Source organism: Vulpes lagopus, chromosome 6, assembly GCF_018345385.1.
Source record: "Vulpes lagopus strain Blue_001 chromosome 6, ASM1834538v1, whole genome shotgun sequence".
NCBI classification, from domain to species: domain Eukaryota; kingdom Metazoa; phylum Chordata; class Mammalia; order Carnivora; family Canidae; genus Vulpes; species Vulpes lagopus.
In genome coordinates, this window is record NC_054829.1 from 38,126,583 (window position 1) to 38,193,720 (window position 67,138).

At 38.2% G+C, this 67,138-nt stretch overlaps 1 protein-coding gene across 5 annotated transcripts; it reads right to left on the minus strand.

Moving 5' to 3' along the window:
• Positions 1-410: 410 nt before the first annotated feature.
• Positions 411-39,635, minus strand: PPM1A (protein phosphatase, Mg2+/Mn2+ dependent 1A). Of its 5 annotated transcripts, none has more exons than XM_041757971.1 (6): positions 39,106-39,244; positions 10,344-11,197; positions 8,067-8,184; positions 3,799-3,907; positions 2,288-2,345; positions 411-1,318 (listed from the first exon to the last, which is right to left on the minus strand). In XM_041757971.1, exons 2-6 carry the CDS (start codon positions 11,175-11,177, stop codon positions 1,289-1,291), a joined length of 1,149 nt encoding a protein of 382 aa, XP_041613905.1. In that variant the 5' UTR covers positions 11,178-11,197; positions 39,106-39,244; the 3' UTR covers positions 411-1,288. The 5 variants fall into 5 exon arrangements, with proteins under 5 accessions (XP_041613905.1, XP_041613902.1, XP_041613906.1 ...); XM_041757968.1 differs by lacking the exon at positions 39,106-39,244 and adding an exon at positions 38,205-38,687; XM_041757972.1 differs by lacking the exon at positions 39,106-39,244 and adding an exon at positions 37,728-37,926.
• Positions 39,636-67,138: the final 27,503 nt, after the last annotated feature.

A 67,138-nucleotide genomic window follows, 5' to 3' on the forward strand; every position in this document is an offset into this window, starting at 1 on the left:
GGATTCTAAAGACATGGGCCAATGAAGAATCACAGGCAAGCACACGCTCACAAACACAAAGGCGCGCGCACACACACATACCTACACACACCCCTACTATAGAGTGTTAGATTGTCAAGCTCTGACAATTATTTTAATGAAACAGTAGGCAAATTCAAGCTGATCCACATCTTAATGAAAAATAAGCAGCCAGAAAGAAATCCATTAAAAAACAGATTAAGAAACAACAGAGACTTAAATCTTGTAGTCTTTCTAATGGAAGGGAAACAGTTTCCATCTGTGCCTTGCAGTACAGTAACAGTATTTCCCAATAGAGACTAACATCTTTCCCCATGAGAAACTTCTCATTTACAATGGCATGGTGTTTTAAAAGGGTGGGGTAAAGGAGGAATTACACATACATGATTAAATTTCTTGTTTGTTAAATCAAGCTTTATTGATAAAATGGAATTCAGAATACCTTACTAGGAACAGCAGCAGGCCCAGCCAATCATGATAGCAAAAACGTGGCAGTCTCCTACTATATGTAGGAAGCTGCTGCTTATCAATTAGTAATTCAACGTAAGGACTTGTAAAAGAGGTGCAAAGAATCAAGGCATTTTAGCCCCAAGATTGATATTCTTATGAATATACTGTATTACCTGCAATACTCCTGGCAACAAGGCAAGAACAACCTAAAAGACAGTTAAAGGAAGGGACCAGCTTTATCAACAGTGCCAACCTCACTGCCAAGATAGTTTTCGGTTAACTCCCTGCATATTGGGCTTCGTAAGATTTTGGAATTGCTCTCCATAATCGTGTGCACATTTGAGCGTGTAGCTGACATGGCTGCTGCTCTCCCCGTCCCAACCCCAAGTCCAAACACGACATGACTTGAAAGGTCTATATATCTGTTGCATCACACAACAAGCCAAACATTTTTTTGTAACTTTGATAGTGATTTAAAGCAGTTCATAATTAAATATGAGCATTTTGTACAAGGACAATTACACTTTACAAAAAACAAAATCATACAACAAAAATTGCTGGAGTCTGATTTACAACATGAATTATGGTTTGAAATCACGTTTACATAAGTCTCAAATTTACAAAAAAACAAAAAACAAAAAAACAAAAAAACCAGTCCTGGGCTAGCTGTTGTACGGCTGAAGCTCTCTGGTGTGATCCACTCTCACCCATGTCACATGTCCTTCTTTAAAGTTGAGGATGGATGTTTAAAAGGTTCAAGGAAGTTGAGCTGTACTCTCCTTTGGAGGTGAAGGTAAACTCCATGGCTAGATGAGCAGTTTTACCACATGTCATCAGTTGATGTAGAGTCCTTCATAAAAGGAAACAAAGCAAAACAAGGAACTACATTAAAGCTGAGAGGTGCCAACATATTACTTTCTGGATAATGCAGAAAGATGGGGTTTTGTAAAGCTGACATTTAGACTAACGCTTTTTATAGTATAGAAGTAAGTGTATGTGTGTAAATGAAATATCAGTATTCAATTTGTTAAAAAAATGTTAACCCTTTGTTTTGAATGAAACATATGAAATACCATTTTACCATGATGTTGACCAAATGTATTTCTAAACCAGTATAATTGCTAAAAAAATTTATTTTCAATTAAAACCTAACTTTTTTTTAGAACACTACTTGTATAAACTTTTATTACATAAGAAGAAATTAAGGCTTCAAGTAATGTGAGATCTGAGGATTCATAATGCAATATATATCTCAGAGCCGTGCCCAAATGATTTTAAGTTCCCACTTTTCTGTAAACACCAATACTACAACAGAGTTCTAACAGGAAATTCAATTGCAGAATATGACATTCTAATGTCTTTTTATATAAGTAGAATTCTCTATGTTAGCATCTAAATGAAGTATATACTCCATGGTTCTCAGCAAAGGTATTTCCAAACATAAAAACTATTTAGTGGAGCTGCGCATTCTGAAGTTCTATTGCAGCTGCTTATAAAACTCAAGATTCTGAGCAGAGCTATTATTCCCAACTTTAAAAAATCACTTAGTGAAGGTAAATCTTTTGAAGCTGATTGCTTGTAGAGGCTTAAAAAAACAAAAATAATTCAAAGGACTTTCTTCTTTTTTGAGAGAGGTGGCCACTCACCATGATTATGTCCTCAATCACTAGAACTGTGGTGCAGCCAGAATTCAGAGCAATCAATCAGGGGTGTGTGTAAGAGAATGGGTACACTGAACAGCTCTGCAAAAACAGGTAGGAAGGATATGCATTTAGAGTGGAGGGGAAGGGAAAGTAGACAGAGCCAAAATGCTACTTACAGTGTCATCATTTTTGTAAGGATTCAGTCTATTGTAAACGGCTTCAATTACATTCCGCCTAAATTTAAAGAAATGCAGAAAGTTAATTCTTTAGAGCACAAAACTGTTTAATACTTCACAGTTAGGTGCTCATTAAAATGTCAAAGATAATCTTATACTTAGAAATTATTTTAATTCTATTTCTTACTATCAGTAAGTGATCCTCACTTTAAGACATTTGAGCCCCAATGATAACTAGAGGTGAATTTACTCTAAAATGTAACATTCCACCAACCCAATTACTAGAAGAAGACTAAGTCATAGTTTAAAAAAAAAAAAAAAAAGCAGTCTACTTCATTTATATATTGTCTATTTCATTTGAACTGGCTTCTGTGGTTATGAGTCAGCAATGACGATGCAGTTTTAAGATATAACACTAACATTCTGGTTAAGAGTTCAATGTTAGTTTTGAAGTAGAAGTAACTTCAACATCTGTTGCAGTAAAATAATTTAAATAAAATTTACATTTAAATTTTAGCTTTTTGTAATACCCCTTTTAAAAGGCTCGATTTTAAAGCTGAAATTTCCCTGCCAAGTACAGGACCTTATTAAATAACATTTTGTTAAAAAATCTGTAATGGTATTTATAAGTTATAGCCTCCGTACTTCCAAAACTGACTTGAAGCAGTTTAATAGTCATTTCACAGAAAGTCATATTGGAAGAAAAGGTTTCTAAGAAAAGCTTCAAATAGGAATTTCTACAATTACTAGTTAGAGAAATGATTATAAAGAACATGGCTACATTTACAGAACACAGTAGAGAATGAAGGAAATTGTCTAATATCTTTGCAGGTCAATTATGTGGATATCATATAGAGGTAAAACTCTTTGAATTATAAAATTTCTTAAAGTCTCCACTTAAGTTTATAAAGATGTAAGCTTAATATCTGACACAAATTAGTCCAGTTCTATGAACTGAAGTTCACATAGAAAAAAGCAAGAAATGCATCCTCCCATCTTCCCTCACAACAAAATCCAACCAACTAGGAATCAACAACAGAAAACAGTGGGAAAATCAGGGATGTAGAAAAATGGCTCAGATGGAAGAAGAGAAAGATGTTCATCCCTGGGGTGATAAATTATCCAGGGATTGACAAAATCAAATTATAATGTAATAAAAATGTAATAAATGTAATAATAATAAAAATGACAATTAGAATTTTGTAGTGCTACATAATTTAGTTTAAAAAATTCTTTCACTATTTAATGCTATCAGGCAATCAATGTAACCCAAGCCTCCACTAAAGACAGCCTTCAGTACAGTCAGTTACAAACAATGACATTCTGACATCTATCCTAAACACACGGCATTTTATCATTAATAATGAAAAACAATGAATCACAGGCTAAACATTTGAAGATACAAGTAATTGCATCACTTTAGCCATTAGGTAAGTATACATCTGATCAATGAACACCTAACATTTTTATGTACTGAGATAAATTTTAACAGGATGCAGAATATAACTTACTTGCTTGCCAATTCACCCCCCGGTGGGAGGCTGGGGATGTTCTCACTTGCTAATGTGCGCATCACATGGACTAAGTCAGGGACGCCTTCCCCCTGCTTCTTTATGATTTCTGGGAATCAGAAGTACTTTTTTTGTAAGTGTTATCCAAATTTAATTAAAAAAAAAAACTGAAACAAAGATAACTTAGGTTTTTAAAGATGGCATTTACCACATCTGAGATTTTCTAAGCTGGTATTAGGAAAAAAATCAAGTTGACCTTTGAAAATTTGACAAAGGGATGCACAAAATGACACAAAAAATGAGATACTTTCCAGATTAACTTCAAAGAATGAAAATAAACAAGATAAAAATGTGGAAAAATGTCATGTTAAAATCAGTATATTACATAATCAAGGATATGGGTATATGAATGAGAATATTCTTAAGATGCCAACTAGTTACTTCTGAGGAGGTCAACTCCTCTCTTCAGACTGGAAACATGTTTCCTGAATTTTGCAGTTTTAAAAAAAATAACCAACGTCAAAATTTGAAAGGGGAAAAAAACCTTTTAAATATAATGGAATTTACTGATTATATACTAACCCAAATCATTTTTACGTATCTTTGTATTTGCAAAATGATATGTAAGTAGCATGTGCAGGTTAGGTTATATAACTGAATACCACTCACAGCTTAATTTTTGTCTGAAGATCTTTAAGCAGTAAACAGCTATGTAATACCATTTCCTTAGTTGGTTATTTGAACAGGGCATATGGAATGGAAAAAAATCTAAATTTCATGATAAATTTTTACAAAGAAAAAATTCAAAAAACCATACAACTGTATTTAAAATTGTTAATTTCAAAACATCCAGTTACAAAATGGGTCAGTGATATGATCTGCAGTGTTGCCATGTAGATGCATACTGTTATTCATACCACAGAATACCAACAATTATGTACAAACAACTTAAAGAATTCTCAAACTATCAAGTATAAGAAGTCTTTTCTTGGAGTTATTTGTTCTAAATGCAAGATCATACTAAAGGTATTTGTAAATTAAAAGTTTAAGTTTTGCTCAATTATCTGTTTTTAAATGTTTACACTAAGACATTTTCTTTGTCATCATTAGGGCAATAAAATTATCATTCTAGTTCTCAATTTGTAAATACCTTTGAAAATCACAATGCATATAAAGATCTTCCATCCTTTGGATCAAGTCTCAAAATATCAATTCCTCATTAAGGCCACATTATATTAAAAAACAGACACTGCTACTCATATTTCTTTAAATGGCTCAAATTGTCCTTTTGGAATTAAGGCCAAATTTCACCATGTATTATTTTTTTGCCTTTTTTTTTAAACCAGTCTTAAATCTGAACAAAAAGCAAGGATCTCAGATTTGGTTTGCCAAGTTCCTTTATTGTATAATCTTTAACAGCTAGTATTCTACATGGTTCTAATGCTGGAAATCTGCTGTACAAAAATAAAGGGTTTTGATGTTTACCTATGCTACACAATTTCACAATCTAAAGCTGTAATACACTTAACATACAGTCTCTGCTAAGCCAATACAATTATTGGATAGATAACTAAATACAACAGAAATGAACACTGATGATAAATTCAAGCAATGATAGTTTCAGGTCTAAAAAACATTACCTTAATTCACCTATATTTGATGTATCTTACATCTCCTTTGTTAAAATATTGGGGTATTTTAATTGTGAAGAAAATTACAGGAAGACAAATTCTTTAAAAAAAAATAATGTAAGGCTTTAAAAACAGTTAATAACTCCTATTCCACATGGGACAATACATTTAAATTGTCTTACCATTAATGCTACACTAGCATTGCTTCTGCTTTTAAAAAGGAAAACAAAATGAATTTTAAGAAATATTCCTTCACTTGCTCTTGGACTATACATTTTAAATAGAATTGTAAAAAGATTGAATGCTTTTACTAAAGAATATATATATATGTATAGAAGATATGTTTCTCATACTAACATATAAACACATTCTGCTCTTCCCCACTTCCCTCCACACCAAGTCTGAGGGATCCTAGCAGTCATCTCCAAATTAACAACTTTAAAGCTTGGGCAGTCAGCAGAAAAGATTTAAAAAGTACAAGAACAATCTTAAATTGGCTTAGAAAGACCACAAACTTAAGTGATATAGTTTAAATTATGAGCTGAGTCTTTTTATCGCAACCCTAGAGAGAGTCAAGTATTTAGAAGGGCACAGGTAATAGGAGCGCTGAAAAGTCTTTCCTTTGATGGTGTGGACAGAGAAGCCAAAGTATGCAAAATAAATAAAATGAGGTTTAGTAGGTCACAGCAATTTTGAAGACATGTATTTAAAGAAATAAAGAAAAAAAAATTATTCAGTGCCTGTTTTAGAAGCTGAATGCGGTACTTTTTACTTAGAACAACTTTTGCAATATAGTTACATTCTATGTTTTAAAATATAGTAGCAATTTTAATTAATGTAGTATTTATCCTCTAGTTGCAGTCTTATCAAACCTACCTCAATAAAGAATAATTCATCAATAAAGAATATGAAATTTGATTTGTAACATAATAATCTCAAATTGAATGATACAAGTATAATACTTCAACATATCAAAAATACTGAGTATTGATGTAAACTGTTCAGGTGGTAATTCTTCCTTGATAAAAAGCAATAAAAAAACTTAATATTATAACATAAAATTATGTATATAAAGCAATTATTTAGAATTGCACCAAAAACTTAAAAGAGTGCACACGATAGAGAAACGTTGTAATTCATTTCTAAAAACGTGATCCTATTTCATAGTAAATGAAACGGAAGTACTTATTCTTTAAATCAGTAAGAAAACATGTACACCCAAATTACTTAAAAGTGCCAATAAATCAAATACCAATTTATCCCAATACATATTCTTATGGTTTCATTTTTCCACTAGCCAGCAGTTTGAACCAATGTGATATAACTTGGTAGCATTCTAAATATTTTATTTTACTGTATTATATATATAAATAACATTTCAAAATGATTCATTTAAAATATAAAAATTCCAAGAGCCTTAGGTAATAGTGAGAAAACAAACCCATTGAATAGTATGTCCAAAGAATGAAATACTAAATAGTACATACATATACTAGATATATCACTATCAAGTGGGGGAAAGCGATAAAAACAAAATAGCAGCTCTAGATAGTACTGAAAATCAAAACCAATCATGATTCTAATAGCAGACTGATTATAATTGATATCAAACAGTAAAAAGGGAGAAAACAAAATTAAAGTGCATATTAATTTTAATAATGTAGGCACAGCGGAATATAATAGTGTGTAGGTCAACGCTTACATGCTATTAGATCTTTAACGTGCAAATTCATGACATTAGGAGCCCCAAATGCATTTTAACGCTATCATAGGCATGTCAAGTTTTTCTGCTTAAAGAAACTGCAAATCTATATGCTTATTGCATATATGTAGTGAAATGGAATTCTCTGGGGAGACCTTAGCATTATAAGTAGTACCTGCATATAAGGTCATTTATATTTTTTCAAATATTTAAAGGCATTACACTTGAGAGTTACAGACATCTTTCTAATTGTCTCAAAGTAATTTGCAGAATTAAGACAAACATATTTCTGGAATTCCCAACTTATTTTTGCTTTTATTCAGCATTTCTAGTTCTGCCAAGTAGACACCTAGTATATCTTCTACTCAGGTCTATGTTGTCTTGGTGAGGAAGTTTATGGCTTAGGCAAGAAGACTTGAAACAGTTTAAAATATATTTGTAAAAGCTGTGGCATATGAAAGTTTCTAATAACCAGGCTGTGATCTTCAAGTTATTAAAAAAAAAAAAAAAAAGGTCCTAAAGATCTTAAATCCGTATACATAGCTTTACACAGAAAGATGGTATTCAAATTATCACCATCATCAATAATCTGCTTATAATTAAATAAACCACATATCAGACTTTCCTGGCATAAAATTACTCATGCCAGTGAATTCATCAAGAATTTCAAAGCATACAAACACTTTTTAGCCTTTTTAAACAAAAGTATCCTGAACAGAATGTACAGGGTCACACTAGTTCTTATTTCTAATATAACTGTAATAGGACAATCAAAAGCATCTGAACAGTTACTACAGAAATGCCCTTTCCCACTTTTGTACACTAAACACTAGATGTCAAAGGCATGTAAAGATCTAAAAGCTAAAATATTAAAGTTTGATTGTGTTGAGGTTTTTCTTTAATTAAAGCTACTTATTTTTTGTTAAATGATCCACCTTCTACTCTGCTTTCCAGGTACTTGTCCAATTCTGCCTCCTTCTTCACTGCTTCTGGTGATACTTTGGGGGCATTTGGAAAACAGATCAATATCACACTCATGTTGTCTCGACTTCCCTGGGAAGAAAAAAGTTTGAGAAATATTATGCTTTTGTCTTGCTCTTTAAAGCCTTGAGAACTTTTACAGCCATGACAATTTTAATTATACTTGCTCTAACATATATACATACATATATATTTTTTTCAAGGAGAAAAAATATGCATATGTAGAGAGGCACACCCCTGTACACATATACTACATATGGTATACTGTATAACTAACACTCCAAAAGACAGGAGAAACACTACAGGTTAACCTCCACTACAACAATCATTTTTTCTAATGCTATACAGCAAAAAGATTTCTGAACATTTTACTGGTGGCCTACTTAATTAGAAGTGATACCTAATAAAAATAAACATACACACACACACTCATTCAACAAAACTGAAAATTCTAGTGGCATTCCTTACAAGAGGATTTGACCTATACTTACATGTATACTTGAAACACTTATATTTAAACTAATTTGCTCCATAATAAATAGAAACATGGAATTAGAAGTAAAGCTATATATATAATTTAAACATTTTTAAAATCTTCATAATTTTAAAAAATTAACTTTTAGGAAATATATTTATTTTTAAAGATACCTAGGTATGATTAAAACACCTGAATCAATGTTAGCATCCCTAATATTCCTCTCTCTCTTGGGAACTGGAGTTAACTTTTACATCTTAAGTATCTGATTCCTCAATATGGGAGAACTGACCTTATGCCATTAGTTTAAGTAAACCAAGGAATTTAATATTAAAAAGAATCTTGGATAAAAACAGTATAAAATGCAGCAGATGATAAGGTACTGAATAATTTTTAAAATGGAGAATGCAGAAGAGATAAAGTGTTAGATGAGTCCTAATTTACTAGTGTCTGAATGTTACAATTCTCTCAAGAAAATAGCATTTAATTTAGCCGGTGACTATTTAATTCTCAAGAGTTCCAGAATTAAGACCAACAAATGGATACTACTTTTATGCATACTAAAAGGGACAAAGAACATATGCATCACTGTTCGGGTCTCCTCAAATTCAGAAATCAGTAGTGTGCACTAGTAAGTTGCTGCTCTATTTGTTGTGGTTGTTGTTTTTTTTTAACATATCTGCTGGATATTACATAAACTTGATTTGTGTTGGATGTTACATAAATCTGATTTCTAAGTATGATCAGATTTTAATTAAGATTTTAAGTAGAGCTGGCAGTATGCTTATAAAACTACAGAGAACATAAAGATGGCTTTCTATCTCTACATGTTAAAAGAAAATCAAATATGTAGCCTCAAAAGTTTTATAAAATCAACATTTGTTAAAGAAAAAGAAAAAATTACTAACTAAAAATTTAATTCCTCAGCAGTCCTATAAGTTAGATACTATGATCTCTACTCAATAGCTGAGAGAGGCTGAACAATTGGTCCAAGACTATGGAGTACAAAAGTGACAGAGGTCAGCCTGACTCAAGGCCTGACTCAGGTGGGCTCCCTCTTGCTCAGCTTCCTCCTCTGTAAAATAAAGGGGCTGAGCTGGCTCATCTACGATATGATCCCCTTTGATCATCCCAACAACCCCATGAGACAGGGTGATAGTATCTCTTACCTTTTTTACAGTTAAAGAAACTGATTTTCCAGAAAGCTGAAATAGCTTACCTGAAGTCATACACAGTCTTACACCAAGTTCTTCTGACTCCGCGTTCAAGGCTATTTTTATCATATCATGCCAATTAATCACTAAACTTTCTTTGTTAGTGCTACAGATTCATTAGACTATAGTCTCAAAGTACTTCCATGAATGTAAGGCAATATCACATGATAAAAATAAATTATTAAAATTCTAAAATGCTTTTTATTCATTAGACACAGGGGCCTAATGCTCCCCCCCCCATGCCTTTCCTTTTAAGACACACACCATGATATACTCTTTCTGCCTTTGATAATCTTCTACAATATTAAAAAGCTGAGGTAGTCATGGTTACTAAAAGACCATTCAGATTATAACTCTTGCATATTTAGTAATTGGATAATTTCTAAAAATGTTTCCTAAATGTTCATAATTGGTAAAGAGTATCCTACAGTTTTGTGCCCAAAACTCATTTCTGAGAACTAGTTTCTAAAATGATTAAATACGAGAGTAATAATTAAGATGACATAAAATCATTTTTATCTTTTAAAATAAAGTCTAGCTACCTTATACAAACAGGTGTCGACTACTTCATTGCAAACTTTCTCAAGGTCATCAGTGACTTCAAGTCTGGATCTTACAAAATCACAGAGCTCTTCATTTCCCATAACATCCCAAATACCATCACATGCAAGGATAATGAACTGATCATCTTCTTCAGATCTTTCAATATCATGGACTTCAGGCTCTGGTGAGACAAGCTGCTCTGTAGGACCTTTTCCATGGACACATTTGTAATCAAAGTCCCCAAGGGCCCTCGATACAGCCAGAGAGCCATTCACACGCTGAATCATTACAGAACCACCTGCATTCTGAATTCGTTCTTTTTCCAGCGGATTACTTGGTTTGTGATCTTGTGTGAAGAAGTGAACTTTCCTGTTTCTACAAAGTAAACCTCTCGAGTCTCCACAGTTAATGAAATAAGTATGTTGAGGAGAAATTAAGACACCCACAGCTGTTGACCCACTTCTATCTGCACCATGTTTCTTCTCTGACATAACTCTCATGTGTTCATCAATCTCCAGAAAACCTGTTCTGATTCCATTCTTTACATTTTCCACAGAAGGTGCTCCTGCAGACCCTTTAAAATCCTGGTTATTGGTGATGTGATCTAACAAATGCTCACAGCAGTATTTGGCAACCTGAGAACCAGCATGCCCATCATACACAGCAAAGAATGACCAGGTTTCAAGTCCACTTGGCAAACCGATCACAGCCGTATGTGCATCCTCCATTTCAACTCGCCAACCTTGCATGCTGCTTAGCCCATATCGCAACCCATTACCCTGCCCCTGGGCATTATGTTTTTCCATCTTTGGTTTGTCTAAAAATGCTCCCATTATGTCTTGATATTCTAGGTCTGCAAAGGAAGAGAAACAGAAAAGTTAATAACTATCTTATATATAAAATACATTTCCAACATCCTTTTTAAGAGTGAAAGAGATATAAAGAAAGCTTTAAATAAGAAATCACAACTCAGGGGCAGTCGGTTAAGCATCAGCTCATGATCCTGGGATTGAACCCCATGTCATCTGGCTCCCCACTCAGTGGGAAGCGGACTTCTCCCTCCCTTACCCCTCCCACCACTCATGCTCACATGCTCTCTTTCATTCTCTCTCAAATAAATAAAAATCTTTTAAAAAAATCACAACTCTTATAAGCAGACACTTATTGTGTTGCTGACTTAGAACCTAGAGATTAACAAGAAAGAATTGGGAGAGAGGTTGATCAGGCACAGCTTAGAATGAACAACAGGCAGAGGGAACTAAGGCATCAAGATAAAAGTAGCTGACATGACACTTCCCCACCAGAAACAACCACCTGAGGTAGAAAGGAGGCTGGCAGTGGTTATCAGTTTCCATGAACCAAGACAAGTGTTTTAGGATGCAATGAACAGGTGAATGAATCTCTCTCTCAGACCTAAATTATATGTGTATGTTAATCAAGAAAAAGCCAAATGAATTCACAACATACCAAAAGCCTACTAATTCAAAGCATCTTGGTTGAATATTTAGATTTTCTAGTTTTATTCTCAACTACCTACAGTTTTGTTCCTACTATATGAACTCTCTGAAAAAGTAAAAAAATGATCTACCCACAATGATCCAAATTTGCACACTCATTCCTGTGTCTGCTCATATCAGTCCCCTTAACTGGAAACCCTTGCCCCCCTCCCTACTTAAAGAAAAAAGTATATCCATCTTGCAAAATCTAGTTCAAATTCTACCTTTTCCATAGGTTTTTCAGTCTTTGAAAAAGCCATTAGTTATTAAATTACAATAAGGAGTACAACCTCAACTGCCAAAGTGCAAAGCAATTATATATACACACAACAAAGCTTGTTATATATAACAAAATCAACCTATTGTGATCTACTGTTCTATCAATTTAGCAGTAATCACATGTATCATTATTATTATATTCTATGACCATTAGGTATAAATAGTAAAGGAGATTAGAGGGTCTAGGAACAGCCATGTGGACAAGCTGGAAAGCTGAGCTATCTAATCCTTTCCCAATAATCAAAAGCTAAAAATTCTGGTCTGAAATGGGCCCATACAACACAGAGAGACAGCTGGTTAAAATTTAGGTTGACCTTTACTTGAGTAATAGCCTAGGAATGTAGAGACATGGGATCAAAGTCATCAAATAAGTCACAACTGAACTCAAACCAATCTAAAAGGAGGACAGAATTAAATTTAATGGAGGTAAAATGGTGAGGGGAAGTATGGGTAGGTAAAAGTACCTAGATAAATCAGGATGCAGTTATGAGACTAAGGGATTGATGATGCTAGTGATGCTAAGCTTTGAGAAGAAGTTGGGAGAAAAAGGGTAAGAAAAACTCCTTAGGAAGGTAATAGTTTCCCAGTAACCTTTTCCCCCTTCTTTTCCTACCAGGGCCAAACTAATACACAAGAGAGAAGTCTGGCTGATTGGTGTGATAAAACAATCTCCTGCCTACTCCTCTGTCCCCCAGTACAATTCCACTAATGAAGGTAAATAATGAAAACTAGCCATCATTCTTTATGAGGGTAAAATCTAATCTTTATGATTAGATTACCGGATATCAAGTTGGTATACATTATTATGGTAAGAGTGAGTGCTTTGATTGGACAAAGGATAACATAATGATGATATCTTAATAGCAGACAATATTTAAGAATAATTCTAAATCATTCATTCATTCTCAACAACCCTCTAAAGTGGGTAATAATATATCTTCAATTTATAGATGAATCTTAGTAAGACAAAAGAACTTGGCCAAGGTTACTCAACTGGTAAGTTTAGAGGAATCAGGACTCTAATTCAAGTACCATTTACTACTAAGACAATGGTCTTGATCATGGATATACAAAAGAATTATTTGTGGACTTTTCGAAAAATTATAATTAACAAATCAGAATTTCCACGATAGGGTTGGAACCTAGGCATCTGTGCATCTATAGAAAAGATTAGATGGGATGCCCAGATAGGTAAATGGCTAGATGATGACTGAGCCATCATGAAGTTAAGTCATCTGCTGAAGGTCAAAAGCAATTTGCCTCATCTCTGTACCTCAATACCTTTAGCTAGGCTAAAGGAGAGGAGAGAGATACACTTAAGATGCTTGATAACTACTAATATAGTGTTCCTTATCTGTACAACGAAGATACTTATACTTACCTCTGAATGTTGCTTCAAGGTTTAAATGAGGTAGGCAAAAATAAGGCACTCAGCAAACAAACTAATTATTACTACATTCCTACACACATAGTCACATCTGGATTCTGATATTACCTAATAGGGAACTTATTATTTTCTTTTGCAGAAAAGTCCAGTAGCTATTTTCCAGATATATATATAAAACTATCAAATAAATAATTACTTGAAGATAAACAGGGTAAAATTCCTAAAAACAAAACCCAAACTTTCAAAAAATGTATTAGAAATGTAAATACATAACAAACCAAGTCAACCATCTGATAAAATTTTAGGTACAGATCTATAGCAAATATAAAAATCTACATACATCAAGGACAAATTAATAATTTTGTGGTTGGACTTTCACAAAGTGAAAATAGACAATTCAGAAATCTTACCTCCTGGGATTCTGAGTAATTTGTAGAATCCAAGTGAAGCAGCCAACAATAGCTACATAAATATAGCAGATGGTTATGCAAATACAACACTTACCAGAAACTACTTACTTATAAATACTATGTTTACATAGTCATCTTCCAGAAGTGGACTACTAATTGTATAGTCAAATTATTAAGTTGGCACATATCTATAAATAGGAAATCCAAGGAGATTCAATCTGCCCATGAAAGCTTAAGCTAGTTTCTAAGAGAAATTCTAGAGTCGCTTCGTCTTAAATCTACTCTGAGCACATGCTGGATGGATCTCACCACAACACTAGCTTATCAGTTGATCTGAACTTTTCAAAACAAAGTACTATGACAATCACAAGACTGAATTCATCTTTGATATAATCAGAAAATTTAGTGAACACTTTTTGTCTTTGAAAACCAAACTAACTCCTAAATTGAAAAATTCTAAGGTTGGGCCAGGAAGTCATTCATTAAAGTTCATCCACTGGTTTTTATTAAGCAAAATTGATCCCATAATCATAGCAAAAAAATCTTAAACCTTGTCATTTGGTTTAATCTGCTCAAATATCCTGCCCCCCGCCGCCCCATAAAAGCTCTATATAGTCAACTGTTAAGATCCTTAAGTGACATATTAGCCCCTAAACAAGAATCATTCAAGTAATAGTTTGAGCAGTCTCTTAGCAAAAAAACTGAGGAGTAAAACCATACAAAGTCTTTCTCTGTTTACCTATGGGGACACAGTCTAATACAGAACCCCTCCAGGCTCCCTAAACAGAGGACAAAATAGACATATGTAAACAATGTAGAGAAATTATATTCTAAAGACTAGGGGGAATTAAGAGGGGGATAAAAACCATATATGAGAGACTAGGAGCTCCTTGGGGAAAGAGGGAAAAAAATGGAACTAGCAGTATAGGTGGCAGTGTACATAATATGGCAAAATTCAAGTCATGTGCAGTAGGCTGTGGGATATAAACTCTTTACTACTACCAAATGTTTATTCTACACTGCCCACTAATGCTTATATATGAACAGACTTGGTCTTTATTTGACTCCTTCTTCTCTAGCTACCCATCTGCCTTTTCCTTCCCTTTGGGATTCAACTTCTTAAAAATAACTGTTGATGCTCCACATTGTTGCCCGGCCATTCCACCAAATGAGCTCCTCCAAATTGCTTAATCCAATAAACATTTTTAGTCCTGATTTCACTGACTCTTACAACAGCATTCGATACTCCCTCTTCCAACTTCCCACTGGCTTTTCAAGATGTTACACACACTCCACTTTCCTCCTGCCCTTAGCTTTTCCATTCTTGTTCCTTTTGCAGGCCCATCTTCATCTTCCAAGCCATTAATACTGACATTCAAGGCTTAGACCTCAGCCCTTTTCTCACTTAATGCTGGCGTCTGAACTATTATTCATGTGTATGAAGGAAAGGGAACCAGATGATATTTTAAGATACACAAGGATCAAAGTATACACTCATACTTTTTAAATGAGAAATCCAGCCAAGCAAATATCTACTCACTGTGTTTTAAAACTATGTTCATCTCTATGATGTGTCATTAGTTTCTCTTAAATAACCTGCTTCTTAAAAATCATCTAAAAAAACCCAAAACCCCACATATAAAGTAAAAAGAAGTTGCAAAATTGGCTACTTATCCAATTTACTACTAAGGAGACACCCATTTTATGTCTATAAATGGAAATAGCTTTTATAAGATTAAACTTAAAAGTTATAGATGCGTCCAATATGTGTCTTTAGACAAATCCTTTAGCTTAATTTCTAACTCTGTTCATTGATAAACAACCTTGATTAACCATTTTCAGAACAATTACCTTGTTCTGAGAAATGTTGAAGTGAGAAACCTAAAGTTCTAAGAATACCTAGGTAAATGGCATTAGTAAATACTATTTCAGTCTAAAATCATGCTGATGAATTCCATTAAAAATTTTTTATTCTCAATACTAAAATAAAGATTATGAGATAAAATTATTTTACAACAGAAAAATCAACTTACAGAGAATGAAAAAAGAAAAAAACAGCTACCAACTAGGACTACAAACTGGTAGCCTGAATTTGATCTTCACATATATTGTTAGCCCCTGCCCCTGAACATGTGTTCTCCAGAGTTCCTACTACTCCTCCTTATTGACCACATGGCATGTGAGCTTGCATCATTTGATAAAGAGGACAATGCTTGTGACTGTAACAGCATTCAATCCATAAGGATTTACTCTAATCTGATTTTTCATGAAGTGGCTACCTCAGCTCAGAGAAGCAAAACAGAATGATACTTGTAATTAGCTGAATAATGGCTTCAAAGGTACCAGGTCTCAATCCCATAAATGTTACCTCATTTGGAAAGAGTCTTTGCAGGCATGATTAGTAAGAAACTTGGAATAGGGGGATTATTTTGGATTATACTGAGGCCCCTAAATGCAATCAGAAGTGTCCGTATAAAGAGGCAAAGCAAGAATTGTCACAGAGGAGAAATGATGTGAAGAGATTTGAAGATGCTGGCCTTGAAGATTACAAGAGATATATGGCTACAATCCAAGGAATGTTGCATTCTTCCCTAAGGCCTCCAGAGTGAACACATTCCTGCCAATACTTTTGGAATGGTGCCCTCTAGAATGGTAGGTAAGAGAATAAATACGTATGACAATAAGAAACTGGAGTATAAAAGTATTAATAGGGCTAAGGAAAGAAATTTAAGAGATAAAAATTATTGTAATATTTTAAATGGCATGTAAAACAATAATGAGCAAAGAACCTATAGAAAACAATCTGCAAGGGGTAAAATTCAAAGTAAGAGAAAACTCACCCTGCATGCAGTTAAGAATAAAGAGATAGAAGTAGGTTAAGGATACAAACAATGCAGATCCAACAATTTACTTAGTACACTGTAAAAAGAAAATCAAATAATGGAGAAGAAATAAAACTTCAGAGAAAAAAGAAATCCTAAACGGAGGGAAAATTTGAATTGATGATTGAAAGTGTTCATCAAGTAGTAATTTTAATAGAAAATAACCAACACCAAAGTATAGTTTGATAATGAATTTTAAGAATACAAGAACTCAAATGAAACAGTCCAAAAAAATAAAAAATAAAAACAAAAATAAAATCAGGTTGGGCTCAAACTTTTGTCACAATATGCAATAATGAAGTAATGCCTAAAAATGTTGAGAGTAAAGGAGGATAGTCCCAGAATTCCACACCCAGCAAAGTTGGCATTTATATGTGAAGATAACAGAAAAGTTATTATCAACTATGCCAGCACTAAAAAAGTATCATTCAGGGGCGCCTGGGTGGCTCAGTCAGTTGAGTGGCCAACTTTTGATGTTGGCTCAGGTCATGATCTCAGAGTCCTGAGATGGAGCTCCACATCAGGTTCCATGCTGAGGGGAGAAATCTTCTGTGGATTCTCTCTCCTTCTCCCTCTGTCTCTGCCCCTGTGTGTGCGTGCAAGTGTGTACAAATTCACTCTCTCTCAAATAAAGTCTTTAAAAACCTATTTAAAGAAAGATTAATGCCATCAAGAGATTAATCAAAACCAGAAATACAATAAATGGAGATGTCATAGTATATATAAGACTTTGGGATGGGCAGAATACACTTGAGCAAGTACAGCTGACCCCTGAAAAACATGGGTCTGATCAGCAGAGGTCCACTTACTTATGTCACTTTTTTTTTAAATAAATGCAATACATTACTATAAGTGTATTTTCCCTTCATTATGATTTTCTTAACATTTTTTCTCTAATTTAGTATAAGAATATAGTATATAAGGGCATCTGGATGGCTCATTGGTTGAGTGTCTGCCTTTGGCTCAGATCGTGATCTGGGGGTCCTGGGATCAATTCCTGCATCAGGCTCCCCGCAGGGAGCTTGCTCCTCCCTGTGCCTATGTCTCTTCCTTTCTCTTTGTGTCTCTCGTGAATAAGTAATTATGGTGCTCCTAATCTCCATAGTGTCCAACGGTCAACTGTGTAACAAAAGTCAAGGGTTGTGACTTTAACTTCAGAGAAAGAAAAGCATAAGGAATGTCAATAAATAAGACTTTTAAAAAAAAATTGATGAGCGTGTACTTTAAAATTTTAACGTATGAATTTTATGAGTTAAATATTTTTATGTCAGATAATTCAAAACTCAAAAATACTATGTGCTAAAATTAAGACTATATTTTCTGTTCAAATATGCTTGAAATATTGATTAAAAATCAAGCATTTAACTTGACTGAATATTGGAAAGCAAAAGCTTTAAAGTTTCTTAACATACTCCCACCTATCCTATCCCAGGTACCCCTCCCCCCATAAAAAAGAAAAAGAAAACAAATGACACAGACCATATTATCTGACTTTAACAATAACGGTAGATGTTAAATGGTAGATGTTGGTAACAATAAAGAAAGAAGAAAACTTCAAACATCTGGAAATTACTTTCCAGCTTCTAATCAATCTTGCATTAAGTTTGTATATTTTTACAATTACAGAATATTTAGAAACAATAATGATAAGTAAAGCCTTTTGTCAGATTTTGTAAGATGTGACCAAACCTTATTCAGGAAAATTCATTTTCTTAGTAAAAAAGTGATAATCAGTATACTATATCTCAACTGAAAAAGTAAAAAGAACAACCACTTGCATACACACAGACCTAAGGAAAGAAATACATTAAGGAATATATCAAGAAAAATTAAGGTAAACATGATATCACAAGAGAAAAGTGAGTAAAAGAGATAAAACATTAGGCAGTCTGAGAAAAACTATTATTCAAAATTAGAACTCAAACAAGCTATACTTGCCTCAGACATAGGTGCTTTGTTTTGTTTTTATAAAACACATTGTACAATTCTTTGCTAATAAAGTTGAAAACGTGGAGGAAATAGACAATGTCCTGGAAAAACAAATTACCAAATTTTTTTCAAGCAGTGACAAAACAGAGACCAGTAACTCTGGAAATAAATGAGAAAGCTACCAAAGAACTAACCTTCAAAAGAACTCTAGAGCTCATGAAAAACAAAATAAAAAAAGCAGAACCACCATTCCAGGTTAAAGAAAACCACAGAGATATGACAATAAAGTGTAATGTGCAATTGTGCACTGGCTTATATATATTTGTGTGTGCAAAAAGAATATGCATTGTATACACACAAAGGGAAAAAAATTTATAAAACAAATGTGGCAAAAAATTAGTCATTCAGGTAAATACGAAAGTTCACTCTACCTTTCTTCAAATTTTCTGTAAATTTAAATTGTTTTCAAAATATAGTTATGAGGGACGCCTAGGTGGCTTGGCAGTTGACTGTCTGCCTTTGGCTCAGGGCATGATCCTGGAGTTCTAGGGTGGAGTCCCACATTGGGCTCCCTGAGGGGAGCCTGCTTCTCCCTCTGCCTATGTCTCTGCCTTCTATGTCTCTCATGAATAAGTAAGTAAAATCTTTAAAAAAAATAAAGTTCTGAAAAATAAGTGTATCAGACAATTTCACAACCAAGATCTTGCAAGCCTTAAAAAACATATTACTGCCCCAATTACCTAAATTACCTAGAGAAAAAAGCTTCCCAGTTCATTTTTCAAACTTACCATAATCCTGATTAAAAAATGGCAAAGACAGTACCAAAAAATAAAACTATAGTCCAAAAATATTAATATAGATACAAAAAATCCTAAGTAAAATACAAGCATATAGAACAAATCACCAAGTAGAGCTCATCTTAAGAATTTAACTATGAGCCAACATTCAGCAACCTATTAATGTCATCTTTTTTAAAAAGTTCAAAGAGAAAAAAGCTACATGATCATCTCTTCATCTGATAAAATTTATTCCATAATACGGTACTATATATTTCAAGCCAAAGAGGAAGCATAGTGATTAGAACAATTCCCAGAAAAGAAGCAAACACAAGGATACCTGCTACTCTTACCCTAATACTTAGTGAGGTCTAGAAATAGAGATCAATATGATTAAGATTTTTTTAAAAGGCATAAAATTATGAGAAGAGATCAAATTGCTATTTGTGGATAATAATGTGTGATGGGAAACTCAAAATCTAAAACATTATTAAGAAAAAAGGTTCAGTACGGTTATCTGACTACATACAGAAAACTGTTAATAATAACCACTTAGAAAATAAAAAGATGCCAATAAAAGTATACCTAAATAAATAACCAAAGAAATATTCAGGACCTTTAAGAAGAGAGCCTCAGAATAAAAGACACTCCTCTTTCTGAGACAAGAAGATTCAATATTGCAAAGATGGTTATCCTCCCTTTATTAATCAATAAATTCAGTGTAACCACAACTGGGCCTTTTTGTTCCCAGACCTTGATGAAATGATTCCAAAATTTATATGAAAGAATAAATGTTTGAGAATAGCCAAACATTCTAAAAAACAATAGCATTTTCCATTTCTAATATTAAAGTAATTTCAAATTATAGTATTTAAGAGGGACTACCGTTACAGGATTTATCAATATAATAGAACTGAGACTCTGGAAAGACAACTGTGAGAACAAAAATTCAATAAATGGTGTTAAAACAGCCGGCCTATTTCAATCCTTCCCTCCCTATCACACATCTTAAAATAAATACCAGGTAATTAAAGATTTAATTTTGAAGTACTATAATAAAACCATACAAATACATCTAGGTAAATATTTCTACAACCTTATGGTAGGAAAGGACTTTCTAAGTGTAACATTTTTTTTTGGCATTGGGCAAAAAAAGACTCTAAAGGAACAAAAAGCAATCCCATAGGAATAAGACTTCTACACTATAAAACCAAACTCATAGGCTTAAAAGACAAATATCTGTAAATAAATATTTGCAAGATGTATGGTAAAGTTAATATTCCTAAAACAGACAAAAGTCTCTTAATAAGACAATAAAATGAGCACTTTAAAGGAAAAGAAACAAAGAACAGGCACTTCAATTTATAAAATAATACAAATGGACAATAAATACATGGAGTAATAACCAATCTCAATAGCCAGTAAATGCAAATTTATTTTTTATTATCAAAAATTAAAAATTATAATGTCCAGTATTGGCTAAGGAGTAAAATAAAATATGCTTCTCATAGGTAGAAGAGTAAACTGCCACCTTTCAAAAGGACATGTACCACACACATTAATTTTAAATATTGACGTCCACTTAAATGGCTTTCTATATTCACACTCTGAAGTGCCCTTCTATTCCAAAAGTACTTTAAAACAAATGGACTAGGGATGCGGGGTGGTTCAGCGGTTGAGTGTCTGCCTTTGGCTCAGGGCGTGATCCCGGGTCCAGGGATCGAGTCCACATAGGGCTCCCTGCAAGGAGCCTGCTTCTCCCTCTGCCTATGTTTCTCCTCTCTCTCTCTCTCTCTCTCTCATGAATAAATAAATAAATCTTTAAGAAGATCAAGCCACCTGCTAAAGATAAACTCCTGTAATACAAAGCTTTTTGTGAGCTGAAACCATGTGCCTCCCAGGTTCAACTAACAGAGATGGACAAGAGTCTACATCCTATATGAGTAGTAACAGAGATTAAAAATGCCTGGTGCAAGGCTGGGATAGTACTCAGGCTCCCTGAAACTCATGCCTGGGGTTGAGGGGCTCTGTTGCCTATAAAAGGAGCTGGAAAAAAAAACTACTAACCATAACCTGGAGCTATAGTTGAGATGAAGTTAGGTACCCAGTGAGTAGAAGTATAGCTCTTCTTTTAGTCTGTCTTTTCTTGGAGAGATAAGCCTGATTCTGATGTTATCAAGAATCAGAAACCACACCTCCAATATAAGACATGGTTTCAGACTAGGCACCCCAGGGCCAAGATGTTGGCACATGCAAAAACACTGGATAAGAAGGGTGAAAACAAAGAAAACAAAACAAAAAACTTCCATTTGATATGAGAACACAAAACCAAACTCCAAAACACATGAGGAAAAAAAACTATGATAGACAGCCAACAGCATCAACAATTGTAGGAATTCAAACTAGAAGGAAAAATAACAATCTGAAAATAACTTAAAATGTGTGTTTACGATCCTTCCAAAGTTAAAAAAAAAAAAAAAAAAAACAATAGACATGAAGAGGAAAAAAATTTAAAACATGAGAAATCAAACCAGAATAGGTAGCTATTAGAGAGAGAGAACCTGAAAAGGAGAAAAATATTCATTGAGGAATAAAAACAACACTAGCTTTATAAAGTCAAGGAGTTAAGTTTGTAAATTGAAAAATGATACTTAGGAAATGCCTAGAAAAAAACACAGAAATTAAAGAGGAATACTGGTAAAACTATTCAAAAATAAAGGGGCGCCTGACTGGCTAAGTGGGTAGAGCATGCAACTCTTGATCTCAGGGTTGTATGTTCAAATCCCATGTTGGGCATTGAGATTACTTAAAAATATAATCTTCAGAAAAAAGGACAATATAAAGGTCAAAGAATTTTCTAGAATTGAAGAAAGATATGCATATTTAGATCCACAATGTATTTCAAAGAGTACCTCCATATAGCCCAACATACACATACCTAGGCACATGGGATTGTGTTCAGGGTTGTCAAGTACAGGGGAACAAATACTAATATGCCACACTCAAAAAACAGGGCTCTGTCCTGCATATATTTTACATATATTAACATAATCATTGCTACAACCCCTATTATATTACAGATACTATCTCCTTATCTCTGTTTAGAACTCGCCCAAAGTCACACAGTAAATAGTAGTGACAGAATACAGAAAAGTAATCATTTAAAAAACTGCTATAGAGAGAAGAATTACATACAAAGGCCTAACAATTAGGTAGAAATCAGACTTCTCAGAGATCCAAGTTTCATAATACAATGAATTATCTTGAGAGTACTAATAGGAAGGGAGTGGGGGTAACCTACTAACCAAAAATTCTTTATTTGCTAAAAAAGGAAAGTAATGTATAAAACATATTTTCAGGGAAAGATTACTAAAAGATATACATCTTAGCAAAAAGAAAGGTAAATTCAGGAGTGAGGTACAACAGGTAAGGACAGTGAAATATTTGGCTGATTAAATTAGGTATTAAATATAAAAAAGAAAACTTTTTTCATGCTACCAAAAGAGGAAATAAAATTGTAGAGTTATACGGATGTTGAAGGAATGTTATTTTTAATAAAATATGAGCTCAAAGAAAAAAAATCACAAAATATACAAGGAAACAGGTTGCCAGGAGGAGTTAACATAACAAATATAAGATATAAAATAACTATGTGTGAAATGTTTAACAAGATTTCACACACCAAAAAAAACTGGAAAATGAGAAGATATTATTTAAAAATTCACCAGGAAAATTGGGAAAGAATTAAATACCACTTTTGGAAATTAAGAATTAAAAATCGTTGATACTAAAATTTCAAAGGATGACAAGAGATTAGAAACAAATGCAATAAATTTAGTTCACTGAATTGAAGAAATAAAAAAAAATTATGTTCACTTCAAAAAACCTACAGCCAAAGGATAAGGGGAAAGAGGAAGGAGAAAAAAATCAAATTCTCCAACAATATTAAGTAGCATATATAGTCCACAAAAGTAGCCCTAAGAAATTTTTTGGACTATAGTGCCCCTGAAAGCCCAGGAACTATTAACTAATCTCTCTGTTGATGTCAACTCCCTAGAACATGGCTATGGTAGTAGCACAATTCTTTATATTCTAAGTCAACATTCTACTGAGAGAATCAGAAAACACCAGGAAAATAATGGTACCTTACTCTGTAAGGCACAGCCTAATCTCATTTAACTAATGCTCTTCTGGTATCTCATTTTCTTTTTTAAGATTTTACTTATTTATTCATGAGAGACACAGGAGAGGCAGAGACATAGGCTGAAGTTGAGAAGCAGGCTCCCTGCTCCTCCCTCAATACCAGGACCTGAGCCAAAGGTAGAAAGAAGCTCAACCACTGAGCCATCCAGGTGCCCTCATTTTCTTAATATACCTAAATCATAGCAATCTTTAAATTTGTACATCTTTACTTTAGAGGTACAAGTTTCCTATAGGGCCCATTAGCTTACAGCTCATAGGGCTAAGAATATATATCATTAGTTCTCATCCAGAAGTGCTTTTTACTTTGGGTTGCTCAGTAGGTCTTCAGCTTTCCCTAAAGTTATGAAGATTTGTATAGAGCTCTTTTGAGTAGAAAGACTTGTTATACACATATAAAAATTACACACATACTTTGTAAACTTGGGTTCCAAAACTAAAAACATTCATTTAAATCAGATAACAGGGCAGCCCCGGTGGCACAGCGGTTTAGCGCCTCCTGCAGCCCGGGGCATGATCCTGGAGACCCTGGTTCGAGTCCCACGTCAGGCTCCCTGCATGGAGCCTGCTTCTCCCTCTGCCTGTGTCTCTGCCTCTCTCTCTCTGTCTCTATGAATAAATAAATAAATAAATCTCTTAACTCTTAAAATAAGTAAATAAAAAGCCCACCAAACCCAGGTTTGGGGGTGAAAAAAAATAAATCAGATAAATTTTATATGCTAAATAATGCATCTCATTGTTATAAAAAAATTAAGTATTTTCATCACCTGCTCCTCTAGAAAGTTACACACAAAATATTGTAGGCAATACTCTGATAAGGATCTGATTACGAGGTTTTAAACATACCATCCAAGGTGTAAAATAGAAGTACAAACAGTTCCCATTAGTTTGTACTCCCCTTCTCCCAAATTTTGAGTTTGCTTATTACAGGATTTTGCTACTTTATTGCTATATGTATGACTGCAGCTCTTTGGAGGCACTTTTACGGATTGTACCTAAAATCCCACTAACAATTCTAATCCAACCAGAAGGCCTCTGAACAAATCAAATTAGATTTTCTTTTGAAGGGCAGCCCCGGTGGACCACCGGTTTTGCACCGCCTCCAGCCCAGGGCATGATCCTGGCAGACCCAGGATCGAGTCCCACGTCAGGCTCCCTGTGTGGAGCCTGCTTCTCCCTCTGCCTGTCTCTCTCTCTCTGTCTCTCATGAATAAATAAATAAAATCTTTAAATAAAAAAAAAGATTTTCTTTCGTGCTAATTTTAGATCCCTGAAGTAGTCCATTGAGTTTGGAGGCACTCAGAATAGGATTTTACCCCTTCAATTTGAAAACCCTCAGGGGACAGTGCCATTCAATTCTCTGTGGGATTTCTCCAAAGTATCCCAAGGTGATAATGGTTTCCCATGCTACACTGGTTCAAACCTGAACATCTTCAAATAACCCAAAAAAATAACACATGACTATAGTTCAGCTTCAAAATTCCTATACAGAGTTCTGGAAAGAAAGTATGTCAAGGGTACTAAACCTTATCAGAATGTGGAATTTCATTTGTGCTTCATTGACATGATAACTAAAACTAAAAGTTCAGAAGGGAAAATTTTTTTAAATTCTTATCTTCTACTGCATGACATTTTTGCCTTTTCTTTCTTCCCTCTAGGTCTTATTCTCTCCTAGGCAATCTCCAAGTTTTATTCTTCTGTACACAAATTCAGTATCCTGGGGCGCCTGGTGGCTCAGTCGGTTGAGTGTCTGCCCTCGGCTCGGGTCATGATCTCGGGGTCCTGGGATCAAGCCCCATGTCGGGCTCCCTACTCAACAGGGAGTCTGCTTCTCCCTCTGCCTCTGTCCCTCCCATTCCCCCTGCTTATGATCTCTCTCAGATAAATAGATGAAATCTTAAAAACAAAAACAAAAACAAATTCAGTCTCCTTGCCAATTTTATACCATTTCTATTCCTGTTCTCATCAGTAGAACGTCGTCCCTTCCCAGACTGATCAATTCGTCTTCTATTTTCCTGTCCTTGCCTTTAATTCTAATTCTTGGATTTAGGGGAATAAGAAGGTAGATAGAGTTCAGGCAAGTCAGCTGCAAGGGGAAACATTTCTGTGAACTGCAAGCCTGAGTTTGAAAGACAGAAATGTCTACTCTACCAATACTTTATGGAAAGCTGAAGAACTACTGAGCAACCCACAGTAAAAAGCACTTCTGGATGAGGGCTAATGATATATAGTCTTTGAAATTTTAATACTAATGAAGAGCCTAATTGTCGGTTTAAATTTGGATACAGTCTCCCAATTACTGAATTATTTTTCCTGGTCAGAGGAGGAGGAAACCACCATTATTTAAGCTACAAAAGGAAGCTACATTATTCATCACTGGTTATCTCACAAGATATACAAGCTGTTTATAAAAGCCAGAAATTAACTGATTAAAAAGTTATCTGGATTCCATTTATATGAAATATCCAAAAAAAAAAAAAAATGTACAGAGACAGAGAGTAGATGAGTGGTTGATACTGGCTGGGGGAGAGAAGAATGTGGAGTGACTGCTAATGAGTACAAAGTTTCTTTGGGGGTGATGTAAATGTTCTAAAATTAAATTGTGGTTAATGGTTGCACAATTTTGTGAATACACTAAAAACTACTAACTGCTAACTTTAAATGGGTAAATTTTATGCTATGTGAGTTATATCTCAGTAAAGTCACTTAAAAAGATTGCTTTTTAATAGTTTTATTAAAAATAAAAATTGCATTTAATAGTTTTATAGTTCTCTGTGTCTATATTTTATTTTGCATAAAAAGATTTTAAAAATGGCTGGAGTATATGCAACATGGAAAATACGATATTAAATTTTTTCAAAAATTACTTAAAACTTCCTCAGCTCAACATTTCATCTTATAGCTTCAACTAAATATTGACTTCACTTTTTGAATTAAATACTTTTTCCAAAAAAACAAATTTCATCCAAATGAATTAAAATGCAAGAGTGTCACTGAGTTAAATATCTAAATTTAAAGGCCCTGAATTAACCTTAAAAATGAAATTTCAAAAACCAAACCATAAGTAACCAAACCAACCAAAATAAGTCAGATACAGCTCTTCTATGCTAAATAGTATTTCCATTAAGTCCATAACACGTCATTTTTTTTCCTACCAAATATCATTAAAAAATAATCAGTCTTTGCTGAATTAGGTAAAAATTTACAACTACCGAAACCATAGTTGCCTGGTGTAGGTATTAGCAGGGGTCTCAATTTCACATGGTACATGTACAGAGCTTGCCACTTTTGAGGTTTCCTTCATATTTCACAATTTTTTAATATATCAATATCTTCTAGACATGTACTGTAATATGAATTACATACTCCATGAGGTAGTCATAAGTTTCAACAAAGGTATGTGCCTGCACAATTTTAAAAATAAACTTTAGAAGTACATAATTACCTGAAAAATATCTAAGCTTAATTTAGTTGGTGGGTTCTAGGGACTATAAAAATTAGATACTGACCTATTTCCACTAACAACTAAAGTACGAGCAAAACACTGAAAAGATGTGGAAAGCATATTTAGTTTTCAAAGTTTTCTAAGAATGTTCAATAGTATTCACAATCTCAATTTGCCTCATCTGTTAACTATTTCCAGTTTCTCAGTTTTGAAACTTGACTACAGAAGTGGATTCAATTTCCAGTTTGCTATTTTTTAATCCTTGTATATTTGAGGATTCAGACTGAGACTGACCTAGAAAATAATAACTGACTCCCTTAGCCAATCCATTCTTTTTTCTTTTGCCTAAACAAACAAAACCCCCTGTGTGACAGAACACTTATAAATGTATGATGGTAACCTGAAAGAAAGGGAAAATAAAAGTTATTACATATTTAAGATGACAAATGGTTTATTCACAAACTATGCAGCAATTTTAAGTATTTTACACATGAAATGTCACTCCTAGAAGAACCAAAATGTATTTGCCTCTAAGAGAAAGACTTCTGTCCATAAAATCTAACATTCTGAAGAACAGATTCATTCACTGAGTCCACAAGTTTTGATGAGATGCTTTGTGTGTATGGAAAAGTGTTGGGGGAACGCCTGGATGTCTCAGTGGTTGAGCATCTGCCTTTGGCCCATAGTATGATACTGTGATCCTGGGATCGAGTCCCGCATCAGCCTCCCCACACAGAGCCTGCTTCTCCCTCTGCCTAGGTCTCTGCGCCTGTGTCTCTCATGAAAAGAGAAGAGAAGAGAAGAGAAGAGAAGAGAAGAGAAGAGAAGAGAAGAGAAGAGAAGAGAAGAGAAGAGTAGGAGAAGAGAAGAGTAGGAGAAGAGAAGAGAAGATTAGGAGAAGAGAAAAGAAGAGAAAGAGAAGAGAAGAGAAAGAAAAGAAAAAAGAAAGGTGTTGGGGAAGTAAGAGGAAAAAAATTTTAAGTGAAAATTCCATCTTTCTAATAGCTTAAAAAATATATATCTAACTACCTCCTATACTTGATTAGCCACAGCTCAAATGACATGACCTAAAATGAATTTCTCAATTCCCTGCCGCTTCTCCTAACCAGTTCTCTGTCTCAGGAAATAGATCTACCATTAGTCACAAGCTCACAGAATACTGTATTTCACCCTTATCATAGTATATAAGACCCTGTGAATTCTCTCATTTTAGATTTTAAGATTCATGAAGGAAAGGATGTCTTTTCTAGTCATAATACTTTATAGTGAGACACTTGTTTAATATGTAAGACAAAGGAATGATAGCCATCATCATGACTTCTCTCTTGTCAACAGACTTAGGAATTCTTTTCTCCCCAGGAAAATGTATTCCCATAGAAGAGGACCCGAAAACAAACTGTATATTACCATTTCCATTTTGTTATTCTACAGAATGCATAGTTCTAATTTTTAAAATCTCAAAGAACTGTAATTACTTCTAATAAGAAAATACTGGACTCTAAAGCAAATGTGCAACTCATCAATTAAAAACTTGATTTGCAGATCGTGTTCATTCATGATTTTTAAGTTTCCTGACATCATTGACACTCTCATTACTAAAAATGCCCCATAAAATATATTGGAGGGGACAAAAGAGAAAGATGTAGTTCTGATGAGAGGTAGAGCCTATACATTCTCTTTCCCTGAGCTATTTATTTATCTGCTCATTCAATTAATGGTCACAAATGGGTAAGTTTTTTTAAAAGTGTTTTCTATATGAGAAGTAAAATATAAGGTAATTTAGACACAAAGGAGTAATTTCTGAGAGCTAGGAAACCCACTTTCAATGTATTTTAGACAATAACATCTTTAACTTAGTCTGGGAGTTTTACTTATATAAAATGAATTAATCCCATATGCATGTAAGGAGCTCCTTATTCTACTGGCTGTAGCAAACTAGTACAAGATCACACTAGATGGCTGACTAGTTGAGGTACTTACTTGCTTATACTATCAGGAAGCATTTACACAGAGAAAAATGAAGATGACAGAATATGGAGTTATAAAGGGGTTAAGCTGAGGGCGGACAAAACAAAAATTGCCACATCTAAGATCAGCCCCTAATATCCAAAACAGCCTTATAAGAAGACTCTCAGCCAGGATAATAATCTACTGCTTTATAGAAAGTGAAAATTTTATTTACCAACTATTTACATTCTGAAGCATGATGGAATACTGCAGAGATATTTTTCTAAAGCTTGGTAAGTTTTGCAATTGTCTGCAAAACAAAGCCCACAAAAACACTATATAGCCACTCCTTGCTTATCCTTATCATTAATATTTTCATTTCTGAACTTTGATAACAAAGGTAAGTAAGCAAGCTGCATCTCCTATGGACATAATACCAAGTTAGATGCAATTTTCTACCATTCATGCTAAAAAAAAAAAAAAGTGCTAAAAAAAAACCCCAAGGCATTTGTTCAAAATCAGTAATGAATTACATTCTTAGAAATAGCATAATAATTCTTGAATACATATTCTCTAAATAAAAGAATTAAGCTACATACAGCATGATTCAAAACAAAATACCACCACCACCACCACCACCACCACCCCATTTATCTACATCTTTGCCTGAAAGGTCCTGTCACAGATGAATTAAAAGAACTAGCCTAGGGGCACCTGGGTGGCTCAGTGGTTGGCGTCTACCTTTGGCTCAGGTTATGATCCTGGGGTCCTGGGATCAAGTCCCACATCAGTCTTCCAACAGGGAGCCTGCTTCTCCCTCTGCCTAGGTCTCTGCCTCTCTCTCTCTCATAAATAAATAAATAAAATATTTTAAAAATAAATAAAAGAACTAGCCTAAATTTAAAATGGATTATATGAGACCTATGCTCTCACAGTTTGCTATACTTCTGGCTCACGTTCAATTTTCTTTGTCAAGTGTTTATCAGAAAATAAGCAAGGAGACTACAAAGATTAAACAATCATATACTGAGTATCTATTAAAGTGAATAAAACCTGGTCCCTGCTTTCAAGGAATTTATTTTTAATAAATCTTAATATTGAAATATTCCATTTATGGTATAACTTTTTTTTTTTAATTTGTATTTATTTAAGAAAGATTGAAAGCAAGAGAGATCACAGAGAGAGGGGGAGGGAGAAGACACCGCTGAGTAAGGAGCCCAATGTGGGGCTCCCTCTCAGGACCCTGAGATCATGACCTGAGCCAAAGATAGATGCTTAACCAACTGTGCCTTCCAGGTGCCCCTATTGTGTATCTTCTATTGTAAGCTTAATTAGGTAGCTTGTGTTTAAGACCATCTCCTTAAATGTACTAAGAATTTAATTTGAATAAAGGACTGATGAAATCATTTGTCAGTGGGTTGCAAAGTAATGAATAAGCCATAAGGCAAAGCTGTGTATGGCTTGTGGTACTAGCTGTATTATGCTTATATCTTATATTTTTCTTGTCTTACAAAATTTAATAGCTCTGTGAAAAGTTCTAAAAGGGAACTGACATAACATAGGATACCACACTTTTCAAATTTAGTGTATACTTCCACCTCAATCCCGATTCACTCACTGGATACAATGGAACTGTAGTCTTACCCTCATAACCAAGGATTTTCTAAACCATCACAACTGCCAACAGTTTTTTAGCAGCAGCAATAAAACTGCAGTGACCCATATATATATTAACTATGAAAAGTCCAAGGACATGTTTAACTTCTATTACTAGCTGTGAAACTTTGAAAAGGTAACTTAACCTTTGTCTCAATTTCCTCATCTGTTAAGATACAAGTAATAATAGTATCTATCTCATATACAGATAGGAAGATTTAATGATATAGTAATTAAAATTTTTCTATGATAATGCCTGGCATACTGCTCAATGATGTCAGCTATCATTATTAGTAGCTCATGTTAAGGCTAGAAAACCTTAAAAGGGCCACAAAGAATCAAATTATTCTGGTCTCATTAGTATCATACTCCAATAAATGGGCCTAAGCAACCACAGACTGCCTATATAAAATTATCCATTTAAAAATTCAATGAAGGAAATTTTACTATGCATTTTCCAAATACTGGAAATAGTTTAACAGTTTTGGTATGGTTTATTTACTTATGTTTAAAGATTTCATTTATTTATTCATGAGAGACACAGAGAGAGAGAGAGAGAGAGAGAGAGAGAGAGGCAGAGATACAGGCAGAGAGAGAAGCAGGCTCCATGCAGGGAGCCCAATGTGGGACTCAATCCCAGGACTCCAGAATCATGCCCTGAGCCAAAGGCAGGCCCTAAATTACCGCTGAGCCATCCAGGGATCCCCTGGTATGGTTTAAAATTTAGCTTAAATGTTTATGAAAACAGACCACTCATCTATTAGGTATTTGCTTTGGTTCAAATTCAATCAGTTATCTCCCTTCTTTAACTAATACATCATCTAATTACTGTGATTCCACATCTCTCATTTAAAAGGTTGCCTAGTGCAAGTATCTGTAAAGGTATACATGCATAGTATCATGCATCTGGAAAGAAATGCATAATTATGAATGTCCTGTTAACCCTCAAGCAAAAACACTGGAAGTTAAAATGAAACCTTTAGGTCTAGAATCAATCAACCTAATTTTCTATACCAACATAAGAACTCTGTCGCATTTCTGATTTGTATAATCTTCACTTAAATATCCAGGTTCAACCAAAATAATATATAGGAAAAATAGTCAGTCGTATCTGCTACCTGAAAGCTCTTAACTTTTCCATCACCTCCTACAGCAATCATTTCTATTGTCAGGTAGATTTTGCCTAATATTTACAAAATATCTGAATATCTACTATCCACAAGCCACTGTGGTAAGCTTTGGGGATAATAAAAAGTTATTGTATGTTCCCCTTTAAAATTTTATGATTACATTGAACACAGTTATAATTAGAACACAAATACCTAGCAATAAAGTATACAACTAAAGCCATGCTAATAGTACAGTGAGATACTGCTACAGAAGTACAGAGAAATGAGAGATCAAACACTGATCAGAGAAGGTTTTGTAGAAGAAATATTAGAAATGAGCTCTGATAAAGAGGAAAGCAAAAGCTAGAAAGGGAAGGGCAAGAATTTCAAGCTACCATTAGCATTAGCATCGATCCACTGAGATAAAAGTACAGGGTGTGTTCCAGAGATGGCAAATGTACTGGTTTGGTTGAAATAGATCAGCCCTAGGGCGCATGGGTGGCTCAGATGGTTAAGCATCTGACTTCTGATTTTGGCTCAGGTCATGATCTCATGGGTCATGAGATCAAGTCCTACATCTGGCTCCCCACTCAGTGGGGAGTCTGCTTGAGATTCTTTCCCTCCGCCCCTCCACCACTCACTCCCCTCATACTCAATCTCTCTCCAAAATAAATAAATCTTAGAGAGAGAAAAAAAAAAAAAAAAAGAAATAGATCAGTCCTGAGGTTCAATTAGGTAAAGTGTCAAATGCCCAGCAAATTCTAAATTTTATCCTAGAGAAAAAAGGGATTCCCGAAGTATACTGAGAAGAGAAATAATACGATATAAACAGTACTTAAGGAGTTTGTGATGGTTTATAGAATGGAGGAGAGACACACAGCACAAAATGAAAGGGGGAAAGACCAACTGGAGTGCCAAAACCATGGTTTGGGTATGAAGTGATAAGAGCTGCACTATTCTAACACAGTTTTTCAACCTTAAATAACACAGGACCCACTACAAAGCCTTAATACCCTTTACTTATTTTTTTTTAAATATTTTATTTATTTATTCATGAGAGACACACAGAGAGAGACAGAGATATAAGCAGAGGGGGAGGCAATACAGGACTTGATCCCAGGACCCTGGGATCACGACCTGCGTCAAAGGCAAATGCTCAACCAGTGAGCCACCCAGATGCCCTGGCCTTTATACCTTTTATATAAAGACTCCCTATTGTTGTTGTTGTTGTTGTTTTTACAAGAACTAGAGTTAGTTAGAATTTAGTTTTCTTACTCTCTTGTATTTTTTCCATAGCAGTATCTTTTTGATCATTTCTAATCATAAACTGTACCTTCTCTTCAAAATACCCACCCGGTCTTTCTTCACTTACTGATCACTCTAGTCTGAACATTCACCTTTGCTTTATTACTCTTACTCTTTATCCTCTATTTAATCATCTATTCCCACCTAACCATTAACTCAAACCCATGACCTCTTCAGCTTCATATAGTCAAATACATCTACTCATACTCAACTTTCTCTTCAATTACCTCTTAACATTCAACTTTTATATGTAAATTCTATATGCCTACAACTTTTATAACTTCTTCTAAAGTCTCTATTCAATCTCTCATAGTAAGGTTTCCAGGATCACTACTAAAACCGTACTCAAAGACTCACACTCAGTAAGTCTCTATTCCTCTATCTCGAGATTTCACAAACTCAATAGCAGCTACTATTTATTTAGTACTTTCTTCATGGTAGAAAACATCAAGTATTTTAAACAATCCTCTCGCTTAATCTTCAAGAATACCTTATGAGAAAGGCTCTCCCATAAGACACATAAAACTGAGGCTAGGAGAAATTGAGGAACTTGCCCCAAGTCACCTCATCAGGAAATTTTACTACCAACTCCTCTCTAAAGCCTTTAATGTGGCTCTATGTATGGCTGTAAGTACTTAGAAACAGTTCCCTTAGTCCTTCATTAAGGATATCAACCATTTGAGAATTTTATATTGATTCTATTCCTCAATCTAAACAATGATAGTTGAAGACATAAAACTGTTTCGCTCTGTTGACTCCTGAAACTTAGGAAATGAGAAGATGAACTTAAATCTTTTCCAAATGTTTCAGAAGAGACTCCTGTATTGGAAGACTTTATTCATAAGTTTATAAGGTATCATTTAATTTGAGGAATTCAAATCATAGTGTTAACATTCAGCTTTTCAGGTTTTGATTCCTAGGAAAAAGACGGCTCATCTAGTTGGGAAAAATTCACTTAGGAAAATTTTGAAAATAGTTTTATTATCTACACAGTTCTGATCCTGGCATGTTACTTAGATTCTATGAGTACATATTTCTTCATTTGTAAAACAGAAATAACATCATATAATTTACAGGGTTGTGGGGAAAATTAAAGCCTGACAAATGGTTAATAAACTATGGCTTTTATTATTCACTTTATTCTGTATCAAAAGTAGTCTGTTCTCACAGGATTTTAATTCAAATCATATCAGCTACAAAACCCTAACAATCTAGATCCTAAATATGAATACTACATAAACTTTGTCAATGGATTCCATATGAACATACTAAGAATTATAAAAACTCAATCTCCCTCTTTTATCACACATTTACTCAAGGAATGTTTAAAACATCTCTAATTTCATAAACACAGTATCAGTAGTCTACTTTATTAATACACATTAACATCTAGTACTTTTCCCTCTGTTTCTTAAAAAAAATTCTAAAGGCTGTTACATTTTAGATAAAGGTATATAGAAGCTCACCTCTCTTAATCGTTTCCTTTCTCTATCCTCCTACCTGCCTCAGCAAAAGAAAAGCTAGGTAAAGAGATTATCTAGGTAGTACATAGAGAGCAAGGGCATGCAAAGGTCAAAATCATCAAGGAATATATTTTGGAGACTCAATAAAATATAAAATTGTTACTCATGTAACATGAAATAATTAGACATTAGAAAGAGCAAAAGAAAAATATAATCAACCTTTTGATTTTGATATAATTTAACCCAAGCTTCTTTCATATAAGGGTGGTTAATAATCTCTTAAGATACAAATTCAGAGAATTTCTTGGCTAATAAATGCGATAATAAATGAAGAAACTGAATTTTAAAAATTTGTTACCAACATTATTTGAGATGAAAGAACACATTCTGACATAAGTTACTACCTAAGGTATAGGAAGATACAAACTTTTACCTAGTTGCCTCACACCTTCCCCTCACCCAAGGTCCACATATTTCACAGAGCCACACCTTGTTTTATCTTCTTGCTTAACTCTTATAGGACTCCGTTTGAGCCGATTTTCTTACATGGCTGCTTCCCTTCTCTGATCTAAGGATGGAAAGTAATCAGTACTACTCAAGAGTCAGGTGCCTAGGCAAGAGTTAGGTAATCACTTGGGGGAAGGAGGGGAATCGTCAAAATATCACCCTATAATTAATTATATCTACATGATCACAGACTTACAGCTTAAGAAATTAATGCAGCTCCCATAGGTGAGCATTTCAGGGACAACAAGCTCCCTGTGGACATATGTATGTCACTCTTCAGTTTTAAATTTCTAAATAAATAAGCATTCATAGCTAAGCCAGAATTAGCTACACATTCTATTAGCTATTATAATAAACAGTCTCGGTATAATCTAAACAAATTTGAAGACTAAGTTTTTGGTAACTGCTCAGCAATGTTTACCATGTGACATGACACTGCTATAGATTCCTTTGAAAAAAACTAGGTATTAGGAAACAAATTCTCAGACAAAGGTTTATTAACAAGTCAAGATAAGCAAGACCCAGCATGAACTCACAGAAACACCTTCATAATATGTTCTTATAATGCCTTTCACATCAAACTACCAAGGGTCCTGTGCTTGTTCAAACCTGTAGTCTCAACCACCCTTTGCCTCCTGTGGAATCACCATCCTTCTTCCACCCAAAAGTTTTTCAAGACATCTCATTCCCAACAGAAAAATCAATAAAGCCCACCTACAGGAATATCACCCCATAAGACCAATCACCAACTCAAAATTCTTTTAAAGAAGACACTTATTTTTAAATAGCATGCAGGTTTAGAATACTGAAACATCTAAGTGCCTGGCATATACCAGGCATTTTGTCAAGGCATACTGAATAGACAATGTTAAGAGAATAAAAAAAATTTAACTGGCCATGAATTTAATATAGTATACCACTCTGGCTTTACTGGTTTTTAGCTGAGACTCAAAAGGTTAAAGGACTTGTCCATGGACACTTACTTTGGAGCACAGCCATGACTAAATAATTCTTATCTCCCTAGTACAGTGTTCCCTTCAACATGTTATACTGTAAATATGGTCATCTCTCCAGCCCTTCAAACTAAAATACAAAAAATATATAACCTGTTTTTTTAAAAAAAGAATTTTTAAAGAAAGTTATGTAAATTTCCACCGAAAAAGAAACTAAAAAAAATTTTAAGTAGGCTCCTGCCCAAGGCAGGGCTTGAACTCACAACCCTGAGACATGACCCTGAGATAAAGTCTTGAGCTGAGATCAAGAATTGGAAGCTTAACGGACTGAGCCACCCAGGCACCCCTAAAAAAGAAATTTTAATTACTCTATCATTCAACCCTGTTATTTCTCAAATATATACTGAGGTAGCTAGCCAAACTTCCTGGTCTTATATACCTCCCCCCTAATGAAATCACTTCACTGATGTGAATAAGGTTTGATGGTATCAAATCAAAAACATCTTAAGTAACTTCCATGTGCACTTCTCATTAAGGTTTCAATAATGTGGTACTGCCTAAACTTGAAGCTTAAAAGTAATCATCCCTATGTGATTGAATATTTATTCAGATCCATGAGTTACATGTAAGAACACAACTACAACGTCAGGTCAAGGAATGTTACTTTGTGCTTCAAATCATTTACTAACAAAGAAACATTAGATCAAAGGTAACATCAATGATTAGAAAAGAGGAGAGTGGGTCACCATCTCCCTAATCAATTTTCTAATCTGTAAAGTGCTAAAGAAATACAATATTTGTAAAAGGCCCACCACGTAAAAATACAAAAGTTGTCAAAGTGAAGTTGTTGCGGTTGAAGAGGAATTGAAGAGTAAGCTCGGTTGAACCCTCTGAGCTCTGGAACCCCTAAGGCTCAGCAGAGGGCCGTTTAAATAAATCCTCTGACTCTTCAGAGCTCGTTGCATCTAAAAACTGGTTGTGTTTAAAATCCCGACATGCAAATCTGAAAAGATCAAGCCTTTTCCCTCAGAACAATTAAAAAAAAAAAATTAAATTTCTTTCAATAATGTCAAAAACCCTCTACTCTGGTCAAACAATACCTCTGTATCTCACTGGTTTTTATACCTCCTCCCGTCACTCTTCCAACCGCTTCTTAAAATTCATTCCGCTCATCAGTGCAATTTGCAGAAAATTCAGGGGTGGGGATGGGGGCGGCGCGTCTAATTTCTCGGCTCGGCCAACTTTAGTATATGACCTTTGTGGGTTTCTAAGTACCGTGCGGTGCTTGAAAAGAGAAAAGGAAAAACACCTCCGGTGATGAAATTTTCAAAACGTATCTAAACTGCGGTTGGTAGGAGGCTCTCCGAAAATATTGAAATCTACAAGCAGAACAGAACCCATACCTCAACCACCGAACTCTCAGCAAGAAGAACTTTCCCCGCACAGTCAAGAATACGAGAGGAAATCAGGGTGATGGGCTCCAAGGGAGGTGTTCGAGGTCTCAATAATGAATGGGCTGGAGGCATCACAGACTGAGTTCTGGGGCCGCCTCACTCTCAGCTCAGCCCCCTACGAAGCCCCAAGCAAAGCCTCCGGCGTCCGGAGCCTCGAGGCCAAGCCCGGTCCGAAGGAAACCTACCCCCCTTCTTTCCTCCAGGCCTCCCTCCCAGGCGCTGGAGCCCGGGGCCGCCCGGCGGGTGGGGGCGCCGCGACGCCCCACTCTACGCTCCGGAAAAGTTCCGCCCGCGGTTCTCGGGCCAGGCTGGCCTGGGGCCCTCGCCCGCGTCGCGGCCGCGAACACCCGCCGGGCCTCGGCGGCGGCAGGGTCGCGCCCCCTCCCCGCGCCGCCGCCCCCGACACCCCGCCCCCGCCTCCCCGCCGCCACCGCCCTCGCGGAGCGTTAACCCCTCTCCGCCCGGCGCCCGACGCCCGGCTTCGGGGAGGAGGCCGGGCCAGGGGGTGGAGTTGTCGTGTCTCCTCCCGGGAGCGCCCGGGCAGACGCCCGGCTTGTTTACAGGCCCCAGGCCCAGGCCTGGCCGCCGCCGCCGCCGCCGCCGCCGCCGCCGCCGCGCAGGCCCGCCCGCCCGCCCGCCCTCGGCCCGAGCGTCGCGCTTACCCGGAGCAGCCGCGGGCGGGCAGGTCCCTGGTCGGCCAAGGCAGCGGCGGCGACGGCGACCGGGGAGGGGGCTGCAAGGGGGTCACCGCGGCGGCCGCCGGCCAGGTCGGGCCGGGGAGGGGGCGGCGGAGGGGAGGAGCCGGGCTGCGTCCGGGCCCCCGGCTCTCGGCGCCCTCGCGGCTCAGATCATCCGGGCGTTGGAGCGGGAGGCGGAGAGCGGGTCCCGGAGGAGGAGGAGGAAGAGCCGAAGACTCATCGCTTTCGCGCCTCACCTGCCTGGCGCCCCCCCACCCCCCCTCCCCAACCGCCCGTTCCGGCGCTGCAGCCGCCCGAGCACCCAAAGCTGCGGGCCGGGCCGGCGCCGAGACCACTGCTCCCTCGCTCCCGCGCGCGCTCCCGCCCGTAGCGCCGCCGCCGCCGCCGCCGCCGCCGCCGCCTCGAGCGCGTCCCCGCGCAGGCGCGCTCACGACGGCGCCGGGCCGCCCCTCCCCGACTCCTCCGTCCGCCCCGCCCCGCGGGCCCGGCGGCCGCTACAGCTGCGGCGCGGCGGAGCAGCTGGAGAGACCCGGATGTCGTCGGGCAGGAACTGCGGCGCGGGCCGGCCGGCGGGGGAGGGGCAGCCGCAGGTGACGTCACTGCCCTACCCAGCCTCTCTCGCCGCAGCCCCCTCGCGGCCGGGGCCCCAGGCCGGGGCCGAAGGGAGCATCCGAATCCCGGGGCGGAACCGGGACCGGGGCCTTTATGCCCCCGGCCCTGGGGCCCGGGCCGGGTGTGTGAGCGTCAGGAGCCCCGGCCATGAGAGCTTCTCCAACCCGGCAGTCCGTCGAGCCAGAGGCCGGGAGCTCCCGCTAGGGCGTCGGCTCCTCCCGCCCCGGCGCTCCCACTGCTCTTAAATACACACCCCACTGCCCGCAAGGACGCGGCTCTCAGAGCCCGGAGCGCAGACCCCGAGCCCTCCACCTGTCTCGGGCGCAGTCGCGGCCTACTTGCCGCCGAGCTGCTGCGGCTTGAACGCGCTGCTGAACCCAGGCCGCCGCCAAACCCCCTCCCCCAGGCCCCTCCCCTCCGGAGCCACCGTCGCGGGTGACCCCGGACTGCCCCTCGCAGGTGCCCCGGCCGCACACCTCTGGCCCCGAAGGGCAGCAACACCCTCCCGGCACCCACCCATGCGCGGGCGCCACTGATAACACGCACGGGGCATATGCTCTGAGTTTCTGGCAGGTTTTCCATCTGCAGCTCATCGGGTTCCACATCGTATTTATTTGCACATGTTAGACAGTCACGTGATTCTGTCACAGGGGACCTCCAGCGACCTCCAGCAAGGTTTAAGGAACGCAAGATTTTTCTTGAAGATAATCAGAAACGTTAACAGCTGCTTCCATTAGAAGTTAGCAACTGAACCTAATTGCAGCTGCATATGCAGGCGGCCAAAATCCAGTTTAGCTAGCTGGACTACAGAACACCGACCCACGCTGTTTGCAGACGCGGGGATAGAATGACAAACCCTAGGCGGCCAATGAATCAGAACTGGGAGCAGTACATCACCAGCACGAGTTCCCATTGGCTGCGGTGTCTTTTCCCTCTCCTGTCAGAAGCTTAACCTGTTCATGGGTTGGACCCATACCACGTTTGCTGGAAGAGAAGTTTAAAAGAAAAAGCCGTGTTTTAAAAAGATGGTCTTGTATAGACAAAGAAAAATAAGAAACCAAATAGTTAAGTGCAGGAGGCAAATACTTTAAAAAAAAAGATCACCTGAAAATATTAGTCAAATTGTGTTCTGGCCAATAAGAAGGTATATTTGTGGGAGGCCTCTCCATTTTATCTTAAGAACTCCCTGTAGCAATATATACCCTGTTACTTTGTATATCCTAAAAGCACTTTGTTGCCCCAACTCTTAGATCAAAATCTATTTACTCTGTCATTCAGGGAACACTTAGCTGTTTTTGAAGCTGTGAAAGCCATCTCCAATTTTTTCTACATGACTTTTTTGGGACGATTCTTTTCCTTTCACATTTAAGCCTGAAACCTAACAACAAACGAAAACGGTTTCACCAAATAGTCACTGGCAGGCCAATTCTTCAAGGAACCCGAAAATCACTCTACCCAATGTTTATGGCATTACGATTTCTTAGAGGAAGACAGAGATGGATCTTTTCCAGGTATACAATGTGAAAATAAAATTCACTGATGCACTTGGTCCCAGTATCATCTGAGGACACATTTCCTAATTACTTTTCCGTACACTTGCCAAAAAGGGGAAATTAGATCAAAGATCTTTGAAACTGTGCCGTATTGAAATCCTTAATACTTCAGACAAGTAACAGCATGATTAGCATGCTAGTGGACTCATTACAATTCTGAAATTGAAAAGCCCATGTGGCAACCATTATTTGAAGTGCCCCTGGAAAACAAATTTTCTTGTTCATAAAGCAGAGCCTGGGTAGCCAATGACAGTAGTGGACCATAGAGAACGTTAAAGGCCTTGCCTATCTTTCTGCTTCCTTCCTTTAGGCTTCCACATCTTTATTCTCTCTGTTCTACACTTGTAGGAGAATCTGGGTCATTATAGCAGAAGAGGTAGAAAAATAGAAAACATGAGCATAAAGAGATTTTTAAGGAGGCTACAGAGTGTACCACAGATTGCTGATAAAGCTGTACCTTCCTACTATTTCTTATTTCTGGATACAGCTTGCAGGGACATTTTGGTATGAACTAGGAATCTCATGGGTTATAAGATAACCATGGAAAAGTTTGGAGCAAAGATATCTTAATATTGTCTGAATAAATATGCTTGATATTATAATACCCCCTTCCTTATTATTATATTATATTGAACATTATGTTCTTGAAATACTATGCTATGGGCAAAACCCCACTATTTAGAAGGGAGGAAAGGACATCGGAAACAATAGGGTTAAAAGTTTTCTTTTTGTTTGAACTACAAGGTTTTGCGTGGGCCTCCTACAGGTATTTAGGGTGTTCTTAGTTTCTGTGAAACCTCAGTGAGAATATATTCCCATAATTGTATTTTAATAATTCTTACAGGTGTATTGTAAAGCTATTCTACCCTGCTCTGCAAATCTGTTTACATTTCAGTTACCAAAGAGGAGGATTTTCTGAAAGATTGGCTTTCAAATTCTGAATTTAACTGTGTGCCATTAGCCTAGTAATCGAAAGGCATGGGGTGAGGATGGCGGCTGAGGTGAGGAATCAGAAGCTCAGGTTAGCAATACTCTCTCCTCTGTTCTTCCACAGTCACAACTTAAAGTGAAGGTTACTTTCTGCCTCTCTCTGTGTCTCTCATGAATAAATAAATAAAATCTTTTAAAAGGGCAGGGGCACTTGGGTGGCTCAGTGGTTGAGTGTCTGCCTTTGGCTCAAGCCAGTGATTCTGGGTCCTGGGATGAGTATTGCATCAGGCTCCCTGCAGGGAGCCTGCTTCTCCCTCTGCCTGTATATCTGCCTCTGTGTGTGTGTGTGTGTGTGTGTGTGTGTATGTGTGTGTGTCTCTCATGAATAAATAAATAAAATCTTAAAGAAAAAAAAAACTGAAGGTTACATTCCTTGTTCCCAGATTACTATTCTGAATCCATCCAGGAGAATAACTTTTGAGACAGCCTGGCTTGGGCCCCTCAAAATTAAAGATTGAAGATGTAAGTGACCCCCTGAGGGGAGTATGTGAGAATTCTCTTCACTTGAGCCATCCATCCTTTCACACTAAAGTCAGTCACTACTCAAGAGTCACCAAGCCAAGCAGAACAGAATTTCAACTCTTCCTTCCTCCTCCACCTTCACTACCTGTTGCACGTGTCTTTCTCACAAATATCCTCTTCGTATGTCCTCCTCTTCTCTCTTTTCTCCTTATCACTTTTCTCCCTTTCTTCTGTTCTTTCTTAATCCCCTTTGCCCTTCTTTTCCCCATTCTTCTCTTCTCACTTTTTCTTAGCTTAGTGCAAATTATAGCCTCTGCTACCCACTTTCTCCTGAAGCAGTACATATTAGTGGATAGTGCCCCTAAACTAATTTTATGAGTGGGGGGTATGCCCCCCACCCTAGCCCTCTTTTCTCCATCCTCCCCCCTCCCCCTCCCCCTCCCCCTACCATATAGGGTCATGAAAACCTTATGTCTTGAAAGCACTGTCACAGAATAAAAAGGATTAGAGAATCCAGTCCTATGTGACATCACTGAGGCAGCTCCATTAGGGTGGAGCAGATGGGAGCCAGCAGTCTCATGTTACCTCTGTGACTTCTCCCCTCCTGGGCCTTTTAAGGAGAAATGTGGGTGACCATGAACACCACAGGCCAAATCCTAGGGAGTCTTTACAGTAGGCTCTCACCTACAAGAGAACTGTATATGGGGGCATCTAGGTGGCTCAATCTGCCATTGGCTCAGGTCATGATCACCTCTCTTTCTCTGTGTGTGTGTGTGTCTCTTATGAATAAATAAATGTAATCTTAAAGAGAGAGAGAGAGAACTATAAATGGCCAGAGCCCCACAACATTGGTGCAGATCCTTTTGGACAAATTCATTTTTTCTACAGATAGCTATTATATGCCAGGCTGGTAGTAGATAAGGACATGAAGGGACAAAAGGATCTGATATTACAATCAGGGTAAAGACAAAGAAGCAAACAAATAAGGAAATTAAAATTGGGATCAGTGCTATGAAGGCAATAGATTGGGGACATGACTTAAAATGGATGTTCAGAGAAGACTTTTGTAAGAAGATAGCATTTGAATTCAAGGGTGAGGAGGAGTCAACTTTGCAAAGAATCACGGAAGAGCTTTCTTGGCAGAGGGATCAGCATAGGCTAAGGGCCTGATGTGAGATAGGCTTTGGCAGAAAGGTTGTCTACAGACCAAGAAGTTCAGTAAGCTCAATGTATATGTTTGATAAAGTCAGTCAAGTTTAGATTTTCATCCTGTGATATTTGGGATACTTAATCCAATTTAAGATTAGGAAACCATCTTGAACAGAGGGGCATGATCCATGCCAAATAACTTCGTGAATTGGCCCAAAAAGCAAAGGAGCTTGAAAACTCGAAATTAAAAATCAAAGGACCTTTATTCAATTATTGAAAATAAGATGCATTTTACAACCCCAGAGAGATATCCCCTCAGACAATCCAACAACAGCTAGAAATAAGTAAAAAGAATCATTTTTCTCCCGACATAGATAGCTACTCTTAGTGGATGAAGACTAGCAAAAATTTGTATTTCTTAAGAACAATTTTTCTGGGTGTTTACTGTCTACTGTGGGCATTAGAGAAAATGTCAAAATGAAACCATATCTTTGAAAGCTGCAACACATTTTGCATCCTTAATGATGGTGGCCTGGTTGAAAACCAGTGCTGAAATGATCATCATATTAAAGGCTTTTTTCTGTATCTGCCTCTGCAGTTTTCGAAGCACTGTCACTTAGGCCCAACTAGTTTAATCCTCACAGCATCCTTTATGGGTAGGCAAGGTAAGAACTGTTCTAATCCTTTACAGAAGAGAAAACTGAGTGTAAGGTAGCAGCAATACAGGGGCACCAAAAGTAATACTTGGTAGCCAGGTGTTTCCCTGTGTGCTACAGATGGTCCTAGCTTTTACATGCAGTAAGGAGACTCGGTAGCATATGCAAGGACTTAGGGTCAACAGTGACATGTGGAACTGGCTTATACTACCTCATAAGAGGAGACTTAAATTTTCAGGAATTTTTCCAATTGTTTGTTAAACAGGATCATTATTAAAAATTAAATTATATAAAACATCTAATTAAAGAAAATGTAAACAAAGCTAAAGTATATTTAAAAACTCATCATTTCCAAACTTTTTTTAATGTATCTTACTATTATCTATGCTCTTGAGGTTACTGACATGTATTGTGTCTGTGTGATGAAAATTCTCTATACTGTATTACTGCACATTTCTCCCCAATGCTGTATTCAGTGACTTTACTTTGGTAGCTTAAAATTGGCTATGAAGAAATATTTACACCATGGAAGTCACTAAGTGTCACAAATCAAGGCTTGACTTAGGCTTTGTTGATTGTCTAGACTTAAGTGACAAAGAAGCTGTTCATGCAGATTAAACTTTAAAAAGCGTGTTGTATCTATAGCTGTTATATGGTGAATGGCACAGAACATCCAATTCAACAAAGAAGCCCTCACATCATTGACAAGTAAGTTCCCATATACATGTTTACTGTTGCAGTTTTATCAAAATACTAACCAACAGATATGTCAGAACTGTATTCGGGAAGTTGGTTATTAAATATTTACCAGCATACCAGTTCAGCAAAAGAGCACTCACATCATTGATAAGTAAGTCCTTGACCACCATGTCCTTCTTCCTTCTCACTGGTGGATCTTTCTCTCACTACAGTTTGAAGATGGATAATGTCTCTCCTAGTCTCTCTCATAGCCTAGAGCACAGTTTCCAATCATTATGCCAGCACACACTGGTGTGTCTTGAATGAGTTAAAGATATGACAATGTATTGATTCCTTAAGCCCTTGGAATATTTGAGTGAGGGTCAGCTGCTGAGACTGTCCTGTCTGGCCACAAGAAACTACGCCTTTACATCATAAAAACAGTATCTTTCTGTTTGCATCATGATGTGAAAAAATTGGGAAGTAGTGGCCTAAGATATGGGTATGTGAGGCAGTTCTGACCAATGAACCTGGGGAAAAGTCTTGGGAGATGGACCTGGGAAAGATTTTCTTCCTAATAAGAAGAGTCACCCAAGAGAAAATGCCTTCTTCAACCATGTGCGGTCATGTCTGTGAGTGAGCCTGGAACTTCTGAGCCATCTCCAGTGTAATGTGGAGGTGAATGATGACAAAAGGGTGGGTGCTGCATATTATTGAGCCTTTGAGCCACTCTTGCAACCGTCTACCTTGGGAATTTATTTTCAGAGTGGGAGTGGATAATATTTCTCATTGTTTAAGCCACTTTTATTTTTGTATTCAGTTATTTGTGGCTAAAATCATCCAAATACAGAATAACTGGTACATCCTTGACACCTAGAGCAGAACAAGAACCAATTCATGGGAATTTCAGAGAAGACCATTCTAGTTCAATATAAGGGGAAGGGAATGAACATGGTCTAGAATATGCCAAGCTCCATACCAGGCCCCTTAAGGGTGTTATTTAATTCTCACAATAACCTGGCAAAAAAAGATACTCCATCCCACCCCCCATTTAACAGAAGAGAAAAATAAGGCTGAGAAAGAGAGCTCTTTTCAGATCTGAGACCATCTGAGTCCAAAGGCACTCCTTATTTTGTCCCAGGGGCTGACTGGGCCCACTTGAGGTGACTTTCGGTCTTCTTGAGGCCCTTTCCACTGCAGTTTTCCATCCAAGAAAAGAAGAACAAGTCCAAACATGGTGCCTCTGCTGAAGATGTCTTGGGAAAGGAAGTACACAGCACATTGAACAGTAAAATCTTTCTCATGCTACCTGTAAAATCACCACTTACCTCAGAATTTTATTTCTAGCTGTCACCAATTCCATTCTCCTACTCTCTCTACTCAAGGAAAACTCTCTTGCCTTCTCCCAAGACTCTCTTTTCTTGTTGGCTTATTCTTTACAAATCCCACTTAGCAAGACAAAAGCCAGAATAACAGCATTGACCCCCAGTGCAGGGGTCCTTAGAGAGCATCCGGTCAATGATACAAACATGGCAGAGGCTTCCTGTAGAGAAACAGCAGGTAGAAGGAAGAATTCAGATTAGCGTCACAGACTGACAACTCTAGAGCCTGTGGGAGGGGCCAGGCAGGCCCACTGCAAGTGTGAGACAAGGCCTGACATAACAATAGGCAGTGGTGAAAACTGTGGAGGAGGAGAACATATTTATTCTGTTTGAAGATATTCATAACAATCATTTTTAAATATTTTAAACATGCGAGAACCAAAAAGGACATCCCAAAGCCTATCTGTGCTCTGTTTATCCTGTGGACAAGTTATTAACCTCTCTCAGCTTCCATTTCTTCATCTTGAACATAGAAATAATCACCTTGCAGAAACAGAAGAGATCTTGCACAGAAAGAACCTACCACATTGGGACCCCTGGGTGGCTCAGCTGTTAAGCATCTGCATGCCTTCGGCTCAGGGTGTGATCCCCGGGATCCAGTATCAAGTCCCTCATTGGTCTCCCTGTGGGGAGCCTGCTTCTCCCTGTGCCTATGTCTCTGCCTCTCTTTGTGTCTCTCAGGAACAAATAAATAAAATCTTAAAAAAAAAAAAAAAACCACATTGCCTGATACCATGGTGTGTAGACACACAAGAAAACATAACTGTTTCTTTAAAACACATGATACTTTTCATAACACATTGCAAATGATTTGACACCTTTCATGCAATATTTTATCTCTTCTGTAGGTCTACATGGGTTCACAATAGAGTTGTCGGTTGTAAGGCTAAAATTATTATTTTCAAAGCCTGTTTTGACTTCTAGACCTTTGGCTTCCTCAGGGCCTGTGGGAATGTATGTGTGACCTATGACAAGGATCCTCTGCTGGAGCGGTCTGCCACCCACCACACTGCTGATCCTTTCTAGTGATTTTCTACTTCATGTGGTTTACACCAGAGGTGATCATTTGGTTCTGAACCAAAATCAGAACTCTGGATTGTTCTTCTTATACTGCTTTAAAAGAAGGGTTCCAAACCCTGTATTTTATATGTTATAGTGTTTGTCATTTTTATATTATAGGCTTGAGTCACCACCATGCATTTTACCTAATCGATAGGTATTGAGTACTTCAAAAATGCCAGGCAGTGCTCTAGAGGCTAGGGATATTGTGAAGAAGAAAGGTAGTTTTCATAGGGCTTATTTGAGGTTAACAGGAAACAAACAAGATTCTTAGGAATAAAAACTGTAATAGATGTAAAAAAAAGAATGATCTGGACAAGCAGTGTGGAAGGGGGTGCAAAGGGAAGGTTCCTTTACACCAACTGGTCAGAGAAAGCCTGTTTGAGAGGTGGCTGCTGGGCAGGCCAGGATGACAGAGGAAATCACCATGTAAAGCTGTAAGGGGAAAGCCCAGGCAAGAGCAAAGTGCTCTTGGCATGTCAAGGAACAACAGAACTCTGGGATGTCTGGGGCACAGTCAAGGTGCAGAGAGTGCTATGTAGGCAGGGTGCCTATAGGCCACAGCAAGCATTTTGATTTTATTTCAAGTTTGATGGAAAACCACTGGAGGTTTTCATTCAGGGGAATGATGTGATCTGATTTATATTTTGCTCTTGCTGCAATATGGAGAAAAGATTTTAGAAAAGTAAGAGTAGTAGTAGAAAAATCCTTTCGTGTCAGTTTCATAAATCCTTAAAGAGGAAGTGAAATTAGTTTCCAGCTTTAAATGGCAGAGAATGATTACATTTTGGTGATAGGAATGTGGTCTTTTAGACAGCTCTTGTTACTGGAGCTTATGTTTTCATTTTCTGAGAACTATACTTAGATATTTTTGCCAATGACTCATCATGTAACCTTTCTTGGTTTGTATAGTAAAATGTAGCAAGGAGTACCTTGTAGGAGAGGTTAAATTAAGAGTAGGTAAGGGATCCCTGGGTGGCGCAGCGGTTTGGCGCCTGCCTTTGGCCCAGGGCGCGATCCTGGAGACCCGGGATCGAGTCCCACATCAGGCTCCCGGTGCATGGAGCCTGCTTCTCCCTCCGCCTGTGTCTCTGCCTCTCTCTCTCTCTCTCTGTGACTATCATAAATAAATAAAAAAAAAATTAAAAAAAAAATTAAAAAAGAAAAAGAGTAGGTAAGATAGGGCACAAAAAAAAAAAAAAAAAGAGTAGGTAAGATAGACTCCAATTCAAGTGGTTCAGTTTCAGGTGAATATCTAGTGCCCTCAAAAATACTCTCAACCATCCTCATTAATCTCTCCCTCTCCACTTGATGCTCTCCCAATACACATCTGAAGGCTGAAGACTCAAATTCTACCAGTTATTTATATCTTGTGCTATCCAGTGAAAATGGTAGTTTAGGTGTCCTTATCTAAGGCAGATATTTTTACATCTTAATATGAAAATCTTTAGATCTTTTGAATAGTCAAATTTTAATGCTTGGGAAGCAAGTTTTATTGCTGTGCATTAATGGGATAGGGTAAGGGAAATTTGAGAAGGAATTTGGTAAAGACCTCAACAAAATCAAAGATGAATTCTACTTCTCCCACAGCCATATCTAGTTTCAATCTTGCTCATGGACCAAGAATGAAATACAAATATTTCATGTTTAGTCTTCTTATTTGCTACTGAGTTTTCTTCCATTAATTTAATGGCCGTATATTCGCAATCTTCAAAGTAAACCTAGAATAGGTGTTTGATAAACAAGTTTATGTTTAATCTACATTATAAATACCCAAGAAATATTTCATGGTAAAAATTGTTATGGCTATTATATTACAACTGTAGGATATGTAGTCTGCATGGGTGGGCCAGACAACAATTTCTGCCTATGGTGCCAGATTCAGCCTGTGCACTAGATAGTGTAAATCATAAGCATCTATCACTGGTAAAAATAATCCGTCATTCAAAACCAAGACTGATTATGAACCTACAATTTGTCAAATGTGGTTAAATATGGAGAAGGATGCAAATAATAGTTGCTGCAACATATCGCAAACTTCCTATTTATCAGACTCTGGTATATGTCATGTCAATTCTATTAAAAATATCTGTTAGAAATAATATATTGTTTAAGTTACATTTTATAGCCATCGTAAGTTCTTGAAAGAATATTTAATAAAAATATATGGATCTGTACTTTTAAAAAACCATATGTACATCTCTTGGGGAGGGGCGGTCAGTAAAATTACTGACCTTTGTCCAAGTAGGCAAGACATACAAAACTCTTTTGTGTTGTCAATCACAACAAAAACATGGAAAGGTTAAACGGAACAATGTGAGTCCTTGAAACATGGGATGCCAAAAAAAAAAAAAAAATCTTGGCTTGATATAAAATACCAGTGATTTATATGGACTGGTGAGTCATGTGTATCATATCTGGGTTATGTACCCATAAACATTGCCTTAAAGGCAGTCAGACTATTTGGACTGTCATCACTAAACTCATCATCACATGTCAGTCCTGCCTAAATTCAAAAGAAAAAACTAAAATACAGAAACACATGGAACTGACAACATATAAAATTTCTTCTGTCCTACACTTAGAGTCCCAAAGGCAATGTTACAAAAGGGTATTTAAAAGTCCATGAAAAAAAAAAAAGTCCATGAAATGCTCCTTGTAACTCTATCTAATTTGGATTAGATAGATCCTTTTTGATTATTAACTTTTGTTTGAAGCTATCAAGGGCAAGATATTTCACTGACTTAATAAAATGCTCTAGATAATGTAAATCACAACCTCTATACCTATGAAAAGAATTGTTAGTCAAACACCAAGTTTGGAATAAAAACATAGTACGTGAGATGCCTGGGTGGCTCAGGGGTTTGGCGCCTGCCTTCAGCCCAGGGGGTGATCCTGGAGTCTTGGGATCGAGTCCCACATCAGGCTCCCTGCATGGAGCCTGCTTCTCCCTCTGCCTGTGTCTCTGCTTCTCTCTCTCTGTGTCTCTCATGGATAAATAAATAAAATCTTAAAAAAAAAAGAAAAGTAGTATGTGTCAAATCCCATTAAACATGGCAAGAGATACAAATGGGGGCTACCATTTATTGAGCACTTCCTCTTTTGCTAGAATCTTGATTTCTACAGTATCTATAATATCCCTTTAAGGTAGCTGTTATTACTATATTTCACAGATGAGAAGTGGAAGCTCAGAAAGGTTAAGTCACTTGTCCAAATTCATAGAGCAAGGGAGTGGATAGAATTTGAATCCCAGGTGACTCCAAGTATTGCTGGTTTTTATAACATAAAATTGACGTTTAAAATATGATATTGGGGGCGCCTGGATGGCTCAGTGGTTTAGCGCCTGCCTTTGGCCCAGGGCATGATCCTGGAATCCCGGGATCGAGTCCCGCGTCGGGCTCCCTGCATGGAGCCTGCTTCTCCCTCTGCCTGTGTCTCTGCCTCTCTCTCTGTGTCTCTTATGAATAAATAAATAAAAATTAAAAAAACAAAATAAAATATGACCTTGGTGTCTATTAAGACATCAGGTTATACAAAGACCCTCTAGCCTCGGAAGTCAGAACACAGGGTTTTAGCCTTGGCTCTGATACTATGCCATTGTGTACAACTTAGTCAAGTCATTTCATCTTTTTGAATTTTGAATTTCCATTTTTGTAAAATGAAGGTGTTGAGTCAAATAATCCTTGTAGTTCCTTCCACCTTCAACATTCCACTGCTCTAGCAATGAAAAAACCCTGACTCTGGAATTGAACTTCTATTTCTTCCACATTCCAGTAATAGTAATATACATTTCTTTAGGAAGGATCACCTCTTCCTCTCAGTATAATTCCTTCCCCTGATCTCAGAATCTGGAGCAAGGTTGGACACATGACCTAAGTGGACCAATTTGGGTAATTCCTAGGAATTGCTTGGGAGTCATTAGAAGAAAGACATCTTGTTCCTCTATGGTTTTTAGCAGTAAAGGTGATGAGAGTATGGAGCTTCTTGGGACATGTGCAAAGATAGCCTCTCCTCTGGAGTGTATAGTTTCTTGAGGCAATACATTCTCTAATTTATTAAGTCAGTTTAACTTGGAGTTTCTTTCTGGCTCATAGAGTCACAATACATGTACTCTTTGAAGGATAGGCTGGATTTTCTTTAAGTTGGATTTCAGAGCGGAAAAGCTATGCCCAGAATCTTTGAGATGGGCATGACTCTCTTAACTGGATTGGAAATGAAGTGTGAAGAGGTGATTGGATATCAGCAATGAAAACTGGTTTGTAATAAATAGAATCTTTAAAAAAAATAAAATAAAACTGGTTTGAGACCGAATTTTCAAACACATGTTGTTAAGCTGCCAGGAGGACTTTAGACTTGGATGGTTATGTCAGATTTTATGTTTCAAAAAAGACCCCTATGATATTTCGAGTTCCACCTCTCCTCTTCCAAACCTTGACATTTTTCCATCAAAAGGTGGGAGAAGATTTATATCTTTTCCCAGTGATCCTAGATAAGTCTTTAAAACTGCCTCAACAAATTGAATGTGATTGAAGCAACACTGCATTACTTCCAAGGCTAGGTAATACAAGGCAATGTGGTTTCCATCTGGTTCTCTCTCTTTCAGAACATTTGCCCTTGAAACCATACTACCACGTTGTGAGCAGAGAACCATGTGTAGGTGTTTTAGTTGACAGCCTGTTTAATAAAGAATTTGGACTTTTTCCCCAGTTCCTGGGAAGTTACCTTTAAAACTTTGGAATGTCCTGGGAAGCCTGAGTGGCTCAGCAGTTAAGCGCCTGCCTTCAGCTCAAGGCATGATCCTGGGGTCTCAGGATCGAGTCCCACATCAGGCTCCCTGCACAGAGCCTGCTTCTCCCTCTGTCTATGTCTCTGCCTCTCTCTCTCTCTCTCTCTCCCTCTCTCTCATGAATAAATAAATAAAATATTAAAAAAAAACTTTGGAATGTCACAAGTGATAGTATCTTTGTTATTCATCATGTTCCCTGATAGTTCATGCTGATTTGTTGACTAACAGTGGGACCTTCAGTAATTTAAACAAATGTGATGACCCAGGATAGAAGCTGCCCATGCCAGAAAGACCAATCGTGTGAGTAGAGGTTTGGGGTTTTGAACTGGGTGATATTAGCCCAACCTACGTGAAGGGGTTCAGAACACCTAAAACACAGGCCAGTGGCTTTCAGACCTAGGAGCAGAAAGAGGGTAAAAAGACTTTGAGGAGAGTTAGTGAAGAAAGTTTTTTGTAGTATGAGGGGGCAGGGAGGGGGGATAGATTTCAAGCAGAAACAACATTTTGTGCACAGTATTGGGTAAAAAATTATGAAGTTCTCAAGCAGTTTCAAATAATAGCGCCTGCTTATTTTTGGGGGGAAGGAAGATAATGCAGTGAAAAATTATGGGTAAGAGGTGGGCCTCAGCTTAGTAACTAAGATCCTTGTATCAAAGTTTTATAGAAGGACATCCGTGAGCCATGCAAGAGTCAGTAGGGAAATGATAGGATTTGATAAGCCTTTTGGAAAGATAACACTGAAGGAAATGTGCAATCTGGGCAGGAAGGCAGTGATCATAATCACAGAGGTTTAACATTACGCACACAGTTGGGAGTCATTGTAAGGTTTGCCGACATCTAATGACTAGCAGCCAGAGTCAAGGAAAAAGAGTTTGGGGGAGTCATAAAGAAATAGAAGAGGATGATCCCAGAGCCATCTAAAGTAGACAGCCTTCTAAGATGGCCACAATGATCCTCATCTCCTGGTATTCTTATCATTTTGTACTCCCCTTGAGTACGGGCTGGACTTAGTGAGTCCTTTCTAACAAACAGAATGTGGCAAAAGTGATGACCTGTTACTTTCAAGATTAGGTTGCAAAAGACTGTGGTTTCTGTCTTGCTAGATCTCTCTCTTTCCTTCCAGCTTGTTTGTGCTGATGAAGGAAGCTGGCATGGTGTGAGCTGTCTTCTCCATAGAGAGGTCCATTTGGCTAGGAACTAGGGGCAACCTCCAGCCAACAGCAAGTGAGGAACTGAGGCCCTTGGTCCAACAGTGTGGAGAAACTGAATCCTGCCAACAACAGCGTGATCAAGCTTGGAAGGGGATCCATCCCCCATTGAACCTTGAGGTCACAGCAGCTCTGTCCAACATTTTGATTTTAGACTGTGAGAAACCTTGAGCCAGAGGACCCAGCTAACCCACCCCAGATAATTGAACAGACTGTGAGATGTGTTTGTTGCTTTAAGCCACAAAGTTTTGGGGGTAATTTTAAAGCAGCAATAGATAACTAATATAGCATCTAAGCCCATGATTTCTATACTACCTCTAACATTAACATTCCAATGCTGCTTAAAAAAATTTTTTTTGCAGCACAGTTCTTTCTGTGTGCCCCAATATATATGGTATATTTGTTTAAAGTTAGGGTGAATAAAAATAAGTTTCATCTTGACACATTTTAAAAAAGTTAACAATGTCTTTGGAAGTAGTTAGAGAAATCCTATAATGTCCCAAACCCAAGGGTGCCTATAATTTTGGAAACTAAAATGGACTGAAAGAGATTATATTCTCTTCTTCTCCAAAGATGTTCAAATCTTAGCAGGTTTATTCCAGATTTGTTACTTACCAATTTTTTAAAGATTTTAATTATTTATTCATGAGAAACACAGAGAGGTAGAGACACAGCAGAGGGAGAAGCAGGAGACCTACACGGAGACCGATGTGGGACTTGATCCCGGGACCTCAGGATCACACCCTGAGCCAGAGGTAGAAGCCTAACCGCTGAGCCACCCAGACATCCCCATTTTCTTAATTGAAAATCAGAATACAGATAGATCTAGAGTCCAGAATTATAAGTAGGGAGGATGTGGCCTATTAGCATCTTATAATAATAATTCTTCCTTAATTCTCTCTATGTATGTATATGTGTATATATATTTAAAGCAAATATTCTTACAGTGTGGTGAACAGAATAATGGCCCCAACAAAATATTCACCTCTAATCCCTGGAACCTGCAAATATATTACCTTATATAGCAAAAGGAACTTTGCAGATGTCATTAAGTTAAGGATACAGAGGTGGGATGATTATCATGGATTGCCAGAGGTGCAGTGTCCTTTTGGGAGTGAATCAGGAGGAGCAAAGTCAGAGAAGAATATGGGATGATGGGAGCAGAGGTCAGAATGATATGAAGAAAGGGTCTCAAGCCAAGGAGTTAGGTGGATCTCTAGAAGATGGAAAAAGCAAGGAAACTAATTCCTCCATAGAGCTTCCAGAGGGAACATGGCCCTACAGGTATGTATCACTATTTCTGATCTCCAGAATGGTAAGATAACACACTTATGTTGTTTGAAGCCACTGAGCTTATGGTAATTTTTAAAAAGATTTTATTTATTCATTCATGAATAAATAAATTCTCTCATTCATGAGAGACACAGAGAGAGGCAGAGACACAGGCAGAGGGAGAAGTAGGTTCCCTGTGGGGAACCTGATGCAGGACTCGATCCTGGGACCCCAGGACCACGAACTGGGCCAAAGACAGAGGCTCAACCACTGAGCCACCCAGGCGTCCCTATGGTAATTTGTTATAGCAGCAGCAAGAAGCTAGTGCATATACTTTACTTCTTTCAGATCTTAATTTGCTTCTTACTGCTATTAGAAGATATTTTCAAATATAACTAATTAATGGCATTTTATTTTTTTAATTTATTTTATTTTTTATTTTTTTAATTTAAATTCAATTTGCCAAGATATAGTTAATATCCAGTGCTCATTACTGTATGTGCCCTCCTTAATGCTTGTAACCTGGTTACCCCATCCCCCTATTCACCTCCCCTTCAGCAACCCTCCATCTGTTTCCGAAATAATGGCATTTTAGTACAGAAAACCAACTGAGCATCAAAATCACTTGGAAAGCTTTTTTTAAAAATACATTTCCTTGAGCTTCATCCCCAGGGATTCTTTGCTCCAGAATAAGTACGGCTTAAAGGGAGAGCCCACTGTAACAGGATGGATGGTTAAAGTGTAAATGGCAACTTTTTTAACCATTTATGGTTAAGGTATATTTTTAATGAAACTTTTACAATCAGGCTAATTGTTTTTTAAACCTAGGATCTGGACTTCTCCAGCATTCACAGATATCCCTTTTGATGACCTCTATCTGATGAATGAACTCGGATGCAAGCATCACAGAGATAAGCTGATTGCTATCCAGTGATGGTAAACAAAACAAAACAAACCTCAGTGCGACTGGAATAGGTCCTGACACAGATGCGCCAGCACCACAGTGGGTTGAAGATTATACTAGTACCCTGGGGCTACCATAACAAAATGCCACAAGCTGGCTGGCTTAAACAACCAAAACTTATTGTCTTACAGTTTGGGGGCCAGAGTCCACAATCAAGGTGTTGGCAGGGCCATGCTCCCTCTGAAGGCACTGGGGAGGAATCTGCTCTGGGCCTCTTTCCTAGCTTTTGATTGCTTAGCTTGTGGCAGCATAATGAAAATATTCACATGGCATTCTCCCTGTGTGTGTGTGTCTCCAAAGTTCTCTCTTTGAGGACCTGGTCGTATTGGAATAGGCCCACCCTACCGTAGTATGACTTCAACTTGACTCATTACATCTACAAAGACCGCATTTCCAAATAAGGTCCTATTTTGCAGTACTGTCCATTAGGATTTCAACATGAATTTGGAGAGGATGCAATTCGACCCAAAATAGGTATGAAGGTCCTGGGAGACTAAAAATAAGGCTTGTCAAAGAGATGGTGGGGTAATAACAGCCACCTTTTATTCTCACAGAGATTGTCCCAAGTAGGTGTTTTTCTCTCTTGCTTTGAGATGAGGAATCCGAGCCTGAGAAGGCCGAGGCAATTGCTCTGAGTTCACGCAGTTGGGGGGCCCAGCTGGGTACCAGCCCAGGTTTCTCTGGCTCCAAAGCCCGAACTATCAATCACTTTACCCCGCCACCTCCAGGAATAGTCACAAGAGCAAAAGACCTGGTTTGTAGGCCCAGTTCTGCCACAAAATAACAAAGACATTTAATAAATCATTTAACTTCTCTAGGGCTTAATTTTCTCTCCAGTAAAATGAGCCTAATAATAATATATGGGGAAGTAGAAAGTGCTTCATAGACTGTAAAGCATCCTGCCATTGTAATAATTGTTATTAAGAGCAGCATCAGCATAAGGCAAAGACAATTAACGTATTCTCAGGAGAGAATGAGGATATATTTCTGTTCCCCAGGTTTTTAGACTTTGTGTTGCTTTTATGACCCTCCACCCTCCCTACATGGGCCTCCCCATCAGTCCATACACCTATCATCTAATCTTTTACTCAGTTCAGACCTCCTGCTTTGAATGGACAAATGAATTCCAGCCTGTTTTTTTTTTTTAAATGACTTTATTTATTTATTCCTGAGAGACAGAGAGAGAGAGAGAGAGAGAAAGAGAGAGAGAGAGGCAGAGACACAGGCAGAGGGAGAAGCAGCAGGCTCCATGCAGGGAGCCTGATGTGGGACTCGATCCCGGGTCTCCAGGATCACACCCTGGGCCGAAGACAGACGCTAAACCGCTGAGCCACCCGGGCTGTCCCTGTTTTGTTTTGTTTTGTTTAATGCAAGTTTCCTGGGGTACCTGCATGGCACAGACAGTAAAGTGTCCAACTTTTGGTTTCAGCTCAGGTTTCCATCTCAGAGTCATGATCTCAGGGTGGTGAGATCCAATTCTGTGTCAGGCTCTGCACTCAGTGGGGAGTCTGCTTAAGATTCTCTCTGCCCCTGCCCCCTTGTGGGCGTGAGTGTATGTGTGCCTGAGTGTATGTGCTCGTGTGCACACACTCTCTCAAATGAATAAATAAATAAATCTTAAAAAAAAAAGTTTCCTAAATTAAAATCATTGTTTTATTGAGACAGTTCTTTGAGTAGCTGAGAAAAAAAAAATACAGTGTCTCAGTTCAGGCTGTTACAACAAAGTACCACAGACTGGGTGGCTTATAAACAACAGAAATTTATTGCTCACAGTTCTGGAAGCTGGGAAGTCCAAGATTAGGGTGCCGACAGATTAGAAGTCTGATGAGGACTGCTTCCTGATTCATAGATAGCTGCCTTCTCACTGTTTCCTCATATGGTGGGAAGGGTGAGGGAGCTCTCTGGGGTCCCTTTTATAAGGGCAATAATCTCATGCCTAAGGGCTCCACTCTCATGATCTAGTCACCTCCTCAGACCATCACTTTGGGGTTTAGGATTTCAACATATGAATTTTGGGGGGAAATATATGCATTTGGTCTGAAGCATACAGAAAATGGGGCATTAGATCTCTTCAGAAGCTTGCTAAATTTTCCACCATCCTTTGCAGTTGAATTATCTACTACCAAACTGCAAAAGGGAAACACAACCAAACAAAAGACCAATTAACCCACTTGACAATTTCAGATAAATCTATTTGGTTTTCTAATGTAGCTTTTGTTTACATTTTTGATATCAGCAAAAATAGTTCATAATATAGCATTAGAAGTTACCCAATAAAGGGGAGCCTGGGAGCCTGTCAGTGGATTCTCTGACTCTTGATTTTGTCTCAGGTCATGATCTCAGTATTGCGAGATTGAGCTCTGTGTGGAGCCCTGCATAGGGCTTGGAGTCTGCTTAGGATTCTCTCCCCCTTTTCCTCTGACCCTCCCTACTCCAAAAGAAAAGAAAAGAAAAAAAGAAAAGAAAAAGAATTTACCCAGTAACTACCATGAAAAGAAAACCTACCAATAATTTCATATCCAAGAGAAAGAAACTATTAACATCTTGGTTATTTGTGAAAAAGTAGATTTTACTGAACATTTTGCTTTTTAAATTTAGTATTATGAGTATTTTCATACCATTGAATGTTCTTTAAGAATATGATTTTTAATTACTATATAATATTCCATGCCATAGATGTATTATAATCCATTTAACCAATTCCCCATTGTAGAAAGATTATATTCAGATTGTTTCCATGTTTTTTCTATTATAAACAGGGCTTGGAAGGATATCCTTTTATTTAAATGTACACATCTAATTATTTACTTAACATATGTCCAGAAAGTGAAATTACTAGGTTGGAAAGCTTCCTGTACATACTACTATATCAGTCAAACAACAGAAACCACTGCAGGAATTTATTGCAAGGTGTTGGGCAGCCCACAGATTTATCAGGAAAGCTAGAACCTCAGGCTTAGGTAGTGGGCAGGAATGGAGGAAAGCTGGGCAGCCAGAGCCCCAGCCAATGTCTAACCAATAACAAAGTGCAGCAAGAACTCCTCTGCCACTCCCACTGAGGTGGAACGGGACCCTGCACTTGCTGCCACTGGTGGCACTGGGCCTGGACATTAGACACCATGCTGGCACTGCTGCCCTGGTGGCTCTCGGACACTGGATGTGGCTATGGCAGCCAGAAAGAGTTCTGCTCTCTTCCAGTTTCTAGGCATGACAAACAATGGACACACAATCTTGAGTTGTTACATCTAAGAGCCCAAACCTAGAGGCTATGAATGACAGTACCGGTGTTTGTACCTCTTATGGGGAGAGATGCTTTCCACCAAGACTCACAAGGTGGGAGAGTCCACTCACTGCCAGTTTGATAGGCAAAAATTAGTCTCTTTGTCTTCCTTTAATTTGCATTTATTTGTTTGCTAGAGATGATGGATCTTTTGGATAGAACTATTGATAGCTTGTGATTTTTGTTGTTGTTAACTCCTTAATCACATCTTTTGATGCCTTTTCTATAGGAATATTTCTATTGGGGCAATATCTGTCCTTTTTGTAAATACTACTTTTAAGAGACTATGAACACTTTAACAGCCAAATATGTTTTATCTTTTCCCCAACTTGATCTTTAACTTTATTTAGTTGTTTGTAATTTTATTTTCTTTATTTATTTTTTCAGTATTGGTAATTTTATACTTAAATCTATCACCTTTTCCCATTAGGGTTTCTCACTTTGCTTTTAAAATTAAGCCTTCCCTAATCAGGAGTAAGAACAATGGTCCCCTATATTTTCTTGCTAATCCAAATAAATCTAACTTCCAAATTTTCAAGTGAACTGGTCAAACTGTCATAAAGTCGCAGAAGGGAGGTGCAGTTCTACATCCTAGAACACAGGAGAAATCTACCAAAATTCAGCAAACACAACATAGGAGGGGTGTTCTTTTCCCTTCAGCACTCCTAAGGGCATGTGAAAGCTTACTGCAGAAGTAGGTTAGAAGTAGTTGGGTTAGTTAATAGTGCATTCTACTCTGACCTTACTTTGATGAGCTTCCATGTTGTATGAAAGTGAAAAAATGAAGTGGCTTCTTATTCAGAGTAGTGGAGTTTTAAAAAGGTGTATTACTGTATAACTCTCTGACGTTTGAGTCTCCGTAACAGAAACTCCCTTTATTTCTCAGACTATGTGTTCATGACCTCAGCACGGTGGGATGGATGTAGGAGAATATTGAAGAAGAGTGGAGGACACTAATGTTGCCAGAGAAAGACTGTGACACATTCAATTATTACTTTTTATTGACTTGAAGTTGCTTCTGAATTCCCCCCATGTTGTTGTTGGCATTGTAAGAGTTGGTAACTTGCTAAGTCTGAACTTAGTAAGGTGGGCAAGTCTGGGAAAATGCAGCATGCAGCATTCCAGAAGGGCAGCAGAAGGAATAAAAAATCTGTAGGGAACAGGTGCATCCTAGGAGTGCTGAGAAGCAGGCACAAGAACTAATAACCACGGGATGAACTTCAGGAATGGTGTGGGCTGTTTTAATTGCCCCTGCTTCACCCCATCCATAAGGGAAAGATTCCCACCCTAGGATGATGGGGATGGCTGTGGCACTTGACCCTGAACAGATGAGATCAACAGCAGTTTATTGGTCATTCATACTTAGCCTGAGGGAGGACACTCCATTCCACACAGGGCCACATGGGGGTTGCATTTAGGGTCAGAGTGGAAAAGCAGGGCCTATGGGAGGTAGACTTCATAGTATCAAGAGGATGAGGTGCCACTTGACTCCCAAGGGAAGATGTGATTGGCTTGTTTGAATAATTCTGTGGGCCTGCAGGGAAATGAAACCTACAACTCAAGGATGAGCAAGTGGTGTGCCTGGTCCCTATGATAAGGAGGGTTGCTTGACTAAGAGACCTTATCTGCGTGAAGAGGGCAGGGAGGGGAACTTGCAGTTAGGCCACTGGGGGACTTCTAGATTTTATAAGATGTCAAAACAGCAAATAATATTGAACCTTCATTTCATGTCTTATACCACGATAGCACTTCGGGAGATTGGTTGATGCTGGGCTCTAGTGGTGAGAAGGAGAGAAATTCAAGTTCTGGGCTGACGTTACTTTATGCCTTCAAAAATCAGGAATCTCTAAACCAAATGGCACAAACAAGTCAAATTATCAGGACAGGTTGGGAGTCAAAGGTTTGAGCTAAGAAGGATCGCTCTCCCCTTGGTAGCAGTCAGGATGCTGCTTGTTGCCCCAAACCAGTGCCCAGTGCATTGAGTAAAGAAAATGCCTATGTATAACTTAACCTGTTCTCTACAAAAAGTATGTATCCCTCAGCCAACAGTGTGTGTGTTGCACTGTGAGAAAAGGGGAAGGGAAAGTGAATGCCATTGGACTGGTCTCCGGAGACCCACATGTCACTCAAGTGATGGCGGCAATAGAAAGACAGACAAACTTCTGGGGGCTTCCCAGGAATGTTTTGTCACAGTCTGACATAAGGTGCTGGGGTGGTACTTTCCAAACAAGCAACCCTATCTTGGACCTATGGTTAGCAGCATAAAGTACACGGTCCCAGTGTACGGTCAGTGCTTCATGAAGTATTTGATGAACACTTACCAGACACCAGGAATTCCATATCAGGTCTGCATAGGACAGAATTCCTTCCCTCGTGGGGCTCCTACTTTGCTTGGGGGAATAATGAAATTTTTATATGAAATGATGGTGTAAGAAGGTGTATGTATACATTCCAAGAAGAAGAGCATGGGGAAAATGCAATAATAAGTCAGAATGTTTTCTTTGTAATTATATTGCTCATATTCTATGATTTAAATAACTTCCCATACAAAAGACACTATATGGTGAAACATTTTCTTGACCTATGAGATGAATCTCTTACAAACTAATAATGGCTAAAGTTTATCATTGCTTTAGAATGTGTCCATTTTTGTCCAAGTACTTACAGGCACCAGTTAAGTGGGGTACGGTAGAGAGGTCTCCTCACTCTGAACCTTGCAATGAGCACATGGCCTGATAGTGTTCAGTGTCTCCAATCCTTTAGCCAACCTTGCTGAGATCATTTTCCTAGCTCCCTGTCAAGACACTACAGAGATATCCAGGGGAGATAGTTAGAGGAATACACTGAGATTTGGTCATTTGGATATCAAGTTGGATGAATCTAAAAGGTATAAGTCAGTTGGAGACTTTCCTAATATATCTTCCCCTATTCCAGATGAACTCCTATCCAAGGGTAGAGTTTGAATCAGACTGGGTAGATTTGTGTCCTTGCCATCCATGGAACTTGATCATATTGTGAGTCCCAGAGAATCTGCCCCAACTCCCAGTCATTCCTGACCCCTGGGTCGGTAGTGGGCAGTCTTGGCTGTCCCTTAGTCATCTGTGGGGGTTTTAACTATACAAGCCCAGTTCCTATCCTTAGAGATTCTGATTTAGTATGGAACTTGTGCTACAAAATCCATGTGTCAGGGTTGAGATGAAGACCAGGCATCCACTTTAATGTAAAGGGAAAAATTTCAAACAGTTATGACTGATCGATAATATGATCCTTTGTGTGAACTCATTGTTACTGGAAGTTTTCCAGCAGAGGCCAAATTTATGAACAATTACTTCTCTGTCTTCATCATAAAACGTAACTATACCCTAAAGTACCTTTCTACAGCATCTCATTAATCTGCACAAATGTCCTACGGGAGAGGTGTCATCATTATTCTCATTTTGCAAATGAGAAAAGTAAGATACAGGGAGTATAAATTATTTTTAAGAACAAATAGTCAAGAGAAGATGAAGGCAGAACTACTGTGAAGATAATTCCTGATCTACTATATTACCCTGTGTGGCCTCAATTCTGAAGACATGCCTTGGCTCAGGGACATGGCTGAGAACCTAGGCCACCTGTCAGTCCATTCAAGGACCCTCAGATCGAATTGGAGATCAGAGTGGTCAGGGGTGGGGTCACCACAGCCAAAGATCACAATACTGAAGATTTTCTTTCCTAGTCCCTTCTGCTTATGCATCTGAGGCCCTTGATTTCTTCTGCTCAGTAGTCACTGAGGAAATAATTACCATTTATTAAGGACTTCCGATGTATCCAGGATGTTGTGAGCTGATTTATATGTGCTCATGTAATCATTACAACAATCCCAGCAGGAAAGTATTAGATCCATTTCCCAGATGCAGAAACTGAGGCTGAATGTCTTGTCCAGGATCATATAGCTAGACCCTGAACCAAATTCAGATTTTTTTTGTTGTGAAAGCCTGTGCCCTACAAAGAGGTCACTCTGGGCAATAACGTTCTGAAAGGCAGGTAGGATCTATAGGAATTCACTGCAGCTTTGGAGCCTCCCACTGTCTCCCCGTGTAGGCTGGTGAATATTCATGTAGTTAGCTCAAGGAGTACCAAAAGATGACATTTTGTTGGGGTGTCTCCAATTAGAACCATTATTAGATATAAGAGGCTCTAGGATTCCTGGAACTCAACTGGCTGTTAGGGTTATAGCAGGTACAGATGCAATGTGCTCAGATGGAAAGCATGGTATGTGTGTATACACAAGCATGCATGCACTCACACACACACACACACGCGCGCGCGGTTATATGATGTAGAGGATGTTAGGAGCATGAGGTTCTGGCCTTGTCTGCCACTTGTCTGTACATTTAAGAAAGTCCAGAGAGGAAGTAGAGAAGATCTAGGGCTTTCTGAGGACATGGGTTTTACTCTTCAGAAAATCTTAAAATAAACTCTTCAGTCTCCTCACCCTCTAGCCTCAAGCACTTTTTGGCAGCTATGAATCTCCCCAGGCCATCACCAGTTCCTTTCTCTGAGTGGGGTCTGGGGCCGCATCGCTGGCATGGAGGTGCATGGGAAGCCACAAGCGTCTGCTCCTGGGACCATTTAATGGCCACTGTCACCTTTCAGAGCTCAGAACCACAGGAAAATCAAGACTTCCAAAGGGTACTCCCTTCTGTATATGGAAGTACAGCCTACTTTAAAACATGATTTGGAAAATTATGTCCACTTTTGATACTAATTGTACTTTGAGTCCTGAAAGGTGTCTTGGTGTCCTGCTCCCACGCTTTCTAACACTGAACGTGACATGTGTGTGCCATCCTCTGGCTGTGCCTTCCCTAGGGCACAGAAGCCTTTAGAAACTGGGTGGTCTAGAGAGGCTATGCATAATGGCCTCTCTAGAGCACCTAAAAGCACAGGCCTTTAGAGCAGAGAGCTGTCTCCCCAGGGTTGTTAGTTTAGGACATGGCTTTGGACTCAGACAGACTGGAGTTTAAATTCTGATTCTGACCCGAGTAAGCTGTATGCTCTTGGGAAGGTCACATGCTCCTCTGACCTTTGTTTCCTCCTCTGGAAACCAAGGGCATGAATGCCTGCTGTGCAGTGGCCTCAGATAGCCTCTGGCCCTGACCTGGCAAGTGCTGACTGCACAGAGGTGGTGTGATTTTAGTGGCACTGAGAAGGACCCTCGGGCCAAAACAAACCCTTTCTCAATCAACTTCCTGACATGTTCTGGCCTCTACCCACCTCAGCTTCAAACAGGAAGAAAGTTCTCACTCTGCTTCTTGAATAGCACATGCTTTCTCCTAATGCCAGATATCGGTCTCTGTGTTCCCTCTCCCTGGAACGTTGATCTCCTCGCACTTCCTCCCTGTTCATCTGGTTAGTACCTTATCTTCAGGTGTCTTCAGGAGTCTCAGCAATGTCCCACCTGTGTGATTATTTTATTAATGGGGGGAAGACAAGCATTGTTTAAAGAACAGAAGCTTCATGAAGGTGCCCATTTTACCCACTGGTGCCTCAGTAACTATTTGTTGAAAGAAGAATGAATGAATGAGAGACTCATTCATTTAACTTAAGGGAATGCATTTGTCCCAGTGCTAGTGTCCCCTAAAATGTGAAATTATCCTGAGGGCACAAAAAAGTCCATGGTCAGATAAGTTGGGACACCTTGGATAAAACAAAATTAGATAGGTTCCTTCTCTGGGGCTTCTCCATACTTCAATATGCTAATGTGCACTGTGAATTTCTAGGAGGAAGAGGGTCAAAACCAAACAAGGGGCCATATTTGTCATTTATACCTCATTGTGAATGAGTGTAACCAACACTTTGCGAGTGAGTGAGTGATGAAGAAGTAGAAGATGTGAGTTCTGAAGATGAGGAACTCTGCCTCTCTGCCGCTGCCCCCAAACTCAGAGCCCACGGACTCCTGGGAGCAAAATCAAATCAAGTCTTATATATCTGAGGCAAGGAGATCATTCACAACCCCCCCACCTCCCCACAACAGAATCTTGGCCCAGCAGTCTCAGCCTGGACCTGAGTTCTCCTTACTGCTCTTCTTACCAAGACTTCTTACTTACATCAGCGACAGAGGGATTTTATCTGTTTGTCATCTTCAATAAAAAGTGACTCCGGCAATGTGGTGTTAAGGTTGACGTGTCCCAAGAAACAGACCTGTTCTCTGTCTGGTTTTGTTTTCTTTTATTGCTTTTGAAATCTAACGTTCTTCTTTTTTGTTGCTGGCTTGGGCTACAGGGCAGTACTGGTTTCACTCAAATGGAATATCTATTTGGAGATGATTGAAAAAACAAAGCTGGCTACAAGAAGGGGCAGGCCAGTCCTAAAGATAATTACAATAGAAATAAAAGGGTGACACATAAGCCAGATGGGTATCCAAAACTTTGTCAGTTTCTATATTCCAAATATCAACTTCTGGGAAACCATGTTTGAGGAGTGTGATGTGGGGCAGTGCCTGAAGCCTCACAGCGCACACAGTGTGTGAATGAGGTTGGATAGAATGGAGTTGACATGTGGCTCTGAGTCCTACTGCTTCCAACATGTCCCCACAGTAACAGGAGGAGTATTTATAGGCACATCAAAACTTCTGGGTAGGAAGAGTTTGTCTCCAGCCCATCTTTTCCACATCTTGCTGCCTCCTCACTCACTCAAGATTCCATTGCTGCTTCCCACCTCAGCCTGCTGGAGGAGCTAACTTATTTCCAATCCCATTCATTCAAGGTCCTGCTCCAGCTTTGAAAAACCAATGGATGAAAAATGCGACTTCTTTCAAGCTGAAGCATTTGAATTTTAACAAGGGTCTTCTGGCTGACACCAAACAGTGGGAAATCAGGCACTGGGTGGATATTTCAGGGTAGATTGTCCTTTGGTTCCCTTCGAGGCCTCCACAGAGGCAGCTGTCTGCTCTGGCTTGGCAGGGCTGGCACAGTGACAGGTCTTTGCTGTGCAGTAAAGGTGGGTGAAAGGGCGGTGGTGCACCAAGTGGAACCGAGAATAGAAAACAGCACATGGAGATGGTATTTGGTCCATGGATGGGGGATTACTATCCTAAGCAGCCAGGATTTTTCCAGTAGACTTTTACACAATAAAATAAATGTGTTCTGCACTTTTAGTGTTTAAATAAACATGAAGGATTTATTTCTAGCTATAATGTAAATTGGTGATGTGGAAAGTTATGGAAAGAGAATGCATGCTAAAACTTCAGACCTCCTGGTTTCTGTCACTGCTCTGTATACTTGAACAACACTGATTCCTACAGAAATAACTTACCTCTTATATAATATCTGTAAGATATTTTATTCTAAGAATATATATATTTATATATATAAAATTTTCCCCCACTGGAGTTTCTGATTTCCTATATTTGTGTTTAAAATTATAATTGGAGATTATGAGCCAAGATACACCGTCCTAAAATATACTCTGGATATTTGTCCCATTTTTTTACTTTGACCTGCAGGAATAAATCTATTTTTCCTTGTAATCTAACATACACACACACGCACACTCACACACACACACATACACATACACCGGAAAAAAAAGTTTCACAAAACTAAGCTTACACTTGTTAAATGCAATGCACTCCAGTATTTTTATTCTATTTTTCTCTAATTTATTTTTCTCTCTTATTTTTAAAAAAAAAATGGATTGGGACCCTCAGTTTAAAAAACACTTCCTGAGAGGAACTCTTGCTCACATGTGTAAAAATGTTCATAGGAGCACTTTAGAAATATGAAAAAAAAGGTGGGAAAATTGCATCCAACCAATGATAAACATTGTGTATGGAGTAATGGCAGGGGTAAAACTTGGGTTGAGGTGTCAGGAAAGAACTTATTGAGGAAATGACATTTAAATTTAGACTGGAAGGCAAAGCCTGGAAAATAGCATTGTACACTGAGAAGATCCTGGATAAGCCAAGAACTTGGCGCTCTCAAGGAACCGAAGGAGGCTAATGTGGTTGGGTCACAGGGAGCCAAGGGGAGAGACACGTGATGAGACTGGGCTGGTAAGAGGGAGATAAATTATGCAATGCTTTAAAGGCAACACCAAAGTTAGCAGACTTTTTTTTTTTTTTTTTTACAGAAAACAAACTGATGGCTGCCAGAGAAGAGGGGGGTGGGAAGTTGGGCAAAATGGGTGAAGGGGGAAGGGAGATACAGGCTCCCAGTTATGGAATGAATAAGTCACAGGAATAAAAGCCACGGCATAAGGAATACCATCAATGATATTGTCATAACAAGGTAATGGGACAAATGGTAACTTTACTTGTGGTGAACATAGCATCATGTATAAACTTGTCAAATCAGTAAGTTGTACACCTCAAACTAATGTAACATTGTGTGTCAACTATATTAAAAACAAGAATACACTTCTGGTGATGAGCACTGAGTAATATATAGGATTGTTGAACACCTGAGATTTATTTTACATCTAAGATTAATACAACACTGTTTATTCATCATATTTGACTAAAAATTTTTTAAAAAACCCAAAGATAGCAGAGTTTTATTCGAGTGAAATGAGTAGCCATTGAAGGGGTGTGCTAAGCTGGGAAATGGCATGATCAACTTTATCTTTTCAATCATTGCCAGGCTTATGTGTGAAGAATGAATTAGAGAAAATATAGAGGAAAATCAGTTAAGAAGCTATGATAAAAGCCTGTGGTGGTTTAGATTGTTGTTAGGACAGAAACAACTAGAAGTGGATTGATACAGGGGATATTTTATTTTATTTTATTTTTCTTTATTTATTTATGATAGTCAACACAGAGAGAGAGAGAGAGGCAGAGACACAGGCAGAGGGAGAAGCAGGCTCCAT

Excerpts from the sequence above, each read along its gene's own strand:
- PPM1A (XM_041757971.1), bottom strand. The coding sequence starts at position 11,177 with ATGGGAGCATTTTTAGACAAACCAAAGATGGAAAAACATAATGCCCAG. Across the intron at positions 8,185-10,343 it reads TCGACACCTGTTTGTATAAG|GGAAGTCGAGACAACATGAG; the intron begins GTAGCTAGACTT and ends TTTTCTTCCCAG. Across the intron at positions 2,346-3,798 it reads GGGGGTGAATTGGCAAGCAA|GCGGAATGTAATTGAAGCCG; the intron begins GTAAGTTATATT and ends CTTTAAATTTAG.